At 35.8% G+C, this 62318-nt stretch overlaps 3 protein-coding genes, 1 long non-coding RNA gene and 1 pseudogene across 9 annotated transcripts; 3 read left to right on the plus strand and 2 right to left on the minus strand.

Moving 5' to 3' along the window:
• Window positions 1–7505: 7505 nt before the first annotated feature.
• LOC109157997 (AP2-like ethylene-responsive transcription factor At1g79700) lies at window positions 7506–11027 on the minus strand. Its single transcript, XM_019305810.1, has 7 exons — window positions 10437–11027; window positions 9631–9713; window positions 9382–9390; window positions 9193–9281; window positions 8954–9078; window positions 8466–8542; window positions 7506–8214 (listed from the first exon to the last, which is right to left on the minus strand). The coding sequence occupies exons 1-7, from the start codon at window positions 10670–10672 to the stop codon at window positions 7592–7594; spliced, it is 1242 nt and encodes a 413-aa protein (XP_019161355.1). The 5' UTR covers window positions 10673–11027; the 3' UTR covers window positions 7506–7591.
• A 10717-nt stretch (window positions 11028–21744) lies between these two features.
• On the minus strand, window positions 21745–28075 carry LOC109158301. Of its 5 annotated transcripts, none has more exons than XM_019306225.1 (10): window positions 27498–28074; window positions 26465–26653; window positions 26274–26363; window positions 26187–26190; window positions 25966–26078; window positions 23925–24053; window positions 23675–23812; window positions 22580–22795; window positions 22283–22367; window positions 21745–22252 (listed from the first exon to the last, which is right to left on the minus strand). In XM_019306225.1, the coding sequence occupies exons 1-10, from the start codon at window positions 27978–27980 to the stop codon at window positions 21963–21965; spliced, it is 1737 nt and encodes a 578-aa protein (XP_019161770.1). In that variant the 5' UTR covers window positions 27981–28074; the 3' UTR covers window positions 21745–21962. The 5 variants fall into 5 exon arrangements, with proteins under 5 accessions (XP_019161770.1, XP_019161769.1, XP_019161766.1 ...); XM_019306224.1 differs by having other exon boundaries at window positions 22283–22373; XM_019306221.1 differs by having other exon boundaries at window positions 21745–22373; window positions 27498–28075.
• Window positions 28076–38063: 9988 nt separating this feature from the next.
• LOC109158302 lies at window positions 38064–38596 on the plus strand. The gene is made up of 3 exons (XR_002050358.1): window positions 38064–38185; window positions 38280–38379; window positions 38576–38596. It is a non-coding gene; the product is annotated as an uncharacterized LOC109158302 (long non-coding RNA).
• A 6173-nt stretch (window positions 38597–44769) lies between these two features.
• On the plus strand, window positions 44770–45526 carry LOC109158040 (annotated as a pseudogene).
• Window positions 45527–47808: 2282 nt separating this feature from the next.
• On the plus strand, window positions 47809–53606 carry LOC109158325. 2 transcript variants are annotated; one of them, XM_019306252.1, is made up of 8 exons: window positions 47809–48075; window positions 48149–48679; window positions 49228–49331; window positions 49428–49504; window positions 49657–49717; window positions 51839–51938; window positions 52021–52080; window positions 52663–53606. In XM_019306252.1, exons 1-8 carry the CDS (start codon window positions 47980–47982, stop codon window positions 53422–53424), a joined length of 1791 nt encoding a protein of 596 aa, XP_019161797.1. In that variant the 5' UTR covers window positions 47809–47979; the 3' UTR covers window positions 53425–53606. The 2 variants fall into 2 exon arrangements, with proteins under 2 accessions (XP_019161797.1, XP_019161798.1); XM_019306253.1 differs by having other exon boundaries at window positions 51848–51938.
• The last annotated feature ends 8712 nt before the right edge of the window (window positions 53607–62318 follow it).

Consider the following 62318-nt stretch of genomic DNA (forward strand, 5'->3'; position numbering starts at 1 on the left):
TGACTATTATGCACTAATGTTCAATAATATAGAAATACAAATTTGGTTACTGCCTTACTGGTGATTGAAAATTAGGCCAGAGGACCAAATGTGACAATGTTTTTAAAATCGTGGGATTAGATGTGGAAATTGTCGATAGTTATTATTAGTCAAAAAAAAAAAAAAAAAAAAAAAAACTCGTGTTAGCAAGTACTTCCATGTATGAAGTAGCAATCTATCATGACTTTTAGCTGGGGTTCAATATCAAATACCATTATTATCTTTGTTGTTGAATCCCATTGCCATTGTTCAATATAAAATACCATTGTTATCTTTTTGTTGAATTCTATTGCATCTCTGAAATTGATTCGGTCATTTTGGGGATAAAGGTTAAGACTTTGAGACATTTTTTATTTATTTTGAGAACTAAAAGGACAATCTGTGGTGGATCGGGAAATTGAACCCGACGTGAATCGAACACCTGATCTGGAGTCAGACGCGCTACCATTGCGCCACGGATCCACTTTAATACGTAATTTGTGTAATACATAATACATACAATGGGTGTTAGGATAAGTGGATTCTTGTGGAGTAGTCGATCTGAATATCTGATCGCTTAGCTTGGTCACTATGTAGTATGTACCCTTTCAAAATAAAATAAAACATAGTTGACACTTGAAAAAGCAGCAACTTAACTTTGATCAAGTAATTAACAATGCATCTCTTTTTCATATTCATTGATTGCTTCAAGAAACCAGTTGCTTAAAAGTATGATGGGTTGAATATTGTAATAAAATTAGAGATTTTATTCTACGGAGCATCTAGGGCCGAATCCAAAGAGAATAGGAGATGGATGATTCTCCATTGTTATTTATTTCAAAATGACAAGTGGGATATATATGTGCACATAAGTCCATGAGAACCGATCCATGCATTAAAAAAAATAGTTCTATAGATGAGATTAATTGGGAAAATAAAAAACGCGTGTGTGCATATGGAGTATTAATTTTGATGTGTGCATATTAAGCATATCTCTATATTGCGCTTTGATGTATAGTAGTTAAGATGTTAAACTTATCATGTGGAGAGACTTTACCAAAATCTTATATATGATTCGAGACATATATATAAACTTACTCAAATTATGCCGTGGAAACGTGTTCACCATGCTTGATAAACACGGTCCCAAACGGCATCGTTTTTACCGAAAAATAAATAAATTTAATTAATATGCTGTTAACGGCGTTTTGCATTCTATGTTCATATTATGAATTTACATTTATTAAATTATGAATTTTCTGTTATGAGATTGTGAATTTACAGTTATGTAATTATGAATTTTCTGTACATTCATAATCTCATAACAGAAAAATCATAATTTCATAACAGGAAATTCATAATTTCATAACAAAAAATTCATAATTTCACAACTGCACATTCATAAATCCACGCCTGCACATTCATAATTTATGAGTGTTGAAGAAACTTGCGCGAAAAGGAAGTGAAACTGCAAAATGTGAATATGAAGAAGAAAAGTCGCGCTGTTAATTAAAAAAAAAAAAGATTGGTGGAAGATAACGGTGTCCGTAGGCACCGTTACCGTTTGGGACCGTGTTCACCATGGCATAATGATTGATAAACTTTAGGCAAATTATGCTGTGCATCCGTATGCACCATGCATGGTGCATACGGATGCAAAAACGACGTCGTTTTAATAAAACGCGCGTCTCCCCTTAAAAAAAAAAATCAGGTTCGATTCCCAGCAACAACATATGAACTAAAATTCCATAATCGATGAACAATAATTCCATAATCGATGAACTATAATTCCATAATCTAATCTATGAACTAAAAATTCCAGAATGAATGAACTAAAATTCCATAATCTATAAACTAAAATTTCAGAATCGATGAACTACAATTCCATAATCGATGAACTATAATTTCATAATCTATGAACTACAATTCCAGAATGAATGAACAATATAATGTTGTTGCTGGGAATCGAACCTGAATTTTTTTTAAAGGGGAGACGCGCGTTTTTTAATAAAACGACGTCGTTTTGGCATCCGTATGCACCATGCATGGTGCATACGAATGCACAGCATAACGATTGTAAACTTAAGACTCTAACAACCTATTTGGTTTATGGAATAAGTTTAAAATGTCTTTCTCTTTTCCGTTGTATAGTATTAATACCATGCGTAAAATTAAACCTAGTGTGAGTGCAACATTCTTTAGTGTGATGTGTATGTAGTTCGTTCTTATATGCTATTTTAGGGTTATATATATTTCTTCATCGACTAGCTTAGACACTGCACCATCCTTGTTAAGATATCAATTATATCTAACTCCACTCTTACAAGCCGCCAAATCCAACTTCTTTTACAAAAACTAAAATAATTCATTATACATAACTAGATAATTTAATTTATATAAAAACTAAACTATCTTTTAAAATATTTTACATAACTAAATCACAAAATATATTACATATACATAACTCATTATAAAATTGACAAAATAACACATTTTAAATATAAGTAGTAAATTACTTGAATAAAAATAGATTCAAAATTTGATATGAATCACATATCAATCTATATTATAAATCTCACTATAATTATAGAAAGCTAAAAAATCACAAAATTACAAATACAAATAAAAAATATAAATAAATTTCATAAGTTACAATTTTAATACTATATAATACTTACTATCCCTGAATAGGGATGAAAAATTAATGTAAAGGTACATATGAAGTTGAGCACAAATCCTTCCAACTCAGAGAATTTTCAATCCGATGACATAAATTTATACTAAAATATTATACGAAACATCTATAGTGTATATAAAAGGTAATGAGATAGGCTGGTGGGCCCTTCCAAGCATGGACCCTGGGCAAGGCACAGCCTGCCCTTGCTCAAGGTGGGGCTTGAAGCCGCCAAATCAACTTCAATTCTTTAACATCTTTTTCCTATGTCTTCATTTAATGCTTTAATAGCTTTGATTTATAATTAGCAATTGTGAGAGTGATGTTGATCTCAAGTCCGGGTAAGCAACCTTCCCTTCAGTCTTTCTTGGGTTCCCTTCTCTTTGTTCTACCTTGATAGTGCTTAGTTTCATTATACTATTTGTATGGTGATATTTGGCCCCCAATTTGCATGATATTATACTATTTTCAAGCAAAGCATGCATTTATTTCATTTCTAGCTTCTTTGTTGATCGATTAGGCGATTCAAAGACAATGTGATGAATATTGCACAAATTTGAACAAATTGGCCCAAGAATTTAGCCAGAGTCATATTGGCATGAAGTGAGTGCGAGAGCTTAGAGGGAGTTCATCAAAGAATGAAGAAGAAAATGATTCACGTGGAGCAGCAGATTATTGCGTAGCATGGTCCTAGCCACGCACGTGGCTAGGGTGCTCACTCTCACTAGGAATAGAGAATTAGTTTTGCTAACTACACTTTTACTCACCGCCTCACGGGCACGGTGGCTATAGATTGGGTGTGTTTGAAAACTCGAAAAATGATTGCTGGAAATTATTTTTCTAGTTTTTAATGTTTGGAAAGAAGGAAATTTTAAAGTCAACTGAAAATGAGGCATTGATCAATGAAAAATAGACTTGTTTTTCCGGAAAATAACTTCCTCTTTTCTAAAGGAGAAGTCATTTTTCGGATGTTGACTTCTTCATTTTCTTCACTTTTGCATTGATTTCTTCTTCATCTTCTAGCTTCGGAAATCCGTGCTCACTGATTTCCTTGAACCATAACAATTTAAAAGTCAAAAGACTACATTGAAGACACTATCTTCCTCTTGCACCGTTCACGTGGCTAATGAAAGTCCGATCCATTGTTATCAGCTAAATCCACAGACACACGAAAAACAATTCACAGTTAGATCTACGAAGAAACTCTGAGGAAAAAATCGAACATATTAACCCAAGAAAACGGAAGAAAATCCTAAAGAAATGTTATGAGGAAAAACCCTAGAAAACATACACGTACTAGGGAAAATTGTTGACCCCTATTTAATTTCTCACTTATTCATTATGTAAATTTAATGCTTAAATTTTAGATAAAGTGATAGATTTGGCCCCTAAAATTAATATTAATATTTATCTTAAAGAACAAATTTGTTACTTTGCTAAAAATTAAATAAAGAATATAACTAAGATTGAGTTGGTTTGAAAATTCAAAAAATGCTTCAAAATGACTCTTAAAAGTCATTTTTTAAATTTTCTATTATTTGGTTATCAAAGGAAAATGAAATTAACGAAAAAGATCACTACTTATACTTGTAGTATCTGTTCATATACTTATACTTTCTCACACCTCCACTAAGGCTCAAACTCATAACCTTCCAAATGGAAGTTCAACCCGGATACCATTAAACCACATAATCCTGGTAAAACTCACTTTAGTTAAAAATGCACTAGACATTTTTTTTTTGACATTAGACATTTTTCGGATCACTCTTTCACGCTTCAATTCTCTCTGATCTCTCTATAAGCGGTATCAAATAAGTGGGCCAATATTCCATTTGCCTTGTTACTATTTTGATCATATTTGGCTACCCCCATTTAATATTTAGAATGAGCAATCGTTATGCCAATAGTTATGCTGTGCAACTGAATGTACCATGCGCATGGTGCATACGGTTCAAAACGACGTCGTTTTGATTAAAAACGCGCGTCCCACTTAAAAAAAAAAAAATCAGGTTCGACTCTCAGCAATAGCATTATTATGGATATATAGTTATGAAATTGTGGATATATAGTTATGAAATTGTGGTTATATAGTTATGAATTTATGGATATTTAGTTCATTCATTGTGGATATTTAGTTCAATCATATATTGTGGATATTTAGTTCATTCATTGTGGATTTTTACTTCATTCATTCATTCATTGTGGATTTTTACTTCATTCATTCATTCATTGTGGATTTTTACTTCATTCATTCACTGTGGATATATAGTTATGAAATTGTGGATATATAGTTATGAAATTGTGGTTATATAGTTATGAATTTATGGATATTTAGTTCATTCATTGTGGATATTTAGTTCAATCATATATTGTGGATATTTAGTTCATTCATTGTGGATTTTTACTTCATTCATTCATTCATTGTGGATTTTTACTTCATTCATTCATTCATTGTGGATTTTTAATTCATTCATTCACTGTGGATATATAGTTATGAAATTCTGGATATATAGTTATGAAATTCTGGATATATAGTTATGAATTTCTGGATATATAAAAATGCTATTGCCGGGAATCGAACCTGATTTCTCCTTTAAGTGGGACGCGCGTTTTTTTTAACCAAAACGGCGCCGTTTTGCAACCGTATGCACCTTGCAAGGTGCATTCGGTTGCACAGCATAATTTGCGTCGTTATGCTATATGGACCCATGTCCAGCATGCATAATGGACACGATAACGGTGCCGTTAGTGGCACCGTTCTCTTCCATATTTTTTTAAAAATTTCAGACCACTTTGTTATATGAGTATATGTTCATAATTTTATCACTATATGTTCATAATTGTAAGTTCATAATGTCAGAGTTCTGTGTTCATAATTGCATAACTGTATATTCATAATTCAATAACTGTAAATTCATAATTTTCGAAACTCTATGTTCACAATTTTAGAGCTCTATGTTCATAATTTTATCACTATATGTCAGAGCTCTGTGTTCATAATTCCATAACTGTACATTCATAATTTCATAACTGTACATTCATAATTCCATAACTATACATTCATAATGCCACAAACGAATAACGCGGTTAACGACGAGACAAAATTTTTTTTTTTTTTTTTTTTTTTTACTGAAAGACCGCATTTTCCCTTAAAACGACGTCGTTGGACTCGTGTCTACAACATAATTTGCGTAGAACGAGTTAGCGTAATTAGTAAAGAAATTTTGCCCAACTCGGCCCACAACTCAAAAAGTTAAAAGTTTTAAAATTTAACTTTTTACTTTTTATTTTTATTTTTAAAAGAGTAAATACCCAAAATGGTCCCTCGACTATAGCTAAATTCACAAATTGGTCATCGACTTTCAATTTCAACCAATTAAGTCCTTAACTTTGTAATTTTGACACGATTTGGTCCTCCATCTGTTTGACTGTTTGTTGAGCGTGATCGACGATCTCCAGAAGAACCTTCAGCTCTCGTCGGAGCATGTGGAGGCCTCCAGGATGACGTTGCACTGGTTTGGAAACACGTCGTCTTCTTCGCTCTGGTACGAACTCAACTACATTGAATCCAAAGGGAGGATGAAGAAAGGCGACCGGATTTGGTAGATTGCTTTTTGGCAGTGGATTTAAATGTAACAGTGCGGTCTGGAAATGCAACCAGAACTTTAAAAAATCAACGATGGACCATGAAATTGCATATATATCCTCAAAAATCACAGTCAACAAACGGTCAAATAGACCGAGGACCAAATTTTGTTAAAATTACAAAGTTAAGGACTTAATTTGTTAAAATTGAAAGTCGAGGACCAATTTGTGAATTCAGCTATAGTCGAGGGACCATTTTGGGTATTTACTCTTTTTAAAATTCAAAATTATTACATTTATCAATTTAAAATAATTAATTTTCTATAAAATATAACTTTCGTAATAAATTTTTCTTATTTTTTTAGAAAATAAACTAAGGAAAAAAAAACCAGGACTATGTGGTCTAATGGTATCCGGGTTGGACTTCCATTTGGAAGATTATGAGTTCAAGCCTCAGTGGAGGCGTTATTGGTTCTTTGTGTTTCAGTAGGTTGAGAAAGTATATGCACAGATACTACAATGTAATAGAGCCAGTAACTTTCAAAAAAAAAAAAAAAAGATAATTTACTAACTTTTAATCAAACACTATAAAATAAAATATTTTTAAAAATAAAGAAAACAAAAGTATTTTTTTAAATGAGACATCTTTTGAAAAATATTTTTTATTTTATTTTTGAAATAAGTATTTAAGAAAAAAAAAAAAAAAGAGTAAAAATTGTTAGCCACAAATGACACATATTTTGGAGTTGGAGGATCTAGTGGAACAACCAAGTGGATACCTTTGTAGTGCATGTGTGGGATGGACCAATACAGCCAGGCTGAAGCTTTTGTTGTCCTTTTCAATGCCGCCTTCTTTTTGTTTCAGTTAAATTTTATATTTTTATTTATTTATGTCAACTCCATTTTTATAAAAAATTATCATTTGATTCCTAATCATCAATTGCCAAAATGGGAAACCACTAATCAAATCTTGATTCTCTCATATACCACAATTTTTACATAAAAAGCAAATTACAGACCTCTGAGAGTTACTTCTCCCTCTATGGCCAGAACTCACAAAATCTCAACAGCATTTTTACTGCAAAATCACCTCTTAAAGTTACTTTTTTTTTTTTTTTTTTTTTACTGTATTTAACATTTCTGGGCAGTATGGGTCCTCATATTCTGAGAAGAAAATTTTTATCAAAAAAATAAATAAATAAAAACAGAACTCTAAGAATACTGAATGTGGAGAAGTTAATAAAAACACTAAACCTGTGTATGCAAGTCAATCATACCTTGTCTCCTGTCTAAACTACAACCTAAAAAAAACTGCTAACAGTTTAACAACTTTGAAGCAGCAGAAATTTCTCCATATACCGACAATGTTGTCGAATTAGATGAAGGCGAAGGGGCAGTAAAGGCGGCATTGTGTCCTTCGTTAACCATAGCTTCAAATTCATCGGAGATGAGTGTGCTGCCACTAGATGGTTCCTCGAAAAGGAAATCGAGGCTGTTTCCTATGCTGGAGTCGTTGAAGAAATCGAGCAGGTAAGAAGGCTTCTCGTCCAGATGAAGATCATGAACTGGAAACGAGTCGTTCCAAAAGCTTTCGGGCTCTTCCTCCAGAGGGTCAATCGGTGTCATCATAGGCAAGGAACAAGAAGGAGCAAATTCGAGTTTTGGGAGTTTAGTGTGTTCCATTCCCTCTAACTTTGGAACGATCTCTTCCACAAAGTATTCTTCCTCTTGATTCCATTTCGGGCTTTCTTCTTTGTGTTCTTTGGACTCAACTTCACACGAGGACTCATCGTTTCCCTGCTGTTCCCTCTCGTTCCTTTCCCGGATTTCTTTCAGCTTATCTGCATAAACGCTGATGTCAAAATTCGTCACTGCATTCGAACCCCTGTATTCGATCGCTGCCATATCATACGCTGTAGCCGCTTCCTCTTGAGTGCCTTCAATAATAAGCGTAAACGAATCACTATAAGATCCATAATTATCCAGGGAAACTAAAACAGTTGAAGAGGAAAATAACCTCATTTTCAAATCATCAGACAATATACTAAGAATTAAGAAATAGATCATAGATAATGAAGGCAAAAATGTCACATAGATATAGAAGAAAGTAAGTAGCAAGCTAAGACAGTTGAAGAATTTGCAATGTATAATTTATAGTAGAGGGTAGATGGATAAAAAGCAAACATACTGAAAGTCCCCAAGTAAAGATACTTGTTCCCAGAGACTCGTCCAATTCGTGCCTCCCAACGACCGTTGTGATGGTGCCTGTGAAAATTCGATAGTTCGACTCAAGCGGGGTTGTAACAAACTAAAAGAATAGATCACATCACATAGTTTGAAAATGCACAAGGATGTTGATTTCTAGTTTTCAATACATAGTTTCTGTTGGGTGGAGGCCAGTGGAGGGCAAAGTCTAGCACCCGGTAGCTAGGGTATTGTTGGGCAGAGGCCTAAAGGGCCAAATCCAGCACCCGGTAGCTAGGGGGATTGTTGGGCAGAGGTCTGAAGGGCCAAGTCCAGCACCCTGCCTCTAGAAAATGTGGCAGCAATATAAAGAAATAAAGTTGCGCATTCGCTATAAATGGTAAACGCTTCATCCTAACAGTTTCCAAAAGAGAAAATGCTCGAGTGCATGACTTGATTCACTTTCTATACTTTTTGACGTATATTTTGTACCTTGCAACACCACGGTACTTAGAAACGCCCCTAGAAAATCCACTACTTCGGCGCCGAAGTGAAGCTAGGAACTCCTCCCTAGACAACTTCTCCATTTCCTCAAGCTCTTTGCTATATGTCTCAATCTACAAAACCACAACCAATGCCATAATTCTCCAAATAATGCCAAGAACCCAAAATCGGTTCAAAGAAAACAGAATCATATACAGAAGAAATCAAAACAAAAAATGAACAAATACCGGAAAATTAAGCGTGGTGCCTGGCCCCCAGTACTTAAGTGCAGCAAGATCATAGGTTCTGGCAGCAGCCTCCTCACTATCATATGCACCTGCACTCAATATCATTTTAATGAGATATATGGTACAAAAATTTGGTCCAAGAACATATACATATATACAATATAAATGCAGAGAGGCATTAATGCTTACCCAAATAAGCTATGTAGCGACAAGAGCGTTGGTTGCAGATGACAAGGATCATCACAAGTGTCAGAAAAGAGAGATACATAAAATCAATTAATTAATTCATTGAAATTAGCAAAGCTGATAAAAAAAAAATTAATGCAGATCTCCTTTCTTTCTAGTTCAATTTATATAAGGAAAAAGGGTCCATAAAAAAGAGAAGGAAGTAAAATGTGGGATTATAGTATAGTAGCTTAGTAGAAGTAGAGCAATCACTTTGTCTCCCTCTCTTGTTCTGAGTGCTATTCCAGATACTCTTGTCCCACAAGTGTGCTTCATATCTCCCAGTCCATCTATGCCTAAAATTACAGAATTAAAAACCAAAAAAATTCATAAACCCAAATGTCATGCATGCAATCAAAACTGGCCAAACATCATAAAATTTTCTAAATGGCACCTCGGCTACCGTTCCAAATGCCTGGTCACAATCCAGTAATAGGGCATCAAGAAAATACAGAACAGATACTACCTTCTAAAGATTTTTTTTTTTTTTTTAAACATTATAAAATTTTCCATTTTCACTAGCTCATTTACTGTTGGGCGAAGGCCCGTGAAGGCCAAGTCAACCAGGTGGGGCAAATTATGTTGTGGAACCGTGTCCATTTTGCAAGATGGACACGGTTCCAAAACTGTTCATAATTATGAATACATAGTTCAAAAATTATGAACATAATTATAAACATATAGTTCTGTAATTATGAATATAGAGATTCAATAAGTGAATATAAAGTTCAAAAATTATGAATATATAGTTTTATAATTATGAACATATAATTCAGTAATTATGAACATAGAGTTCTGTAATTATGAATATAAAATTCAATAATTATGAATATATAGCTTTCTAATTATGAACATATAATTAAGTAATTATGAACATAGAACCGTGTCCAGCCTCTTGAAAATGTTGAAATAAAAATATGACTGAATAAGGAAATAAAGTTCATCTTTTTTAACAAACTATCACTTTTGGTGTACCGATAAACATTAGATACTAACAGATAGGGTAGTAGTTAGTGTACCTGGTAACTCCTCTGTAAAGGGAGCTTCTCCTGGTAGACCCAGATGTGGGGGAATGGGCATTGAGGATTTGATTTCTCTTGGTTCTGGGGCGTTTGGGCCTGGGTTCGGGCTGAGGAATGGGCTTCACAGGCTCCGGGAGAACCTCAATCTCAGTGCCGCCGGACCCAATAATGCACGAGGAAGACGAAGAGCAAGAAGAGGAAGAAGAAGGAAGGCGAAACCTCTTCATCATCATCTATCTCCGAGGAAATTAAAACAATCCAAGATTCAATCTTTATCCCTCAATTCAACTAATAATAGTAGGATAGGAGTAGTAGCGCAAAAAAGTGAGTTGAATTGGAAGTTTGGAAGGTGAGAGAGGTGGTGGGTTGGTGTAGAAAAATGGCGAATGTTGAAGGAAAAGGAAAAGGGTGTGTGTGTATAAATTTTGTCTTGCCTTTTTGGTAAACTAAAGTGGTTTACCAAATTGAGAGATGAGAGAGGAGAGAATAGAATCTGAAGAGAATTGAAGGCGCATTGCCATGACAGCGGAGGGGTGACTGTTCTGAAAGTTATGAAACAGCTGAGTATCTGTTGGGGGAGTTGGGAAGGGTGCGCTAAACATGTGTGATGGGTTAATATTTTAATAATAATTATAATAATAATAATAATGTATAGTTGGGAATTTCAACACTTGGTCAAATTCACAGATTCATGCAACCAATTGTCATCACATTTTGGCCACCACTGCAGAATTGAAATGCCCAAGTGGAGGCAAATTAAATAAGAAAGGGAAAAGGGTCAAATAGGCCTTCAAAGTTTAGCTTAAAAGTCAACTAGACCTTTAAATTTTTTGAAGGTGCAATTACATCATCAACAATTCATTTAGGTGCAAAGAAGTCGAAAAACAAGTTAATGACATGCTATCACAGGTCATTAGGGTTCAGGCTACCTTCAGGCAAAAAAAAAAAGTGACTGGCCACCGACCAGCGAAATTTCCAGCAAAAAAAGAAAGTGACCGGCGATCGATGATCGGTCGCCGCCGGTCACTTTTTTGCAGGAAATTTCGCGGGTCACTTTTTTTTTTTTTGCCGAAAATTTCGCCGGAAGGTGGCCTGAACTCTAATGACTTGTGATAGCAGGTCATTAACTTGTTTTTGGGTTTCATTGCACCTAAATGAATTGTTGATGGGTGTAATTGCATCTTTAAAAAGTTTAGGGGCCTAATTGACTTTTAGGTTAAAGTTCGAGGGTCTATTTGACCATTTTCCCAATAAGAAACAAAACAAATTTAGGAGGGTGTCACAATATCCTAGTTTTATTAAAAATAGAGTTAATTTCATTTTTTGTCATAAATTTATATATTACATTTTACTTTTAGTTTTTTTTTTTTTTTTTAAACATTCTCGGTTGGTCTTAATATTATTGTGGTATAATCATTTTTGGTCATCTATCAACGAATTTATTTAAATAGTGCTAATTATGATGGCATTTCAACCACTAAAAGAACTCAAGCAAAAAATTGAGAAGAAAAAAAAAAAAAAAAAAAAAAAAAACTTCAATCATGGGGAATAAAAAAATTGTATATAAAAGCTAAGCTAAGTTTTTCCTTCTTCTTTCATAACAAGTTTTTCTCTCTTGTTAAGGTGTGACTTTCTAGGTTCATAGTCAAATTAGCAACAAGTAATATTTAATAACTCATTATTAAATAACTCGTAAGTCATGAGTGATACCTAACTGTATGTCAGTATGTCATGACTGTCTAGTTGACAATGAAATATATATATATATATTATGATGAACTACCATTACAAATATCATGCAACATTCCTTCCACATACACAACACTTGTTTTGAACGAGACAAATGTCATGGTCAAACTCATAAACCTAGTTTAATATGTCTATTCAATATACTTAAATTGAAGTCCAACTTCATTATACTTTGACCAGAGATTCTCGTTGTAAGATTATTGAATAGACTAGAACATTCTTGTTACCTCAAGGCGGTGAATCCTCTATTGAACGCACATGCACATGTCTCCGTACAATACTGAATTAGGTCACCAAGTACACTTATAGCCTCATAAGGAACAAAAGACGCATCCTGGCAAACACAAGCCCACCACGCATGTGTACGAGACAACCATGACGTCTCAAGTCAAAGGATTATTGCATACTCGCAACATACAACATACGATGACACGTAGGTAAACACCATGTGATACGTTGTAGTTAGTCATTATTCAACGACTTGTTCTCTAACAATCATCCACATGTCCACTCTTCGTATCTCATACAAAATGGCATAAACTCGTCATAAAAAGGACAATGTGCTAGTCTTATTAGAATTCTAATACCCAATTAAAATTCCTATGACTAAGAACATTTTTACAATACTTCATTTATTAATTCTTTACCTATCATATTCTTAACTTCTTAAGAATGAAGGATTAAGAAGATTATATATGGAATAATATCATATATTAATTGAGCCAAAATAAAATAAATAAAACACTTATTTACTATATTTAATTAAAATACAATGCCTAAAGGTCAAAAAGTAAATGTTGACTCCTAAGACATACATGTCTACCCTAGAGTGGCTTGTAACTCGTAATTGTTGTAGTTTAATTAATCTGGGGACTGAGAATGTATTTGGTTGATTTTGTGAGTTTAATGAATTGGACTTCTCACACTCTGTCAAAGCCTAATGAGGAAATTAGATGCTTAATTCTTATAGTATGTTTGTGCATTTAGGAGGCTAAAAATACAAAGTTCTAACAAAATCTTGCATTCTCTTCATTCCATTATAGGAGTGAAAAATCTTCTGATCAATTAGAGAAGGATTGAAACTTGATCATCCTCGATCAACTAAACTTAATCGCATACTGAAACAAAGTAGAAGAAATCCCAGGTAGACTAGGTTAAGCTCAATGTTGACGCCACCATTAATACAACAAGAAAAAATGATAAGTATATGTTATGTGATCATAAATAAAGAAGTGTTGTGGTGGCTAAATATATACCATAGAGATGAATGTACCTACTAAAGGATGTTGAAGCTATGGGAGTTAGAGAAGTTCTCAGTTGGGTTCAAGAGTTGAGCACTTTTTTGGTTTGCTTCTTATCAGATATCATCGTAGATTGTGAAGAATATCCCTCAAGTTAATTTCTCTTTCGTTAAACATTCAACGAATAGCGTTGCCCATGAGTTAGTTAGGGTTGTGCTAGCTTGTTCTATGTCTAAATATAAAATTTGGTTGTTTAACTGACTCCTGTCATTTTTGACAGTTTGAGGCATGATTTGATTTGATTTGATTTATGAAATCTTCTTTAAATTTTGTAATTACTAAATAATTTGATTCTAATAGTAAAATAATAAAAATAAGTAAACAAATATAATAATTAAGTTTTTTTTTTATCTTGATGCTATTCGCGAGCTCTCTAACCCTACTTTTCTAGGGTTCCGGCGTCTACGACGGAAACCTGGCTTCTGATAATGGAAACGACATCTCACACATGTGTGTTAATTTGACTCTGGCTGATGTAGACGATGATGATGTAACACCCCCTAATTTCCATGCTAATTTAAGCATTAAACATGCAGATAACTAATCAAAACATCAAACACAGCGGAAGACTGAAAAATGATTATATAAACTGGAAATGAAAGGGTGTTATGCCACGCTCACCCAGAGGTGAACGCACAGGCTAACATCTGCATGATCATAATCTAAAATCCATACATAACCAAAGTACTAAAGTCTATCCTTGACACACAGGCCATAACAACTCAAACATGGGAACTACACTAGCAGGTTCTAGACCGCGCTCATGTCTACACATCACCTGAAAGAAACACATAAAAGATGGGACGACGCCTGGTCAGCGAATAATGTTGGTAACCCACCCATACATGTGAAATATCATTCAAAACCAAGAGCAGAAGTCAACACAAGACTCTAAGCACCCACAACAAGATAAGGGAACACATCCCAAGACCACACGAGATACAACGACTCACAAGAATGGCTCAAGGTATAATCTACCATCACACAGTAGATTAACACCCGACATGCATAACACAAGAGAATAAGGACACAACCAAAGGCAACACATGCCTTTGTGACTACACACGTCACAAGAAGAGAAACTCACAACAACGGCTACACAAGCCTTCGTGACATCACCCATCACGAATTGATATGCCTTCATTATGCCCGGTTCCAACCTTATGGCTACCCCCAACCTTATATCTAGTTCCAACCTTTACCTCCAGGACCCCTGTACAACCAAGTCCAACCTTTTCCCTCCTGGGACCGTCGTCCCCCACCGACAACCACCAACAAGACCACCAATTCATAGTACACGAGGGTACCGATCACACACACGGCGACACACGCCTCCCAAGAAATACGTGAACCCGACACACAAGTCACAAACTCCATAATCACGTCATGGCCACCACGAGGACCACTGCCGTACCTTGGTGATTAAGGCCCCATAAACCAAAATCGTGCAATCCAGGTACAGCCACACACCACACCACAATAGGAATCAATCAACGGATCACAACGAAGATATGAAACCATACTCAATCAAGGGATGGATCACAATCCAACAACAACGATGAATAACACAAGTTATCATCAACAATAGGAAGGTACAAACAACACACACGCTAACATTTAAACACCGAACTAGCATGCTTATCAAATGGGTAAACCAAACGTAGTTCCGAAGGACACACAAGACTCATCACGGTTCAACGAATCACAATGTTGAACACTTAGCACGATTCAAGACACCAAAACCTACATGGATGCCTACCATATAGTTCTAGACATACGAAACATCAAGAAGACACTTAATAGTTCCACAAAAGAACATCGGGAAGTCAAAAGACCAAATACCGAGTCAAAAGAATCACGGGGAACAAATCCCCAAACAACACCAACACCATATACGTACCCGCGGGTGGAGCCACGAGTGGACCTCCACCCGTTGTTCCGCCCGCAGGAACCACTCCCACGAGGCCTTGTACCCCGCAGGCCGCGGGTGGGGCGACGGGTGGTGCCCCGCCCGCCGTTCCGCCCGCGGGTACATCACTTGTACCACAAATAATCCCTTCGGGGATTTTCAACTCCAAGCTCAAATTCAAATCCAAAACATGCCAAATCTCACCAAATACAACAAAATGACTTGAATCAAAGGAATAGCCAAGCAATGGCATACAAGAACCTTAATAACAAGCTCTAGATATGCATTTTCACAAGACAATGCATCAACACTCACATTTCATAGCAAAATCACATGTAGAATCCAAGAAATCATCATATAGGTAGACAAAATAGATTTTGTAGAGCATGGGTTACCTCTTGTAGACAAAAACCTTCACTTAACACTTCACCAAGCTCCTACTAAGGCTCACCTTCCAAACTCACTTCAAGAACACACCAAAAGATCATAAAGATTCTATCTTTAAAGAAAGACACCTTAGAAAACACTAAAAACACAAGATGAACATAGATCTTACCCTCCTAGATGCTCAAATGTATGAAAGGTAGAATCTTGGAGACAACCTTTGAAGATTTGACAAAGCTCCAACTTGGCTTGGAAGAAAAGCTATCTAACTTTCAGAGAGAAGGTAGAGCTCAAGTTTGGAAAGTGTAAGGAGAAAGAATGAGGAGTGTCTACTAGGTTAGCTTGCATTACTAACACAAGGTGAAATGTCATGAATACCCTTACTAGAATGAAGAGATGTAAGGGAACAAGGGAACTACACACAAAGCTTAAGGTACAACCTTGACTTGGGTTGACTAGTCAATTACTAGTCCCCGACTATTGAATTTTCAGGAATTTAAGGAATTAAATTACCAATTGAATTAGGATTAATTACTTAATTAATCCCTTAATTGAATTTGGATTACGGGGTTTCACAGATGATATGGTTATGCAAGTCCCGAATGTCCAGGTCGAAATGGAGAACCAGGACACAAGTTTTTACGCGCTGGGCAGGTTTATCACCAACGAGCAGGTCAAGTTTCTCTTTTTCCAGGATACTATGGCATCAGTTTGGCAACCTACGATGGGGGTGACCATGAGATAGCTGCAGCCTCAACATTTTCTCATCCGGTTCTACCATGAAACGGATCTGGCTAGGGTTCTAAGGGATGGACCATGGACTTATGAGTAGAATCTACTTGTTATGACGAAGGTGGAGCCGGGAGAAAACCCAGAGACTATTCCTCTAAACTATGCTGAGTTCTGGGTGCAAATACATGTTTTGCTGGCCGGACTCCGATCTAATGCAGTGGTCTCTGCGATTGGATCGTTCCTCGGCACTCTAATTTATACTGATGAGAAGAATTTTGGTGGATCAATGAGGACTTACTATCGTGTTCGAGTGGCAATAGACATCACCAAGCCGCTGAAGAAACAGATGGAACTCAAGAAGGATAGTGGTGTGTGGGCTTATGTTGATTTTAAATATGAGAGATTGCCAACCTTTTGCTTCCTTTGTGGAGTCATAGGACATGGCGATAGGGTCTGTCCAAGAATTGCTCAGGGGGCTGACATTAATGATGTGAAACCCTTCGGCACATGGTTGCGAGCAGGGACTCGAAGGACTGCTCCCACTGCTAGACAAAGGTGGGTCGCACCGGAACTGGATGAGGACCGGAAGGACTGGAAAGCGCCATGCTTGATAGCAAATGAGGCTACGGAGGATACAGAAGCTGGCCCTATATATGTTGCATCTTATTTCAAGAGGAAACGCGTTGATTCAGTTGGTACTACGGAAGAAGGCCATGAGAATGCTATGGAAACTGACAATGGTCTGTCAAAAAACGGCCTGGAGGCGGGATTTGCATTGCAAGCCCGCCAAGAATTATAAGTCTTATGGCATGGAATTGTCGAGGGCTTGGCAACCCTACGACAGTTCGGGTACTTGCGGACCTAGTTCGGGCTAAGCGGCCAAGAGTGATTTTCTTAATGGAAACCTTTGTTGACAGGCATAGAATGGAAGTTGTGCGTGTACAGTTGGGGTACGAGAATGTGTTCACGGTAGATGCAGTTGGACATAGAGAAAACCTAGCAATGTTGTGGTCGAATTCAGTGAATCTCCAGGTTACTGCTTATTGTAGTAATTACATAGACACAGTTTTGTGCCTAGATGAAGGAAGTCCGATGTGGCGGTATACGGGATATTATGGCTATCCCGAAAGATCACGTCGAAGAGAGGCATGGCAGATGCTACGACAGCTAGCCGGTTTGAGTACGATGCCCTAGGTGATAATGGGAGATTACAATGATCTCATGAATCAGTCAGAGAAGCGAGGTCGAGCACTACACCCCCGGCCCATGGCTGATAAACGGCTTCTGTGAAGCGATTGCTGATAGTGGTTTCCAGAATTTCCCGTTCAACGGTAATCAGTTTACTATATGCATGATTGAGAAAAAGTTAGACAGAATCCTTGTCTTTGAAAATTGGCTGACTAACTTTGAAGGTGCAACGGCTATGTCGTTGATTTGCCCGTACAACGACCATCTGCCGTTGCTACTAACACAGGTGGCTTCGGTAAGTGTTCCACGCCGGAGGAGGTTTATGTTAATTTTTACTCCCAACTTTCAAGTATCGACATTTACCAATGTTCATTCTCAACTTTTAATTTAACCATAAATGATCTCTTGACTATTGGTTTTGTTTGAATAAATTGTATCTATCCAGTTAAATATACATTTAGTAATACTAAATTTAAGAGTAATAATGTAAAATTTTGGTTCTTCACATTTCCACTAATGAGCTACTATATTAAGTTTAGAAAAATACTATGTGTACTCTCATTTTCTACTCCCAATTAACTTTTACTTCCACATATAAAATCTTGATGTAGACATTTGTATTGAGACCCACATGAAGAAAGTAGCTTATCAGTACCCGCCACATCAAAGAGTAAAATTTAGGGAGTAAGATTTGGGAGTCCATGTAGTATAACTCTTAAGTTTATAAACTCAATTTGTCCATCTCAACAACAAGCAAATTTTTACATTACTACTTTTAAATTTAATGTTTAGTGAATCAATCGTTATATCCTGCATCACGGCGCGCACAGCATTGTGCACCTCACATCCCCTAAAACGACGTCGTTTTGGGAAGCGCGGAAAGGAGTTGACGTGATTATATATATTTGTTTATATCATTATGTGTATTTTTTGTACAATTATGTATGTTTATTTATACAATTATGTATATTTTTTTATATAATTATGTAAAACGACGTCATTTTGCATCAGGACACACAATACAATACGCGTCCTGATGCACGAAATAAATTGCCATACTTTTAAGATCAGGGTCCACCTTACAAGATGACCCTGGCCCATGGTATAACAACTGGCCAAACCACGTGTACTGGTAGCGTAATTTTGCTGATAGCTGCCTGCCGATATCATTGTCTGCCAAATTTAGGACACGTTTATCTTTGTTTCCAACTTTTTTTTTTCTTTTACTTTTTATTTTTTATTTCCAGCTTGAAAAATATGTTTACTAATATTTGTTTACTAACATTATAACATTAATCACGAATTAAAAATTTCTAGTGATTTTTAGATTCAGTATTCAAAATATTTTCAGTTTGATAAAATATATATAATTTTTACTTTTAAGTCTATGCTTATTTTAGTTTCACTTGTTAAGGTGAGGATACAATTTTAATGATTTATTGATTGTTGTACTTCTATGAATTAATTGTACGTTCACATTATTAATTAATTTATTTTTTTTGATTGCCTATTTCAATCGGTGCACAACATATAGGGAGGTGTTAGAGTTTTGTATGGTGGAATAGAAGTGAAAGTATGATCTGATCTATTAACTAGAAATGAGTTAATACCCAAAATCGTCATCGACTATAGTGGTTTTTCTCAATTTCGTCCTAAACGACTTTGGTGACCTAATATCGTCCCAGACTTTTGTGTTTCGCTCAATTTAGTCCCAGACTTTTGTGTTTTTGGTCAATTTAGTCCCTCATTTGTTATTCTATTCATTTGGTGTTAAATAAATAGACAATAGACAATTTAGTAATTTTAATATTGGCATTTCTTTACTCATAAACATGTGAACTGCGAAATCCCTTTTTTTTTACGAATTACTCCCAGAGTTACTCCTAAAACTGCGAATATAAAATTTGATTTGCAGGTCCGGGAGTAATTCTGGGTGTAAATTCGTACAAGAAAGAGGAATTTCGCACTTCACAAGTTGAAAGTAAAGAAAGATCAATATTGACATTACTGAATTGTCCCTTAATTTAACACCAATTTGACGGAATAACAAATGGGGGACTAAATTGAGCGAAACACAAAAGTCTGGGACGATATTAGGTCACCAAAGTCGTTTAGGACGAAATTGAGAAAAACCACTATAATCGAGGACGACTTTGGGTATTGATATACCTAATTGCATGTGATGCCATTTGTGGGTTACGTTATTTGTTGTTGAATCCAACTAATGCAACTCAACCCTAAGAAGAAGATAGGGTTAAATTACGCACAATTTTATTTGTTCAAGAGATCGAGAATTATATATAGCAACATCAAAAGTTAATCAACATTTATAGATAAGTTAAGTAGTTAACCAACATTTATAACTAATCAGTCCTTGAATCTTAAAATTTACAACACTAACGCCATTAGTCTTGTAAAGTTTATTTAGATGAATTTGTAGTAAAAATTCAAATTTTGTTTAAAAAAGTACATATATATATATATATATATATATATATATATATAGTTACTCACCATGAGCGAAAGTTTAACTTTTTGTTCATTAAATTACACAAAATTGAGTACTATCAACTCTGATCTATTACAAAACTGTATTTGTTTAATATAATAATTTTCTCTCAAAGAGAGCCATAGATGTGACAACAAAGCACAAGGTGCTTGGTTATTATTATTATTATTATTATTTACCGATAACACTCTTGAACTTGAGAAATATTATGTACCTAAAGTATATAACATAAATGAATTCATGTCAATTATGATTTTTTTTTTTTGTTAGACCACAAAGTGTCATAAAATGTGCCTTTAAACCTAACAAATTATTCTCTGGACCCATGTCTAAAATACACAATTTCCATATTGAATGTTAACAATTTTGTAAGAGATAAATTGTGAACATTAAGTATGTAAATTGTGTACGTAAATTATGAACATACAATATGTAAATTGTGTATTTTAGACCTGGGTCCACCTTGCAAAGTGGACTCAGATCCATGGTATAACTATTATTTAAACCCATACCATACTCAGATTGATCTATGTTCGCACTGAATCGACCCAATTAAAGGGCAAAATGCTGTCTATATTAATTTTTCAAGGCAATTTATATCGTGCACCACGACGCACATAGCAATGTGCACCCAAGCACAGAACGCGCGCGTTTCATGCTGATGTCACTCCGTCCATCCGAACAGACCAAACTTCATTATGTGTATTCAGTTTAAATTTTATGTGTATTGTGTTATTAGTTTATGTGTATTCAGTTAAGATTATGTGTATTATGTTAACCAAACCCATTATGTGTATTCAGTTAAAAGTTATGTGTATTGTGTTATGAGTTTATGTGTATTATGTTAGATTATGGGTATTCTGTTATGAGTTTATGTGCATTCGAAACAGGAGATTTTTTTTTTTAACGACTTAACAAAAGGACATCGTTTTGGGAGGCGCGAGGCGCACATTACTATGTGCACCCCAGTGCACGATATAACGATTGTAATTTTTCCATACGAGAGGGAGTTTGAACTCCCAAGGAACATTATGTTGTGCAACCTTGTGCACCATACAAGGTGCACACGGTTCCAATTCATAATAATTTTTATATTATAGATTCATAATTTATATACTGTAGATTCATAAAATCTATACTGTAGATTCATAATTTCTAAACTGTAGATTCATAATTTAAATACAGTAGATTCATAATTTCTATACAGTAGATTCATAAATTCTATACTGCAAATTCATAATATCTATACTGTAGATTCATAATTTCTAAACTGTATAGTTATCAAATTATTCTGTGATTTGTGAATACAGAGTTCAACAACTGGGAATATGAACATCGAAAATTATGAACATAGAGTTCTGTAATTGTGAATATAGTGTTCAATAATTATGAATATGAAGTTCAAAAATTATGAATATATAGCTTTATAATTATAAACATATAGTTCAGTAATTATGAATATAAAATAGTGTGCACCATAGTTAACTATGATTTTTAGAATTAAATTAAAAATTGGTTATATAATTATGAAAAAAAAAAAAAGATTAATATCATCACAAGCAAATTTTAAACCTTTTTTAATCAATAGGCCATTGCTTTTATTTATTTATAAGCAACAATATAATATAATATATAAATATAATAATGATTAAGCCAAAGCCTCACTTTCCCGGCCTGGTCCTTCTCTCTCTATTCTTTATTCCTTGAAACGTAAAAGAAACAACCAATGCTCATTAACAAACTTTAAATTTTCAAAAGGAAGAACCAAAAGGAAAACTAACCACTGCAATGCCTCCACCACAAAGATGCAAACCTCCGGACTCTATTCTGCTGTTGTATAGCATCCGGTCGAACCATAAACTCTCTATTTGGCTCTGCAATTTGTATTCACTTGCATCATAGTGGGATACAATGATTTCAGAGTCAATTGCATCTTTATAGGCGTCCCTTTCAAAACGCTTTATACAACTCCTAATGTCGTCGTCTCTAGCAGGTTTTGGTGATTTTTGCGTGAAAGAGAACTGAACTTGCTCTCCCTGCACTGAACCATTACCTTTTTCGTTGGGATGCAGTAAAGCAGGCTCTTTGCTATTGCTGGCTGCAGCTGTTAAACCGGAACCCTCGTTGTCACCCATTAGATCAATGCCACCAAGTATCTGCAACTAGAAACATTATTATATGAATTAATAATGTTCAACATATACTTACTATCATCATTGTAGCTATGTAGATTAGTCAGCCTCATCTAAGGAAAAAGACTATCCAAATGCAGAAAAATTTTCTATTTATTAAGCATATAGATTCATCTGAAAATTTTAAACATCTATAGAAATGTACTTTTGCACCAACAGTTTAGAAAAAAAAATACCTTTTTGTTGCCAGAAAAACTATCTATGCTTCCTTGGGGTTCAAATAGACTCCGGCTGACTGAGGTAGCTCCAATTGAGCTGTGAGGTGGATCTTCCGGTGCTGACAAGTCAGAACTATCAAAAGTTGATATGGAAACGCATTCGTCAAAGTGATCAAAGTAGGCCATTGCATCTTCAGTAAGACGTTGTGTCATCTTTTTTCTTTCATTGCTCTTCTGTAGCAGACAAAGTTAAGATAATAAGTGCTAAACAAAGTTATACCTGTGTGCAACTAGAGGATGTTGGTTTATATATATATATATATATATATATATATATAATTATATATAGCTACAATAACTTCTCTATTCCCAATAACATCCCTGTTAGTGTAGTGGCATGCCACTTCAATTCTATAGGTAAGAATCATTTCCATTTTGATGATAGGAAAAGACAAAAAGATGCAAGCCTAAAATTTCTAGAATGTTTGGAGGTTACTTAGTCCATCACTGAAATGCATGTTCTTATAATAGGTGGAGCTCCTTGCTATGCCAATATAGTAGGCCCTTGTTCTCATAGACACAAAAAGTTTCATAACAATACCAAAATAGTACCATTTTAAAAATGAGCCAATGACATTCTTGAACCAGAACCTTCAGTTTCAGAAAGGAGCAAAAATCTTGGCACTAATTAGATACTCTTAGACCATAAGAGATCGGCGCGAGAGATATTGAAGAAGTAACAGTCTTCTATAGTTCTATTAGGGCTCATTCCTTCCTGATCTTTCAGGTGGGTGGTGGTGGTGGTGGTGGGGTAGGGAGTGGGTTTAGTTAAACACAAGAGAAAAATGCAACTAGTCCTCATACTAATGCCCAAGGCATTTATTTCCATCTAGACTGACAACATAACTTTCAGCTTAGCAAGTGCTTAGTGCCTTAGTGACTTGTACCCTCCATAGGTTATTTCACATACAAATGATACAATATCCAATTAATTTTTTTCTCTTCTTTCCCACCACCCCCAGCTTACAGGGATATTTTTTCCCCAAGTACGGGGTGGGTTGTGAGGTGGTGATGTCAGAGGAGGACAGAATTGAAATAACCTAGAAAACATACTCTTCTTCCAATCCGAGATCTCTGAGGACAATTTTTCTTTGGATCAGGTACTATCTCCTTGAGAATTCTATTCAACTCCTGTCCACGATGCTCTTCTATAGCCAAATCTGCTTGTAACTGTCTAGTCCGTTCTTCAGACTTCAAAATAGATCATGAAAAGTCAATTTAATATGAAAATAAATAAACAAACACGTTCCAAATGAATTGATGAATTCATCTGAATGTTAGCAGTTCAAATAAAACTGATTACCTCCTCAAGCTTTCTGGAATATTCCCTTCTGATGTTTAGCACTAATTCAACAGATGCAGGGTTCGAGTTTGGAGGAATATTGGCAGCACCGTTGCTTGAAATGGTATTGACATTGTTCCTTTGAATAACCTAAATTAACTCGCAAAGTTAAGACCAATAAGATACCATATAGCTGCACAAGGAACAAAAAAAAAAAAAAAAAAAAAAAAAAAAAAAAAGAGAGAGAGAGAGACAAGAAAAGAGCCAATATGATTTGACCAAAAGTAATGTTGAAAGTTATTACTGCATGGTAGGTAGAGACGAGTTTTGCAAAACCAATGTGGTAAGGTACAAATAGGAAACTGAGTTGCAAATTGAGATTCCACAATAATATAAAGCATTAAAATTGGCACTTTAAATAGAACATGACATCCATATTCTGAATTTAGAGTGCTAACAACAAAAGTGATGATGGTGGATCCACCTTTCTCATATGCCCTAAATTCCCAATTCAATAGTTAGCACCATAATGTTGTCAGCTCAATCTACCAGATTAAATTTTGTTGACAACAATTAACCAAGTTAAACTCTTCCTCAGAAACATGAGTCATGCTAATCATTTGTAAGGCAGATTGGTACTACAGTGAAGAACACATTCCATGAAAAATTAAGCTCATTGAAAGTACTTATGAAAACAAAGGAATTACTAATAGGATTGAGAACAAAACTTAAGGGTCTGTTTGGAAACCCGGAAGTCATTTTCTGGATTTTCCGGTGTTTGGCTATCAATGAAAAATGAAGTTAACAGAAAATACTCATTCTAGTAAAGAAGAATGACCCATTTTGGTGAAAAATGTCTTCCAAGATTTTTATTCGGAATACATTTTCCGAATTCCTATCTCATGCTCAATTCTCTCTCTCTCTCTCCCACTTTGGGTCGTGTTAAATGGGCGGATTGGGCCACCATTTGTTTGGTTATCATTTGAACTGGACTTAGCTAGTCTAGTTAAAATATGGGTTGGGTTAGATTGGACCAAACAATAAAAATCTTGGTCCGGTCTAGCCCATAACCCAAAAGATTAAAAAACATTTAACTTTGTTTTCTTTAATTTCTTTAGTTTAAACGTATTACATTTATCAATGGTTGATTAAAATATGAATTGGGTTGGGTAGAGAAAAAAAAAAAAAAACAAAAAAACTTGGTCTGGCCCACAACCCAAAAATTTAAAAGATGTTTTTTCCTTCAATTTCTTCAATTACGGAGTAATAATTAGTTCAGAATTATTATATTTATCAATTTATGTATTTAACTATAATAATAAGTTACAAGTTAAAATCATTATAAATCTTTATAACTATTACTCCGTATAAATTTTAATTTATAATTTTATTTTAATATAAATAATCATTGTTATTATTATCATTAAAATAATTAATAGTTTATAAGAAATAACTTTGTAATAGATTTATGTTCATGTTTTTAAAAATGAACCAAACAGGAAAAAATACATTTTTTTTACTTTTAGCCAAATAGAAAAAGATTATTTTATAACTTTCAGCTAAACACCAGAGAATGAACCCTAAATATCTATTAAGTGCCCTATCAGTTACTCCATGCTTATCGAAATTTGCATCAAGTGGTGGTGAGGGAGGAGCAATTAATAAGAAAATAGAAGCCAATTCATTATCATGTCACGGTCACTTTAAGGCATGCTCTCCAAACATTAACCGTTACTCTGTTAGTAACATCCAACCAAATTGCTTTAAGAAACCACAACAAAAATACAGTTCAGTTGATAAAATTACCTTAATTACAAGATGGTTTGAGATAATAACCTTCACATGTCCCAAAAAGAATTGGACCACAAGAAAAACAGAGCACGAAGAACTAGAAGAGATCTCTGCTCAGTCATACTTAACACAAACTTGTAAAGCAGACTGAAGAATGCTTCAAGTTAAAGAGCTTAGCTTCTCATATACTGACAATAATAAGTACCATGCTTGGCATACCATTTAACAGGTAAAATAAAAGCACACTTGTATTTACCAGAATAGAACTTACACTTTGAAGATCACTTTGAATATCACTGATAGCACGTCTCACTTCAGCACGAACAGTTTCATATATTCCACTAGCAGCAGTATCATTAACCCAATGGCCATCTCTAAAAGACTGAATTTTGATTAAAAAGATAATGGAATAAAGTCAGTAATTTGTCACGAAAGTTAAAGATTTGGTTTCAATTTTAGATCAGAATAAGAAAACTGACAAACTGTATTTCCTCAACTTGTACAAAAAAAGGTAAGCATTGTTCTCCTTTTAGATAATGTGAAATACATCTTGCACTCTAAAGGAAACCAAAGACTTGCCTGCTCAGAAGCTTTGATAATTTTATCTTCTGCTTCAGACAAAGAACCTATTGAAATTCCATCTTCCCAAGTTGAAATTTGCTGGCTATACTGAAAACATACACTTTTATGGATATAACAGTAGCAAAGCGCAATCATCTGGCATGTACAGTTATATAATTTCTTATAATAAGCACGCAAATTATACTCACAGTAGAATCATCTTCTGAACACTCAATCCCTTGACCTCGGACTGTTGCTATTTTTGAGCGATTTACCCGACCACAGGTGTCAGTATTCTTTTCTATTAGTGTAGACCCTTTGAAACTATTAGCAACCTGTTTCAACTCTCTACTTTGCTTAGAATTTTTTAATAAAATCAACTCTTGCTCCTTTTCACTCTGTTAAAGTAAAACATACCAAGGTATAAATTAGTAGACCAACACCACAATAGACTCAATCTTTTTGCATTAACTGTCATAAAGTATCATAGTCATCAAATACACTATATACTTCATTACTTTGTGAACTGTAACATACCAGCAATTCATTTTAACTATACTAAATGTTCACAGCAGCAGTGGATAATAATTATCAAAATTGTCAAGTAAATATTTGTTTTCATTGAACTAAATATTCATCATGTACTGGTCTGCCTTTCAAGTAAAAATCACCACACTTCTAAGCAAGACTGCCGAGCCTAGCCCACACGGGGGCTTAGCTAACTGGTTCAGTAGGTTGTATTTGGAGTAAGAGACCAAGGTTCAAAACTTGGCGACATAGTGTGGTGATTATGCTCAAAGTGGGCAGATCCACTTTGCACACCCGGCAGTTGACCCTGTCTGCTAAGCCACTGAATTACTATGATTTACATCCTCCCAAATGCTCTGTCGATTGTCGGGCGTGGATTCAACCTTTTGGGGTAAGACTGCCGAGCCTAGTGGTGAGCCAAGTTTATGGTATACCATTATTGTCCATTCCTTTTATGTTTTATTGATGAAGTAAATAGTAATTAAGCCAGTAAATAAATTCACAAAGAGATCCATTAATAACCAGTAAGAAATGATTATCTCCATTCCCATATAGTTAACTCAATAGTAAATGCACATTTCAGTTCAATACTTCAATGTATGTGTGTATACATATGTAAGTATGTGTATGAGTGGATGTACTTGTATATATGCACACTAAATCTAAAACCCAGGATATTAATCAACAGAATATATCAGAAATAAGACGCCAAACCTCATAAGCAGATCCATAGTGCCCTCTCGACACAGACCGGCCCCGTACCCGCGAAACACTCCTCCCAATCCCATCCCTGACACCCCCAGAACTTCTAGTAGTCGATCGCCCTCTGTTTTCAGCAGCAGAATTGGGAGTCCTGGACTTAGTAGAACCCGAAGCAACTTTACCGATACTAAATCCATCGAGAGCGGATTTTCCTGTTTCATTTTCATTTCCGATTTCCTTCTCATTTCCAACATGATCGCCGGGCGGGGAATTCGAGGTCCAGAACAAAGGATTATCCCTCTTGTTGGAGAACTCCGAGGAAGTATCTTGAGTGGTGGTCCGAGAAATGGCGCTAACGCTTAAAGATCGGCGTCGGAGAGGTTTGGAGGAAGAGGAGGAGGAGGAAGCGGGAGTAGGATTTTCCCTGGAATTGGGATTTGTAGCGTTGGTGACAGTTCCTCGTTTGGAAGTGGATTTGAAAGCAGCCGTAGCCATTTTCAGCGAGGTCACACGAGATTCTTGACAGGAAGGAAAGGGAAAGGAAAACCGCACTTCTTCTTTTCTTCTTCTTCTGTTTTTTCTTAATGATGAAATTAATCACTTTACTTTTTTGTTTAACTGTATGTCTGTATCTAATATTATTGTCACAAATCTAATTCCACTTAGTTTAAAAAAAAAAAAAATTATAAAAAAAACGTCCTTCTATATCGCAGATTTTTAATAAAACCTTCTAGTAAAAGTATTCTTACAATATTTTTGGTAATATTAGTGGATGCTATTCGAATTACTCTTTTCGATTCATATTAGCATTTCTGATTATCTTAGCAATAGCGTCCCTACCCATGATAAACTATAATTATTGCGGCAAAAAAATTAGATACTATCAACGTGTTTTTTTTACTTATTTGTCTATGAATTCTATTTTTCAAGAAAGGCGTTTGGTTAGAGGAGGGAATTAAGTGAGAAAAGAATTGTAATTACATGGGAGATGAATAATGTGGGAATAAATTGGTAATTTAAATTCTAGTATTTGTTTTGCAGGAATAGAATTATTAGAAATTTCAATTTCATGGTATACATGGGAACTGAAAGGGAATAAATATTTTAGTATAAAGTCCAAAATGTTCATACTTATTATTATTATTATTATTATTATTATTATTATTATTATTATTATTATTATTATTATTATTATTATTATGAACGTAGAAGTCTTTTGATATTATTCAAGAGTAACGAAGGCATAATAGATTACAAGATACATACCATTGTGTCCTATACAGTATACACATATACTTACAATATAACACAAGATATAACTAGTCCTAATACGCCCTCGCAAACTCATGTTGGCAAAGCAACAACATTGAGTTTGTCACGCAAGAAGGAGAATCAAGATGAACCAAGAGCCTTCGTGAAAATATCTGCTAGCTAGTCCTTAGTAGAAATAAACTAAACTGCCAGGTCCCCTGAAGCCACCTTGTCCCGCACAAAATGATAGTCTATCTCCACGTGCTTGGTCCTAGCATGAAAAACTAGGTTGGCACAGAGATACGTGGCCTCCAAATTATCACACCACATACGAGGAGGAGAAGGCAGTTGTATACCGAGCTCAGTCAACAAATAAATCAGCCAAGTCACCTCAACCAAAGCATCTGCAAGCCCCTTGTATTCTACCTCTGTAGATGACCCTGCCACGGTCTTTTGCTTCCGACAAGACCATGAGACCAAATTGTTACCCAAATAAACTGCAAACCACTCATAGATTTTATGTCAACAGGACAGTCAACCCAATCCGAGTCCGAAAAGGCATGAACCACTAAAGAATCAGACTTGGAGATATGAAGCCCAAAGTGCAAGATACCCTTCACATAACGAAGCACACGCTTTAGATCAATCCAATGAGCGGATGTCGGGGCGTGCATGAATTGACACAACTTGTTGACTACATAAGACAAATCTGGTCAAGTGATGGTAAGATATTGAAGGGCACATACCAACCTGCGATAAGTAGTAGGGTCAGACAGCAACTCAGACCCATCAGAAGATAGAGACCTCTAAGTAGAAACAGGAGTGATGATGGGCTTACAGTCATCCATCCCTGCACGACGCAGAATATTAGTCATATAACGCCATTATGATAGCACCAGCGCACCATCAACATCCACAGTCTCAATCCCCAAGAAAAACCGAGGAGTACCCAAGTCACGAATTTTAAAGGTCCCAACCAGGCGATCAAACAACACAGACACAAGCTTCGAGTCAATCCATCGGCAGAAGGGAGAAACTGCGTCGGACATGGGAGGGAGTTGTTGACGTAACCGATGAGATTTTGCCCGCGTAGGAAAGGCACCAACTGTGTACACTAGAAGAGTAATTCTTGGAGGTGAGTTTTACGGAAACAAAGTGGTGAGCAGATTGAAGAGAAATAGGGGCTGCCGGCGTGGGGGAAGAAAACCCAGAGACAGTCTGGCTATAAGAGACTGCCAAAGAAGAAAAAGAAGAAACGTTCGCATTCGACATAGAGCCCTGGGAATCTAATACCAGATAAACTTAGAAGTCTTCTGATATTATTCAACAGTAACAAAGGCATAACAGATTACAATATATATACCATAGAGTCCTATACAGTATAGACATATAGTGACAATATAACACAAGATATAACTAGTCCTAATAATTATAATTATTATTATTGTTGTCGTTGCTGCTGTAAATCTTAAATGACCAAATTCAAATTTTGCTTTTGAAGTTTTATATAACATGTTGTAAATAAATCCTAGAATTACACAACAAAAGCAATAAAATAGATAAGAGAGTTTTGAGAAAATATATTTGATTGAGGTTGGACTACTAATTGACGTTATGTGTTGAGAGTAGAAGAAGAAGACACACTATAATCGAAAGAGAGAGGTCAAACATCAATTTAGGTTAAAAAATAGAGGGATAATTTTGTCTCAAGTTATTTTTTTTTTCTTCTTAAAATCCATGGAACTGAAATACCAAAGGGGCATGGGATTCTAATTCCTTGAAAATGAGGGAATTTTAATTCCGCGGAATTACAATTATGTGGGAATGGAATTGTAATTTGCTTGCCTTCAAAATTATGTGCGAATTAGGTGGGAATGGAATTGTAATTCCCTCCAACCAAACGTCCTGTAAGTTATTCCAGCTTTGTCGGACTAATCCTTGTTGTTTTCAAAAGGTAGAATCCCTAATCCCAAGGGCCCCCCACGCCCCGCCTGACAAAGCATCTAGGAGAATGTAAATCATGGTAACTCAATTGAACACAGAAACTATACATTTTCTTATTGGAGTCCCCCTCACTTTGAGAGGTTGCTCACACACTGTCGCTGGTGAGACTCGGTCGGGTCATTGTTCCCAAACTTCACCCATGTTACCAACTGAGCTGCCCATGCGGGCTCGTCGGACTAATCTTAATTCCACAGGATCCCGCCTCTAGAGATACTGCAGAGTCCAGACCCTAGAGACACTGTAGAGTCCAGACCTTCCAATCATGTTATTTCCAGCCATGACCTTTAAATCAGGCGATAAACCAACTACTCTAAGTTTCGGAGCAAAAGCTAAAATTTAATCCACTTAGTTAACCTGACTAATAGTTGACAATAGATTTAGGTGGTGTTTGGTTATTAACTTGCGCACCCTATTATAGGTTTTGAGACTCATTATAATGTGTGTTTGTTACTTTTGTTATCATACTATTTGAATTTAATCGTTCAATAATTACAAAACTCATTACCATTTTTGAACAATATATCTATACCATTTTTTTGCACTATAAATACTCTCCTGTGAACAATTCTACCATCGATTATTTTATGTTCTTCTATGGTATTTCTGCTATTTCTCCTTATTGTTTAGTAATGAAGTCTGTCTTCGTTTCTGCCTCCGACCTATCTCCCAAGATGAGGAAAATCTCTATAAGGCCCCGTTTGATGCGTTGTTATTTGTCCAGGGAATATCAACGCTCCGCGGTCAACCAACATACACTCGAATGCTTATTCAATGACTCCCAGGTGAATTTCTCGCTAATAATTTAAGAGTTCTACTACATGTACTCCCTCACTTTTACTCCCTGACATGGCAAACCATGATAGGATATTTTCATCATGTGGGTTCCAAATAATTTAAGAGTTCTACTACATGTACTCCCTCACTTTTACTCCCTGACATGGCAAACCATGATAGAATATTTTCATCATGTGGGTTCTAGGAAAAGTGTCTACATCAAGGATTTAAGAGGGAGTAAAAGTTGGGAGTCCATACAGTATTTTCCATAATTTAATGATATTTAGAATCTAGGTATCTATACCTCTTTCTAGATTCTCAACAATATATTATTTGCGAAATAATTTTCTGCCCACAAAATGCATTATTAGTACCCCCAAAAAAAAAGTACTAGGCAACAATATATTATTATACTTACTAAATAACAAAATATAAGTGTAGTTCAAGGTTTTGCAATAACTAAACATCAAATAATTAAATTAATGATTGTTGTAAAATCAAACAGGAGGGAGAAGGAAAATACAAAGAATGGAGAGGGATCTTCTCATTCATCATATGTTTCTACATATTACAACAATATATATATATATATATATATATATATATATATATATATATATATATATATATATATATATATATATATACACACACACACTTGTAACGGAAAGCAATAATGTAACCGTTACACAATCACTCCTCATAATGTCCACAATAATTAATCTTTATAACACTCCCCCTTGGACATTATCTTCTCACATTCATGCCTCGTTAAAAATTTGCTAGGAAAATCCTGTGGGAAAAACCTAGACAAAATGAGTATATATATATATATATATATATATATATATATATATATATATATATATATATATATATATATATATATATATATATTCATGCCTCGTTGAAAACTTCACTAGGAAAATCACGTGAGAAAAACCTAGTTGAAGAAAAGAGTATATGATATATGTAAAAACATATATTGTATTGGTCGCCTCATTAAAAACCTTAACTTAAAGAAAACCCTGTGGGAAAAACTTAGTTAAGGGAAAAAGGGCACAACCATAAACCTTCAGGGTACAATCTGCATAATCTTCAGGATTTTGGGGTTTGTCTATTTAAGCAATTATTTTGCAACTTTTCCCCATTTACATTACTATATCATACCTATGCCTCGTTAAAAACCTCATTAGGAAAACCACGTGGGAAAAACCTAATTGAGGAAAAGAGTGCATGATGTATGTGTATTCTTGTTTTAGATTAATTAGCTGCCTCATTAAAAACCTTAAGCTAAGAAAACCCAGTGGGAAAAAAACTTAGCTAAGGAAAATAGTACAATCATTAGTCGTCAAGACCCAATCTTCAGGATTGATTCATGTAAAATGATACTCCCCCTTAAGATAACAATCTTTAAGTCCATACATTAAATTTCCAAAATGTATAGAGGAATTTAGTAAATAAATATGTACAACTGTCAATAGAATGAATATACTCTATAATAATCCTGTGACTCTTCTGAAGCTCACGTGGGTATAATATTGACATCATAATGTCCAGTCAAAAGGATTTCATTATATATCCTTTTTATCATTTGTGCAATACAATCTTTATTGTCCCTCTATAGGACAATGGGGATAAATATAGTACGACCAGTTTTGGAACGTGTATATATATATAATATACACTTGTAACAGAAAGCAATAATGTAACCGTTACAGAATCAATCCTCATAATGTCCACAATAATTAATCTTTATAACAATGATATATAACTGGATCAACAATATTAAACAAATAGTGTTAATAAAAGTAGATTATCAACATATGGCATTTATAGACTTATTTTAGAAACATATATCGCAAGTTTCATGATTTGTTTTAGAATTGAATTTTTGTGCATGTTCTCAATTTATATATTTCATTGGTATTCAATGGAATCCATACCTCCTCCAAGTCTTTGATATAAGTTATTACATTATTTGTATGTTGCTATGAATTTGATAGATTATCACTGACTTATAAAAAGATTGTCAACATGAAATTACTATATTTTATTTCTAATGAATTGAAGTAAATGACTCACCAAGCAAATGCCACATTTATTCTAATTTTACATCTTTGAAAGTGTCAAAGTAATATCTCTAAGTGAAACCAAAATATATACAATATAATAATTAAGTTTGAAGTCTATCATTCGGCAAATTATCTACATATGGAATTTATAGATTTATTTTAGAACCATATATTGCAAGCTCCAGGATTTGTTTTAGAACTAAATTTTTGTGCATGTTCCCAATTTGTATATTTCATTGGTATTCAATGGAACCCATACCTCCTCAAAGTCTTTGGTATAAGTTATTACATTCTTTGTATGTTGCTATCAGTTTGATAGATTATCACTAACTTATAAAAAGATTGTCAACATGAAGTTACTATCTTTTATTTCCAGTGAATTGAAGTAAATGATTCACCAGACTAATGGCACATTTATTATAATTTTACATTTTTAAAAGTGTCAAAGTAAATATCTCTAAATGAAACCGAAATATATACAATATAATAATTAAGTTTCTAATCTATCATTTGGCAAATTATCTACATATGACATTTATAGATTTATTTTATAACCATATATCGTAAGCTCCATGATTTGTTTTAGAACTGAATTTTTGTTCATGTTCCCAATTTATATATTTTATTGGTATTCAATGGAACTCATACCTCCACAAAGTCTTTAGTATAAGTTATTACATTCTTTGTATGTTGCTATTAGTTTGTTAGATCATCACTGACTTATAAAAAAATTGTCAACATGAAGTTACTATCTTTTATTTCTAGTGAATTGAAGCAAATGACTCACCAGGCTAGTGCCACATTTATTATAATTTTATATTTTTAAAAGTGTCAAAGTGAATATCTCTAAGTGAAACCAAAATATATATACAATATAATAATTAAGATTGAAGTCTATCATTTGAGATATATGTTTAACTTAATTTATGGAGTTAATGTAATGCATTTATAAGAACAATTCATGGTGTTCAATAGAGTAACCATTGAACAGTTCATGGTGTTCAATAGTATTAATAAAATACTATTAATTATAAAATTTTAATTAATTAATTATTAATATTTACTAGTATTTTTTTAGGGAATTTGCATCCATTTACAAATCCCCAAAGAGTTTGTCGAAAAATTCAACAAACTCTTGAAGGAAGGAAAAGTCTATGATATTCATAATTTTGTTGTGCAAATGTCTCACATGAGATTTAAATCATGCGAGCACAAGTACATTATGAAAGCGAACAACGACACTTTGGCCAGCGTTACAGACATTTGGTGGAAAGACAGTAGTTTTTTGCGGTGATTTTAGACAGATTATTTCTGTTATTCTGAATGCACCAAGACTAGTAGTTGTCGGAACCATTATTAATTCTTCGTACCTCTGGACGAATTGTAAGGTATTGAGGCTATTCAGCTTAGCTTCAGAGGAAGATAGATGAACGATTGATTAGTTTTCAATGCAAAATGGATTGCAGACATCGAAGATGATATTGCATGTGTTGTAAACGACAATTCGTCTGAGATCGATATTCCGGCACGGTTTGTGTTGAAGTGTGGAACCGATCAATAGCAACTATAGTAGAAAACACATTCTTAATCACGAGATATGACATGCTTGATGAGTCGCACCTAGAAGGACGAGCGATCCTCTTGCCGACTATAGATGTCGTTGATCAAATTAATCAGTACATGTGCAACATGAACACTGCAGAAGGTCGAACATATTTAAGTTGGACTCTTTGCGTAAGGCAAACAACAACAACAACAATAATAATAACTGCAAAAGGTCGAATATATTTAAGTTGTGACTTTTTGTGTAAGGCAGACAACAACAACAATAATAGTAATAATAAATATTGTTGCTGTTATTAATCTAAAAACATAATAAGTTTCAATGATGGTTATATCCCTGATTTTTATCCGTTTTTATACTCTTACTTTGTTGTACATTGTGTTCTTACTGCTGTACAATACATTTTTATTGACAAAAATATCCAATATATTCTGTTACTGTTAAGTTGACTAAACGAACCATTAAGTATAATGCAAAAAAAGCCAAAATCCATTTTTGTCCACTCATTTTCCTTCCATATTTTCTTTGATTCATCCGCTTATGTCCACTAATTTTCCTTCCATATTTCCTCTGATTCATCCACTTATCTTATTTATATTACCCATATCTGCATTCAATGGTCACAATAATCTTCCACTCATTTTCTCCGCCGATTCATCCCATCATTCATCGGCTCATCTTTCATTACCTATGATACATATGAAGATATGCAATCAGCAGAATCCTCTTCATTACCTTCTCAACATCTAGAAGAAGAGCTGCAATCAACAACACTCTATGGGTATAAACATGAAGTGCGCCTCAATATTTAAGTGGAATCACTACTGCCTTCTTCTTCCAAATTTAATACAAGGTAAATTAATTAGTATTTTTATTAATTTCGTATAATTTGAGGGCAGTCCTTGATGGTGAGGCACTGCAGTTTAGTTCTATTCATTCCGATTGCTTGCAAGCCCTCATTACCAATATTAGGACAGGATTCGATGGTTAACGAAGTTATATTGGTGCATCTTTCTTGAATTATTAATTTCATATAAATAAATAATAATTTTATATAGCATTCAAAAAATAATAATTTTATATTAATTAAAAGTGAAAAGTGTTCCACGAGAATTAAATATAATTTTATTTAATTGAAATATTTTCGAATGTTCATGTACGCATCACAAGAATTTTTCAGTTTGTATGAAGGATTAGATAGATGATTTTCATTACCTTTTTCTCTTAATTGTCATGATTATGTCTATAATTAAGAATTTCTTGATTTATTTCCATTTACTTTATTTAGTTTTGGAATGTTTGCTTGATGTTAGGATGTATGTAGCTATTTAAACACTTCATTATACACGGAAGGCACCATAAAATAATTGCAGCCTTTTATTTGTTTCTTTCTCTAAAACTTTAGTATGTTATTCCACCCTCTATTAGCTCTTCTCCGCCACCTTCAAGTTCTTACTTCCGTCTATTTATTTCCATTGTTGGTTTTGGATGAACTGCAGTTTAATTTTTTATACAATTAATTTGCTGATTTTTGTTAATTTCCAGTGCATATAACTTCCATAATCTGTCTTGAGCTACATTGTTAGAATTAATTTACAACCCCTAAAGTGAAGGTTTATGGCAACAAATTAACTAAATTCCTTGCTGATAACTTTTTTAAAAGTAACAAAAGACGAAATTTTCAGGAAAATATATCAACTCATGAATTTCAGTGTGTAAATGAAGTGTGTATGAAATCATACTTATTTGTGTTCTGATTTGGAGGGATATGCTTGCGCTTTCACTTATTATTTAATGGATTTACTTGACCTACTTACTGATTTGGGAAAAAAATCAAAGTTAAAAGAATGTGTCATTTTTTTGGGTGTAAACTACGAGGTGTTTTGGGTATTTCTCTCCCTGTTGGAAATAGCCCAAGGGGAATCATCAATTGTGGAAATAAAACCCAGGTTCTCCTAGAATTTTCCTCCATAAAGAGAGCTAATTTGCCACTTGAGCTACCACGTTGGGTTGCCATATAATGAAGATAATAACACAACAGGTCCTGGTAGTATTACCATACTTGTAACAAATCTTTTGTTATTTCTGAACTCACAGAGAAAATGGCATTACATTATTGCACAGTCGTGTGCTCGTTTCGAATTACCTTTCTTTGGCAGAACATTTTCAGTAACAAAAAAAAAAATCAATTTCTAAACCTTCAAATCACAATGGATATTATTTTTCATATTATTTGTATGTTGCATTTCCATACAATATTCTCAGAATAACTTTAGCTACACTTACTATTCTTTTTTGAGAAAAAAATATAATTAATCAATTCAAAGGTATTATTTTTACATCCAAATCCTCATATATCTTTTTCCTTTCAACAAGTATTAGTGGTATGATCATAGTTTTAAAGCCACCCAATTAATATTCTTGAAAATGTGTATATTGTATTTTCATAATTTTTTTATTTTTATTTTTTTAAAATTTTCAGTGATGAAAAAATTCTTGTAATCCCTCAAATCACAACAGAGATAAACCAATGGAGTTGCAAAGTTAGTGTTATTGAAAAGTTGAATACAAGAGAGTCAAAGACCAAACTTGGAAGACTATAGAAATCTATAACATTTCAAGATGAAGCGATTACTCATTTTATCATTCCTGAATTTTAAACATAATTCTATTATGCATTTGTTAGGATTATGGATATTTGTTATATTTTGTAATAATTATTGACATCTATTTTGAAATATAATTATAGGGCAACAAAGTTCAAGGAATGACTTATCAAAATGATATTGAACTGCTTGATGAAAGGCTCAAATTATATTCCATATATATTATTTCTAATGCATTAGTCTCTCGCGCTAATGAATTTTTCAATGTCCCAGATGAGAGATATATGTTTGTTTGGTTAATTAATAGGAAAACTCTTATACAAGATGTCGATGATGATCAACAATTAGATTTACAACCGTCTTCTGACATGGATACAAAACCATTTGGACAATTGTATGCGTACAAATCTAAAAGACAAGCAATCAGTGAGTTTAGATTCTTTCCATGTATTTTTTATTTGTGAAAAATTATTTATATTTAGAACATATTGTGTAAATCTAATTCTAATATTATTTGTAGATATCATTGAAGTTGTGATTTCTAAACTACCAAGAGAATTTATTGTCACCAACAGGACATGACAACAAAAAGCTAATGATTTTGTGATGGTTGATGAAGAGTATGTTTTTAAAATTTGTTTAACTTTGAACGTTTTTAATTGTCTTTTATAGTTGGGAAGGAAGCATGATTAATTTTACACTTTATTTTATGTTTCATTTTTTGATTATTTTCTTGCATTACGTATCAACAAATAAAATATTATTATCAACTAAGTTATACATGATCTATTTATAAATTCCTTATTAATCTCCCAGGCTTAAATCTATCATTTTTACAATGTGGGGAAATTTTACGGTTTATCAAAGAGTTAAAATTGACAAAGAATTCCAACTAGGAGATTATCCAGTTGTTCTTGAAAGGAGGATTACTGTCACCTCATATCAAGGTTTGTATGCGATATTAATATTCATTTCGATAAGTTAATTGTGAAAGAGTGAGAGTATCAATAACATGATCAAGTATTAACTGTGGTTATTAGAAATGCTAAATTTTTGCAACATGAATAATTTTCTTATCAATTAATTGTAATTCATATTTTCAAGCTACAAAAATATATGTCCAATATTGGTTTAAATTGCAAACCAATATTGTAATTTCAATATTAATTTTAGCTTGTTTAGTTCTAATAAGAGTCCAACTTGTGTTCCATATTTCCATGTTTGTGCCTCACCCTTGCCTGGACTTTTATACTGTAATATGTTGGAGAGAACTATGAAGATTGAAATAAGATGTACTGACTAGTGAGTACTATGTAGTTAAGTATTGTATCCATATGAGGACTTTAGAGTCAATTATGGAGACTGCATTCTAGATGTTCTATTGTGTTATACGGAGTAAAAAAAAAATTATGTAGTAGTCAAGCCTTTTATGCTCATTTCTTTAACTGAAAATAAATCACCTCATTAAAACCATGCAAGCCATAAATTTCATACTTCTAACTCAAATGCTGATGGTAGGATGAAATGAGGTACTTGTCATTTTCCTTATCAAGTGTGTTTAACATGTTAAATAGGAATTTTCTTATCTACAAGATCCGACTCCGGTGTAGAAGTGAATCCGTTTGGCAAACATGCTGAGGCTCTTAAAGAATGGTAACCTAAATTCATCTTTCGTCATTTAAACGTTATATTTGTTCCACGTGCTAAATGGTTATATGTTGTTGATAGGGTGAAGGCTAATTCTTTGGTTATTGAAATATTGATTGTTGAAAAAGCACATAACAATGATGTTAGTGAATTGGCAAGCCCTCTAGATCAACAAATATCACCAATTTCAAATTTAAAAAAAAGTCGTTTGAGCATGTTTCTCACTAATGTTCTCGTTTGGTTCGCTGGAAAATATTTGAAGGGAAATGGAATTGAAATTCCATGGAAAATAAATTTCAATAAAATAGGTTTCATTGTTTGGTTGGTGGAAAATAAATTACTGGGAATATGAATTTCATTGTTTGGTTGAGTTTGGAATGGTAAGGAATAATGAGTATAATGACAAATATAACCCTACACAACAATAATAATAATATAATAATAATAAGAGTAATTAATAAAGAATGGTGAGGGTAAAATTATCATATTAGTTTTCCATGGAAAATAAAATACCTAGGATGAGCCAGGAATTTTTTTTTCCTCATTCTTAAGGATAACTTTTTTCAATGGAAAATGTTTTCCATCCAACCAAACATTATATTGTTTACATTTTCTTTTTAACTTCTTTTTGGGACTAAAAACTTAATGCATTATATCAGAAACGGGAATGTTCACAAGAAACTGAGGAGGAGAGTGATACCACTCCCCGCAACCTGTCAAAAAATTAGCTTTCTTAGCTAGAGCATGGGCAGCACGGTTCGCAAATCGCCTAGAAAAATAAAAGTTTGCATCATGAACCTGAGATGCAATCTCTTTTATTCTCATCAATTATTAAACCAAACCCAGAATTATAAGAATTATTCATTATAGCATGATACACAATTTGTGAATCCGTTTCGACGTCAATGTGTTGATAACCCAGCTGTTTCACCCAACTAAGCGCCTCTCGTATGCTTACTGCCTCCGCGTCCTTCACATCGTAGTACCCAGCGTGCATAGAGCTTCTTGCTGCAATGAGAACACCTTCATGATCCCTTACAATCCAGCCCATTCCCATTGTACCATTACTTGACACCATCGCCACATCAGTGTTGAGCTTCAGACGCCCAAATGCTGGAGGCGTCCAAGGGTTTGAGACGGCAGGAGGTTGATCAGCTTGCACCACCTCATTAATAGCTTTCCAGTTATTCCACAAGGACAGAGCGCTAGCAGCATTGCCTCCATGGAGTATGGAATAATTTTCCAGACAGAGTCATTCCGGCTACACCACAAGCCCCAACAAACTATTGCAAATTTAGACAAAGAATCCCCAATGAACGCATCTACATTCTAAAAAAACCAACTTGATACATTATTACCATGAGTAGGGGCTGATATGGGCAGATTTATGGCATGCCATGCTTTCTTATCTTCACGGCATGTAGCAAACAAATGGACAGTCGACTATTCCTGCTACTGACACAAGTGACAAACTACCGAACACGCAACTCGTTTGCCTAGCAGAATATCACGGGTGGGTACATAATTGGATGCAAGTTGCCAACAAAAACTCCGTACCTTTGGTGGGATCTCCATGCTCCAGATTTTTGCCCAGGCACGAGCATCATTAGTTTCGGCCATCTGTTTCCGGTAACTAGATTTAACCGTATACTTCCCTTCGGATCCGGCGCCCATGTCTATGAATCTGGCGGTGCTCTTGTGCTCACGGGAATTCTTTTGATCAACTGGACGTCCCTTTGGTCAAGAATATCATTCACACAGTCGTAGTTCCAATCCGACCCCTGCATATTAAGCAGGGATGATACTGGAGCTGCTGCCACCGATTCATGCAAATATGTCGTCACATAGGGGTAAACTTCTTCAGGCAGCCACGGGTCGTGGCCTATTCTTGTTATTCGCTCATCTCCAATACACCGGCTACATCCACTTTTCAAGAGCTCTTGTACCTCCATCATTCCCCTCCAGATGAATGAGGGGTTACTTCCTATGGTAGCCTCAAAAAATGAACTTGTAGGAAAATAACGTGCCTTGTATATTCGGGCCATCATTGAATCCGGGCGCGTGAGTAGGCGTCATGCCTGCTTTCCTAGTAGAGCCTTGTTCATTTCATGGAGCCTGTGAAAGCCCATGCCCTCGCATTTTTTGGGGACGCACAAACCTTCCCAACACCTCCACCGGATGCCTTTGCCGTGACCTATTGACCCTGTCCACCAGTACCTGAGGGTAAAACTTGAATAACACTCTTTAACAATACTTCTCGCCCCGCTCTCGAGAGGAATTTGGCATTCCAGCTTCTAACTTTAGCCAAATTATCCTTCAGAAACCCGAGAGTTTCTTTCTTCTTGCGCCCAACTAGCACAGGGAGCCCCAGGTACTTCTCGGATGTGCTCCCCACCCTTACACCGAGTGTGTTGGACACCTCATCACGCACACCCTACTGCGTATTAGAGCTATAGCAAATCATTGATTTGTCGAAGTTTATCTGTTGTCCTGATGCTTTCTCATATATCTCAAGTACCCACTTCATCCTGACACTCTTAGTTGTGTTTGCCCGGAAGAACAAAAAGCAATCATCTAAAACAGCATATGAGATATTGGGGGGTGGGGGGGGGCTCCCCGCGCCACATGCACGCCATGCAGCAGATTCCAGGCGACTTGGCGTTCCATTAGAGCACTTAACCCCTCTGCGACAAAAAGGAAGAGATAAGGAGATAAGGGATCCCCTTGCCTTAGCCCGCGGTTTGGTATGATTGGACCTAGTTGGCGATCCTCGTGCAGGACATGATATTTGACCGAACTGAGGGTCTCGGTTATAATGTCAACCCATCTATGGTCAAAACCCATCTTCAGCATTACACCCTGTAGAAAGCACCATTTTACCTGATCATACGGCTTGCTCATGTCAACTTTCAGAGCAGCCACACCTTGTTTCCCTTGGGTCTTTCGTTTTAAAAAGTGATGGGCTTCATATGCCACCATGATATTGTTTGTTATTAGCTGTCCGGGAATGAAAGCACTCTGTGCCCCATTTACTAAGCCCTCCAAAACTAGCTTCATGCGATTGACACATACTTTCGCAGCCACTTTGTATAACACATTACACAAAGCAATTGGACGCATGTCCTTCATTGAGTCTGTGTTTGCTTTCTTCATGATTAATGCTATGAGTTTGTCATTAGCCTTCGCCGGTAACATGGCTGTTTGCACAAAATTTCTGCAGAAGATTGTCACGTCCCCGCCAATAATATCACAGTAGTGTTGATAAAAGCTCGGTCCCAGTCCAGGCCCCGGGGATTTGTCTGGGTGCATTTGAAAGACGGCGCGTCGCACTTCCTCCGCACTAACTGGTCTTAGAAGCTTGATATTGTCACATTGTTGTAGCCGAGATGTTATACAATCTAACACTTCTTCCATTTCACAATTAGGTATGCGGTAAATAAGTTGGTGAAGTAGTCCACCATAACATCTCCCATGCCATCATTCAAACTCACCAGGCTACCATCCTCCCTTCTCAACTGATTTATCCGATTACGCCGCTTCCTAGTTTTCATGGAGTTATGGAAGAACTTCGTGTTTAGGTCGCCACCCCGGTACCAATGTTCTTTTGCACGCTGCTTCCAATATGCATGATGTTGGTCAAGTATGGTCATCCACACCTTCTTAATGCGGGAATATTCATCGAACCCCGCTTCATCCCTCCTCATTCTCAACCTCTCAAGTTTAGCTTTACACTGATCAATATCACGCTGAAACTCTCTATTATATGACCTCCCCCATCTCCAGATGTCTTCCCCGCATGCAGCAATACGGTCTAACACACTCAGGCCCATTGTTCGACTCCAGCTGTTATCTACTATCTCCCTACAACGATCTTCCCGTAGCCAAATGTTATCAAAACAAAATCTACGGCGTCGGGTGCCATTTAGTCTCACCATCGGCGTAAGCAATAACGGTAAATGGTCACTATACAGGCAGGGTAGAGAGGTCGCACTAGCGCCCTCAAACAAGGCTAGCCACGAGTCCGTCGTGAGTATCCGGTTTAACTTTTCCTCGATCATGTTTGGGGTTCCTCGCGACCGTTCCCGTGTAAATTGATTTCCTGCAAATGGAAAGTCTAGTAGGCCGAAGTCTACTACTGCTTCTCGAAAACTTGTGATGAGCCAATCGGGTGGGGATTACGCCCTCTCTTCTCACTCTGAAGCAACAAATCATTATAATCCCCCATTACCACCCATGGCAAAGTACTTCTTCCCGAGAGCTGTCTGAGTAGTTGTCATGAGTCTCTTCTGTGTGCGCGGCCCGCGTAGCCATAAAATCCTGTAAATCTCCATTTTGGGCTGCCCATATCCAAAATGAGTGTCGTATCAATGTGATTCAGTGGGTAGCCTGTGACATCCAACTCAATTGCCTCGTGCCATAGTAGGGCGAGACCCTCTCTATGGCCTTGTGCATCCACCACAAACATATGATTATAGCCCAACTGCACCTTGATAGATTCCATCTGTTGTTTATCCACAAATGTTTCCATTAAAAAAACCACTTTTAGCCTCTTTGCGCGGATAAGATCCGCAAGGACACGAACTGACGTAGGGTTGCCAAGCCCCCGATAATTCCAGCATAATAGACTCATGATTCTAATGATTTTTAACTTCTTTTACTCACTTTTATTTTGTTATTTTTTGCAGAGTAAATACCAGCCAAGGTTCATCGAGTTTGATAGTTTCACCACCTATTGTCCCTAACTTCTATAATTACCATCTATGGTCATCTCAGTTGCAAAAACTGACATGCTGTCGTCCTCCCGTTAGTTCCTATCATCTAAGCCGTCAAAAACGGGGGTAGAAATGTCATTTGGTATATATAATTCTTTTCTACTGCCGTTGTAAAACCTAAAATCTGTTGTGGTTTTTTCAATTCCTTGTTGCAGGTACTACGACAATTTGTATCCGAAAGCGGAGTCGTACGACGTCTGCAACTTGAGCCTGACGGTGGACAGGGAAGAAGAGGCATAGAATTCGTCGAATCCGTCATCCTCGTGCTAGAATTCCGACGAAGAAAACGACAGGAAGACGAGAAAGAAATTCGGAGGAAATATAAGGGCCGGGGGGGGGGGGGGGGGTCGGGTTTACGGGTGAAAAATGCGCCTCCCAAACTGCAAGTGAAGAACCGTCTGGTCCTCAACAAACAACAATCGGTGTCGATCGCTCGCTGCTGTTAAGAGTGTCAATCTGCTTCGTTACCGTCGTGCCCTGCTCGCCACTCATGACTTTTCTGCTATTATATCCCATTAAATGTCATCGGCACTACTCAAAGTAATCCATACGTCAAAAATATAGTTTAAAGAGAGATAGTACGTTCAACTCATGGTAGATATCACTAACACAGATGATATAGCCTTCGAAGTTTCTCCGTTGATCAGAGTCTACAAAGACGGCCGAGTGGAACACCTTTTCGACTACCCTCACGTCCCGCCGTCGCCGGAAGACTCTGCTACCGGCGTCTCTTCCAAAGACATCACCATTTCCCCCAACAACTCTGTCTGAGTCTATCTCCCGAAACTCGCTACCGCCACCCAAAAACTCCCCATCCTAGTGTACTACCACGACGGAGGCTTCTACGTAGAGTCCGCCTTCTCCTTTCTCTACCACTCTCATCTAAACATCTTATTTTCCCAAGCCAACGTCATTGCCATCTCGGTTGAGTTCTGTCTTGCTCCAGAGCATCATCTCCTAGCAGGTTACGAGGATTGCTGGGATGTGCTTCAATGGGCCGCACCACACACCAGCAACGATGGCCAACACGTTGCCATCAAAGAACTGTGGTCAATTAACCACGACGATTTCGAGAAGATCTTTGTTGGCGGCGATAGCTCTGGGGGGAAACATCGTTCACAACGTCACCATTAGAGCCGGAAAAGATCTCTTAAACCATAATTCAAAACTCTTGGAAGGGATGCTCTCTTTCCCATACTTTTGGAGTTCAAATGAGCAGGGCGGTGAGCAAAGCATACCACACAAGGTTAGGGATTTGGTTTATCCGACGGCGAGGGGAGGGATTGATAACCCAATGACTAATCTCATGGCTGAAAATGTCCACCAAAGAATTATATATGCCAAATGACCTTTCTATCCCAGCTTTTGACGGCTTAAACGTAGCAGGTCACTTTTCGCAACTAAGAGGACCACTGATGGTAATTACGGAAGTTAGGGACTATAGGTGGTGAACCACCAAACTCGAGAGACCTTGGCTGGTATTTACTTTTTTTCTCCATATGTTCAAAATCAAGTCAAAAGTAGTATGGGTTAAATCAAAGATCACACTCATACGACCACACCGCCACACCTAATGACATGACCACATATGAGCTTATATATATATATATATATATATATATATATATATATATATATATATATATATATATATATATATATATATAAAAGAAAGTTCAAATGCGACGGGGTCTTCTTGTGCGGCGGTGCGGCGGAATTTCATAATACACCAACAGTGTTAACAACATGCACCAACAATGTAAGGGAAACACACCACAATGAAATGCAAAAAAAAAAAAAAAAAACATCAAAAAATACACAGCAGACCCAAAAAAAAAAAAAAACACCATATAACTCACCACACCCCAATGGTGTATTTTCGAACACTGTATGGTATTTTTACTCAAACCTAATGGTGTGTTTTTGGTGATGCGTACCTAATTTTTGTTTGTTTTGTGGTGCATTTTCCTAACGTCGATGGTGTATATTTGTTGAACTATTGGTGACGCCGCACCGCCGCACCTGAACTCGCATATATATATATATATATATATATATATATATATATATATATATATATATATATATATATATATATATATATATATATATATATATATATATATATATATAAAAGTCAGGTGGGCCTGAAGGTCGAGCCTGGTATATATAGGCCTAGCCTGTTTAGTTTAATAAGCTTTGAAATTAGCTCAAGCCTGACATTTTTACTAAACGAGCTAGGCCTTAATTAGGCCATGACATAGGCCCCTACAAGGGGTTTGCCCTATTCCAACCCCTAGTAAAAAGCAAAAAAAAATAAAGTTTTTAAGATTTAATTTCAAAATTTTAAAATTTTGTTTAAAAGCGTAAGTAGATAACTTGTAGAGTTGTAGATTATAGGAGCGTTATGCTGTGCAACCGTGCGCACCATGCAAGGTGCACACGGAATTAGATTCATAATTTTTATACTGTAGATTCATAATTTCTATACTGTAGATTCATAATTTTTAAAACCCCTATTCCCAATTGTTGAACTTTGTATTCACAAATCACTGTACTATATGTTCATAATTTGATAACTATACAATTTAGAAATTATGAACCTATAGTATAGAAATTATGAATCCAATTCCGTGTGCACCATGCATGGTGCACATGGTTGCACAACATAATTGGCAAATTATATCGTGCACCGCGGTGCATAATCAATTATGCACCGCGCATCAAAATGACGTCGTTTTGTTTAATGAAAAGGAACGGCATCCGTTTTTCGCCGTTCCGCAAAAAGTAACTCTGTTATTCGGTTTCATTTTGTATACATTACAGTTTCAGTTCAACACAACTACAATTTCATTTCGATATAACTACAATTTCATTCGATATTTATAGACTCAAATATGTGAAAATGTTATTTAATTTTATTTTATATACACTATAGTTTTATTAAAACACAACTACATGATCATTTTGATATACTTACTGCTTCATTGTACAATATACACTCAAATATGTGAAAATGTTATTCAGTTTCATTTTATATACACTGCAATTTCATTTCACCACAACTACAATATCATTTTGATATAACTGTAGTTTCATTTGATAATATAAAAATAATACGTGAAACAGTGTCGGTTTAGATATACTGTAGTGTCAGTTTAGATACACCGTAGTGTCAATTGGTAATTAATATACAAAAAACGCGCGCTCCGTTAACAATAACTGCGCATCGTTTCTTTACTTAAAGAAACAATGTTGTTTCGATCGCGGTGCATATGCACCGCAGTCCACGATATAACGACCCACATAATTTGCCTAAATTATATGAATTGGACCATTACAGGTCGACTTGAAATTAGTTTAGCCCAATCCATATTAAATCAGTTGTTATACCATAGATAAAGTGGACCTTGATTCTAAATGATGTATTTTTAGTATTGAAATTGTGAACATCTAGAATATACATTGTATTTCTAAGTTTTAAAAATTTGTAAATACAATACAAAGTCATCACAAATTGTGTATCTTTGGTAAACTCGGTACCACAAAATAATTTGCCTCGTTAAATAAGATTATATTAAACAAGATAACACGGATAAATTAAATTTATCGGCAAATTAAGCTCGTTTTAACAACTCTATGCACCAACATCTAAAACCCTAAAAAAAAGTGCTTCTAAGTTCTGCAACTGTACCCTAGTAAACAAAGCTTTTGCTAAACCCTTGGCCATGGTGGCATCGTACAGGATGCACAAAACCGGCTAGTCTTCCTCAGTTCCTCATTTGAAGCTTTCCTAATACGATGTTTCCGCCTCACAATTCTCAGTCTCGCCCTTATTCTCAACTCCACTCTAATGGACTCCCTGCTTCTTCTGCTGCTCCTCCTCCTCCTCCACAGGTTATTCCTCACCCAAAACTCTTGTATATTTGTTAGTTAAAATTCGTATTTAATTGTTGTTGAAATTCATCAGGTTATGAGCAACCCGGGAATGCAAATTCAGCCTCCGGCTTTCAACCCGCAGGGTTTGATCACTCCAAATACGCATCCACGTTTCCCGTTTCCAGGTCCTCAAAACCCAAACAGCCAAATCAATAATGTTTTCCCTCAAATGCCTGGACAGTTTTTTGGTCAAAATGTAGTAAACCCGGCTCAGTTCTTCAACCCGAATGGTAGCTTTGGGTTGCCAAACAGCCAGTGTAATTTGCCTAATAACAACCTGATGCAAACTGTGAATCAGATAATGCAACTCCAGATGCAACTCCAAATGCAAATGCAGATGCCATATTTTGCTCAGGGAATTGGTATGCCTGGCCTTCCAGGGGTTGGTGTGCAAAATCCAGCTTTTACTGGGAATTCGCAGTTTACACAGCAACCAATGAATGGCAATTTTTTGAATCAATCTCAACAAGGGAATGCACCTCCCATGAATGCTTTTGGCATGGTGCCCCAGCCTCATCTAAACCAGAGCAGCTTAAATCATCCTGATGCTGCTAAGTCACAGGTACAATATTACTCTTACTGTTTTGCTGCCCAATTTCAAATGGAAAGAAAACTTGCCCTTAATAAGCAGGGAAGAAGAATGCTTGGTGTGAATTTTATGAAATACATGTATGGATTCTGTTTGTCCTGGATTTAGTTTGCACTTAAAAAATAGAAAACTATGTGCTATGTTAATGGTGTCTTGGTGCAAAACAAGAGGCTACTGTGTATGAAATCAGGATAACTTAACACACTTACTGAACTGTTTGATAGGCAGTGAGAGTATCATTGCTATGTAAGGTTATTTCTATGGCATACGGGGGATTTTGGATTATCGTGGCTGAAGTTATAGGCAATTTAGTTGAACTACATCAGAGTTAAATGCTGAAAAATGCAATATAGTGTTTTTTAAATTAGTTATCTCAAGAGTTGAAGCTTCAAAATAGATGCAATGTTTATTACATCTTCATTCTGCAATCTGCATAATGCCATAACATGGATGATGGTTGAGGCTCTGTGCAATGGGTTGGCTCTTTTATGTATTATTTGAATCTTCACAAATATTTGTAGGGAGATCTTGGACAAGCAGCCAGAAGCGATACAAAAGGAAACTGGAAAAGTTCTCCCAACAACAACTTCAAGAGAAACCAGAGACATGATGCACCACATACTGGGTATGTTTATCCAAGAGATTTTTAAAAGACTAAGTATATATTTTTATATTGTTAAAAATGGATATTGTTCATTTACTTTGATCAAATTGCTTGCAGATTTAGGAAGGCCGTGCCCCAGTCTGTTCAAAATGCTAAAAGAAATTTCAACAATCATAATGATAGCCTAAGAAAAGGTTATTAATTTATCCCCTATGCTGTATTGCTAAAAGCCTGTCCTTTTGTTTGCTTATTTATTTATTTATTAATCACATCTGTCTACATGCAATTTCTGCTATTTGTTATGGTCTCTATTATATTCTGATCACCAACCTTTTGTTCTCAACAGCACACAGTAAAGGTGGGCCTGAAAATTCCTCCAAGAACCAAAATCAAAATGAGAAAAAGAGGTAATTTTTGGTCTTGTAGATGCCATGTTTTTTTAAGTACATCTAAGAGGAATGGGAATGGGAATTGAACCTGTATGACCTTCTCACCTTCTACCTATGTACTGTTGTCTGAAGTTCTCTTTTAGTTCTATGCCACTTTCCTTTCTTTTAATAATGGGAAGCACACTAATCTTATTTTTTGGATTTATTTGCAAATGGATTGTATTCTAACACTATTTATTTAGGATATATTGAAGTTTTTGATGTTCATGAAATATTTCAAAACATGCTGGAGTACTAGGGGGGGGAATAAACTTCATTCCACATAAATACTTAAGTTTTTTTCTTGACAAATTAGTGTATTCTATTTAAAGTCTATAGCCATCGTTGAAGAAGTAAAAAAATCCAAGGCAAAAGGCATACATGTTTTAATGTTTTTTTTTTTTTTTTTTTTGAATAAAACAAAATTATGAACTACAAATATTTTATTCCCTTGTTCTTAGGCTTGAATTAAATTCTAGATATTTAGTTTTTATGGCCATCACAGTTAAATAACTTTTCTTTCATGCGAACCTCGGAAGGTGAAAGGTGCATTGTCACAACTCACAATTGTGCTTTAATTAACATAGTTCTATGTTTATGGTTGGCAATGAGAGTGTGTCTCATACTTGTCAGTAACAATTGATTCCAACTTGAGAAACTAAAATGGTTATCATTATGAGGAAATTTGACTACAATTGGAAGATTTTATGTGGTGTGGATGAAAATAGGAGGATTTTGAAACCTGGATAAAAATGAGCAAAACTAGTTTGGGGAAAATGTGTTCGAGTTCTGTTAGAAACACATTTGCGAAATGCGTTTTACATAATTTCAAAATCAACTTTCAGAATAATTTTGGAAAATGATTTATGTCAAATGTATTTGGGAAATACGTTTAACATAAAATATTTCTGTATTGAAGGTTTTTTTTTTTTTTTTTTTTAAATCCCAAATGCATTTCATCCTAAAATTATTGAATTTGTTCAGGATATTTAACATTGGGTTGGTTATTTTAGGGACAAATGCAGTTGGGAAATTGATTTGGGGTTTAAAAAAAAAAAAGTACACCTTAAATATAGGAATACGACATATTCATAAGAATTAAGTTTTATGTTACGGGGTAATGGTAATGGTAAATTAAGTTTTATGTTGAATGCATTTCAAAATGCGCTTGACATTTTTGTCCGAGCTTCAAAATATTCCTATTTTCTTCCAGTGGGTCACATCAAATTTCCTATTTTAGTCAATTTCCCTATTATTATGTGTTGATTCGGTAACTATTCTAGGAAGCTTGGATTGAATGGATATAATGACTGCAATTTATTGAATATTATTATTTAGAGAAAATTTTAACTTGGGTCTCTTGACTATAATGGCTTTCTCGAAAGTAGTCCTTGACGTTGAAATTGTCTAATTGCTACTCCCAACTTTTGTACTGAATATGTTAGGCAGTACTGCAAGCACAGTTAGCACTTAATTTACAGGAAAAACTGTGAATACATTTTTTAACAGAGTATATTTCTGTTCTTTCTTCATGTAAAAGCGTGTTAATTTAATTGATATGTTTAGGGCATCATGCCTTATGCATTGATGTTGACGATGATTAGAATTGTCCTGAATTTGAAGGTTTAAAGTTATGACTTTGGAATAACATATCAGCATCTGTAGGACTTAATTTTTTATCACCAGTATTTAGCTCCATTATGTATCACCCACCCTGTTCTTCATTAGCCACTAGTCCTTGTCAGTTTATAGTAGCAACACAATTGTTTAAACAAAAAAAAAGAAAGAAATACATTTTATCAATTTAAAGGTAGTTTAAAAATTTTCCAAAGTTGAATAAAATTAAATTATGAATTTACAAAATTGTCCTCTGAATTAATGGACTTAACCCAAAAAACCAACAGCACTGTATTTGATATTGTCACAAGAGTTGGTAGATTGCAATCTGACAGTAACTAATTTTAAAAATGCCAATATAGTTGGGGTTGGGGGACCACATTTGAACTTTTTTCTACTATAGTATTATATTATTTAGCTATAGTTTACCCATATGATAATCAGTTCATCTAGGGCTCACCTGTTTTTTGTTGTTGTTATTAGTATGCAAAGGCCACTCCCTTTGTTATACACTGAGAAAGAAATACAACAATGGAGGGAAGACCGAAGGAAAAATTATCCTTCAAAAGCCAACATTGAGAAGGTTTGCCACTTGAATTCATTCTTTGTTTAATACCTCTATGACGAGGTGATTTAAGTTAGCCTGAACTTTCAATTTGCTGCAGAATTCGCAAAAGTTGGCTGGGACTGAAGACAATGCAAATGCTGCAAGATTACGCCGCCAGGTATGCTGATGGTCTGATATGCCACAATTTTCCTACAGCCAAGCCATGGAAACTGGGGATGTTGTGAATACTAGGGATACACTTAAAACTTGATAATATTTTATTCAAGTAGTTTTCTATTGAAGTATTGTTTCTCAAATTCTATCAAAAATTATAGTCATCATTCATGAGAGCAAGAAGCACAGTTCTCAAGGTCATAGGAGAGAACAGACTAGTAAAGAAAACACTTTCTAGTTGGACTGTGTTTAGGGTCTACTTATCTCTATTGCCAGAACTCCTGTTTTGATTTTGTTTTCTGAGTTCTTAACAGTAAAATAAAGCAGTAAGGTGTAAACTACTTGCTGACTACAAAACATACTTCACAGTGTACCACAAGTTTTTTGTCCTGATTTTGGTGTATAGAAATTCACACACTATCTTTTTCCTCTGCCTTTGTCTAGTCTAGAAATAATGTTTAGAGAGACTAATTGATATTTCTCCTTGTCATTTCACTTTATTGATATTACTAGTTCTATATCTCATAGTTAACCAATGGGTATTTGTTTGTCATCTTACTGAACGATTTCATACATATTTCTTCAGCAACTGAAGGAAATTTTGGCGAAGCAAGCAGAGCTAGGTTGTGAAATTGCAGAAATACCATCTTCCTATCTGTCAGACTTGGAGAGACCAGGCCATGAAAGGGAGAACAGAAGGCCATTCCGTAAGAATGAAAAGTTCCAATACAAATCAAACAAAAGGGGACGATTTGGTCAAAGGAACCAGTTCTCCAAAAAGCAAAAATTTGAGGACCCCAATTCATCCAACATTCAAGAGCAGAATGACAACCAGTCGAGGGAACGGAAGTTGGAAAAAAGTGGCTCAGCTTCACAGAGCAAAAGGAAACCAACTCTTTTGCAAAAGCTGCTGGGTGCAGACATTAGAAGAGATAAGCAGCATCTATTGCAAGCTTTTAGGTTCATGGTTATGAATTCTTTCTTCACAGAATGCCCTGAGAAGCCTCTGAAATTTCCATCGGTGATTGTTAAAGAATCAGAGAATCAGAATGTGGCCATTGAACAAGCATCCCCACCTCTGAAATCCCCATCTGTGACTGTTAAAGAATCAGAGAATCAGAATGTGGCCATTGAACAAGCATCCCCACCTCTGAAATCTCCATCTGTGATTGGTCAAGAATCAGGGAATCAGAATGTGGCCATTGAACAAGCATTCCCTATTGAAGAACCGTTCAATGACGACAATGATGAGGACAATAAATTCAAAGAACTGGCTGATTTACTTTATCAGAACGTTGGTCACACCGAAGTGGAAGAAAATCAAGAGGAAGGAGAAATCATTGATTAGTAGTGGAACTCATGTGTGTATGAGTTGTATAGTTTGTCTTCGAACTGTTTATGGAGTTGAATTGTATTTACTGTAGAAATCTATACTATCTACCTTTTTATGAATCCTTTTCTTAGTTGTATGCAGAAGAATATATGGACTAAATAGAGAATGCCTAGCCTTGCAGGTTTTTCAAGCCAAAATTCTGAGGAAAACCAATCAGAGAAGACTTGGTAAACTGTTTTAGCTAACATGTTTTAGCGGGTATAGTTATTGCTGAAGTTTGTGTAGGTGATATGGCTGCTATTTGTTGGAGTGTATTTTGAGAGAATAGGAGTGATATTGCATAAGGAATGAAATAGATAATGAATAAAATAGTAATTCTATTATATTGTTTTGTTCCGTAAGTGAATGGAACATATTTCAGTATTTGGTTAGTTTAAGAAAAAAAATGTTTTTTTTTTGGTTCTATGATATTTTTCATTTTGATGTGGCTTTCATTCATTAGGTGTTTATAAATAATAAATTGGTCACATATATGAATATGCTGTTTATAAGAAAATTAGGAGCCAATTAGAGTTGTCCATCCATGATCTAACGGCTTTAAAGAAATGAGGGAAGACCTAACGGCTTTAAACTAATGAGAAAGGAAAAAGCGTACTGAAATAGTTCACATTTTAGAGTTTTTCTTTTGCGACTTAGAAATTTACTTTAAAGTTATGTATTACTGTTAAAATGCACAAATTAATATTAAAAAATAGAGTAAATACTAGTCAAGGTCCCTCGAGTTTGGTGGTTTCACCAGCTATAGTCCCTAACTTCAGTAATTACCATTCGTAGTCCTCCGAGTTGCGAAATGTGACCTGCTACCATCCTTCCGTGATTTCTTTCCGTCTCAGCCGTTAAATGCAGGGGTAGATATGTCTTTTGACATAAATAATTCATTTTTAGTTTCTTTCGTATGGACCTTCTTCTCCTTCATTCTTCTTTAATTTCTCTCTCTCTCTCAACGTTATCTTTAGATGAATAACAAACAGAACACACCGGACCTTTGCTCACCACCATTGCAATCACCCTAACACAGACGGAACCACCCCAACATGGGCGGAAAAATCGAGGACCATCGGAAACTGGGAACATCCACAAGCATCTCCAATGCAGTCCATACTCCAGGCGCCATTTCAGAGAAACACCATCCACATACAAGGGTCAAATAACAGAGGCGAACAAGCCGGAAACATTCCATTCGCCGGACAAAGCACCCAACGCCAGAAAAATCGATAGAAACTCGAACACCAGAAAGAGACATAAAATCCGAGCAATAAATCTGAAAAAATACCTTCATCTATAGGTGGTGATACGTCAGTGAACTCACCCCATGAACCACCGATAAAGTCAACGTTATCTTTAGTCTCTAGCAGATAGATGAGCATTAAAACTTGAGTGCCACTAAAGTTCAATCCCTGCCATAAGGTGTGAGAGTTTGGGTTTGAGATGGGTTCCTAGATATAAACTCTTCGAGTTAGTTCGGCACTCAAACGCCCGAGTAATGGAGATGGAGATGTCAAAAGAAAAAATGGTGAAAATGCCCAAGCTTCAATAGATCGATGAGAGTAATAGCAGAGATTGAAAGTTAAAAATCTGAAAATGAAACATTGGATTGACAACTCAAGAGTGGTTGTCTTCAAATATGTGAGTTTGATAGAGCCTTACATGCATCTGCAAGCTGAAGCTATCACTAGATTTCATTATCTTCTTTTTGGCTCATATTCTTTATGCACTGGAAAAAACCTCGTATTGAGTTATTAATAACGCCGACGAAGGGATGCGTCTTGTTAAATGTCTGTGGCGAGGAAATTAAAACCACTGCAGGGCAGAACTAGTTTTCGAGAGAATCAAGACTTGCGCCTGGTCGGAGACCGAAACAGTGAGAGATTGGTCGAGGATGGGGTCGGGGTAAGGGAGAGCGAAAAGGGAATCAGAGAAAGTGAATGGGTGTCAAGAGAACGACGGAAACAGAGAGTGAATGGGTGTAGAGTGAGTTCGTCGGAACAAGGTGCGGCGAGCTTGGCGGTGAAAATGGTGGACAAGGGGAAGTCAAAGTAGAGAGTGACGGAGACGTGGGTGGATAAAGGTTTATCAGAATCAGTGGAGTGTGGGTCAACTGGCGTGGTGTCAGAGAAAGAAGGAAGACGAAGTGGTTTTCTTGCAGCTGGAGATTGGAGAATATAATGGATTGATTAATGGAGGATTATCAGCTGGAGCAACACCACTTGTGGCAATACAAAGGATCAGTATAGCAAATGACATATTTACCCCCATTTTTGACGGCTTAGACAGAAGGAATTAACGGAAGGATGGTAGCAAGTCATATTTGGCAACTCGGAGGACCACAGATGGTAATTACGGAAGTTAGGGACTATAGGTGGTGAAACCATCAAACTCGAGGGACCTTGGCTGGTATTTACTCTAAAAAATACAAACAACAATACTATAAAGTGCTCCAAATGTGGAAGAGAACCATATGCAAATACATAACAATATATATTTTTTGATTTTGTTGTATTGCAGGTTTGAAAGCCTTTAGCTCGTGAAGAACGAAGAACAATAGCAACAGTAAGAAGACAATGAAGAACAGAGAAAAGGATTCTTATTATTTCATTGAAGTTCTCTGTACAGCATTACATCATATATATAACAGCTATTCTAGAATCATACCATAAATATCAAGCTGTTACAAATCAAATCATTAATGCTAGAATAATGTCCATAATTAGATTTTACAACACTTCCCCTTGGACATTATTTGCCATAATCATGCCTCGTTAAAAACTCGCTAGAAAAACCCTGTGGGAAAAACCTAGTCGAGAAAAGAGTACATGATGTGTGGATAATCATGTGTTGCATTAGTTGCCTCATTAAAAACCTTACACTAAGAAAAACCCAGTGGGAAAAAATAACTTAGTTAAGGGAAAAAGAGTACAACTATAACCTTCTGGGTTTAATCTTCAGGATTCGCAAGAGTTGTTGGTCTTCTAGACCGATAATTAATGTGCACCGAGATGTTGTTGCTCCCCCTGAAGACAACAACCTTTCTAACCTACGCATACCGATTTTGTAAACATATTTCTCAAAGGTAGAAGTAGGTAAGGACTTAGTAAATAAATCTGCTAGATTTTCGCTTGATTGAACCTTTTGAACTTGTATGTCACCACTCTTCTGGAGCTCATGTGGATAAAAGAACTTTGGTGCAATATGTTTAGTGAGATTACCTTTAACATATCCGTTACTCATTTGTGCAACACATGCTGCATTGTCCTCATAAAGGACAGTGGGGGTCTTTCTAATACTCATTATTCCACACGAGTCTTGAATATTATGTATTAGTGACCTCAACCATACAGATTCTTTTGAGGCCTCGTATAAAGCAATGATTTCAGAGTGGTTAGATGAGGTAGCTACTAGTGTCTGTTTAACTGATTTCCATGAGATAGCAGTACCTCCAGATAGGAATACAAATCCAGTCTGAGATCTAGCATTATGCGGATCAGACATAAAACCAGCATCCGCATATCCCACTAATGTGGTGTCTTGGTTTCTTTTAAATAGAAGTCCAAGATCCTTTGTACCTTGTAAATATCTGAGGATATGTTTTATGCCATTCCAATGCCTTCTGGTTGGAGCAGCACTAAAACGAGCTAGCATGTTTACTGAAAAGGCAATATCAGGTCTAGTGTTATTGGCAAGATATAAAAGTGCTCCAATGGCACTTAAGTAGGGAACTTCTGGTCCTAGAATATCCTCATTATCCTCTTTAGGTCTGTACGGGTCCTTATCAACTTCAAGTGATCGGACTACCATTGGAGTACTAAGTGGATGTGACTTATCCATGTAGAATCTCTCCAATAATTTGTTTGTGTATTTGGATTGGTGTATGAATATTCCTTCAGGGAGGTGCTCGATCTGCAGGCCGAGACAAAACTTGGTTTTTCCCAAGTCTTTCATTTCGAATTCCTCCTTTAAACATAAGCATGCCCTCTTGACATCTTTGCATGTCCCTATGATGTTTATATCATCTACATAAATGGATATAATACAAAATCCATCAGATGATTTCTTAGTGAAGATGCAAGGACTGATATCGTTATTCTTATATCCTTGTTTTAAGAGGAATTCACTCAATCTATAAAACCACATTCTTCCTGATTGTTTTAAGCCATATAATGACTTTTGTAATTTTACGCTGAACATATTTTGATTTGTTTTTCCTTTACATAAAGGATTTTGGATGCCCTCGGGTATTTTCATATATATGTCAGCATCTAATGACCCATATAAATATGCGGTCACGACATCCATTAATTGCATTTCTAAATTCATTTTTACTGCCAGCGATATTAGATAACGGAACGATGTGCCATCTAAGACAGGAGAGTAAGTTTGTTCAAAATCTATTCCAGGTCTCTGTGAGAACCCTTGAGTTACCAGTCTCGCTTTGTATCTGACCACCTCATTTTGTTCATTCCTCTTTCGTACAAATACCCATTTGGATCCTACTGGGATTACGCCTTTAGGGGTAAGTACAGGAGGACTAAACACTTTTCTTTTATTTAGCGAGTTGAGCTCAGCCTCAATTGCTTCTTTCCATTTCAACCAATCGGAGCGCTTCCGGCACTCTACTATAGTTTTTGGTTCTGGATCCAGATTATTGAAAGAAATGTGAAGAGCAATTGTAGAGGCGAATTGGTCGTCGACGACTGTTACATATCTATTAAGATTTTCTCCTGTTTCGAAAAAGTTTATGGCAGATTCTATATTTACTTCAACCAAGTCTTTCTCATTTGCTATCATATCTTGGTGAAGGTGTTCCGTATTCCCAGTGTTAGATTTATTTGTAGCACGTGCATTTACACTGGGTATTTCGTCTTCAGGACAATTTTGGAGTAACTGTGATTGTTTATTGTTTTTATTTTTCCGCGGATTTACATCTTTTGCACCAACTGGTCTTCCACGCTTTTGACGTTGGATAGTGTCGGTGTTAGTATTTGGTCCTTTGGGGACAATTATTCTTGATGGAGCATTTTCTGCAGGAATATAGGACCTAGTTACTCCTTTATAATCAGTAAACGCATCTGGCAGATTATTTGCTAGTTTTTGCAAATTTATTATTTTCTGAACTTCAAGTTCAGTTTGATTAGTACGTGGGTCAAGGTATTGAAGATCTTTTTCATCCCATGAAAATTTCTGGCATTTTTCCAAAGCTGGGCTTTTCTCTCCCCCTAATGCCGGGAAATGATCTTCATCAAACATGCAGTCAGCAAATCTTGCAGTAAACTGATCTGCTGTCATGGGCTCAAGGTATTTAATTATAGATGGGGATTCATACCCAATGTAAATACCTAACCTACGATGTGGGCCCATCGAAGTACGATGTGGAGGTGGTATAGGTACGTAAACCGCACAACCAAAGACACGCAAATGAGAAATGTCTGGCTCATTACCACGTACAAGTTGTATAGGGGAGTAATCATGATATGCAGTTGGCCGGATTTGTAACAATTTAGCAGCATGCAATACTGCGTGTCCCCAACAAGTGACTGGTAGACTGGACCGTTGCAGTAATGGTCTAGCTATTAGCTTAATTCTTTTGATAAGGGATTCAGCTAAACCATTCTGGGTGTGGACATATGGTACAGGATGTTCCACCTTAATCCCCATGGCCATACAATAATCATCAAAAGCTGACGAGGTAAATTCACCAGCATTATCCATTCGTATGTTTTTAACAGGATAATCGGGGAATTGGGCATTCAACCTAATGATTTGGCTCATAAATTTTGCGAATGCCATATTTCGAGTGGACAACAAGCACACATGTGTCCATCGGGTGGAAGCATCAATAAGAACCATGAAATATCGAAATGGTCCGGATGAAGGATGAATTGGTCCACAAATATCACCATGTAACCTCTGCAGGAAGACATGTGACTCAAAACCAATCTTAGGACGTGAGGGCCGAACAACAAGTTTTCCCTTTGCACAGGGAACACAAGTGTACTCTTTTGTAGAAAGAATGTTTGTCCTAAGAAGGTTATGTCCAGTCGAATTAGAAAGTATCCGGCTTATCATTGTTTGCCCAGGGTGACCTAAGCGGTCATGCCATAGACCGAAAGAATGTGTATCTTTAAATTTCACCGCATGTGAAATGCAGGAAATTTGGGGCCTGATATAACAATAATACAGGCCTGAAGAAAAGGAAGGGAGTTCTTCAATTTCCTTTTCTGGTTATTGACCGTTTTGGTCAAGACAAGGAATTCTGTATTGTTTTTTGTTTTAGTTTCTATGTGAAGCCCGTTTGACCGAATATCCTTGAAACTAAGTAAAGTTCTTTTTGATTGAGGATATAGGAGGGCGGTTTCAATTATTAACTTCGTTCCGTTAGGAAGAATAAGTGAAGCTCTTCCAGAGCCCACAATAGGAATGTTATCATTTGCTATTGTTGAGAGTTTGCCTTCGTGTTCTTTGAGTGTTTGGAAAAATCTTCTGTCTGTCAAAACAGTGTGCGTGGTTGCACTATCGACCAAGCATAAAGCCGAAACATCCCTCATATCTCTATAGAGAAACGAGTAATTAGGAAAAAGGAGGGATAGATATTTTATTCATCAGAAGATTTATTTAAAGAACATAGAGTACTCGTTCAAAAAGCACACAATCACTGAAAAAGTACGAAAGAAACTGTCGTGGGAAAACCACGATTATTACATAAAACAAGAATTATGGAAAAGAAAAGGAATCATTCTTGATCTCTAAAATCTTCAAGCTCATACTTCATGAGGTCATCATCATCAGCATTAACAAGTGCGTTTGCTTCTGGTAACGCAACATGGTGGGACTTATTTTTAGGTTGTGTTTTGTCCCTCTTCATCATTTGCTGATATGCCTCTACCAAATGCTTCGGGGTGCGACATGTACGAGACCAGTGTCCTATGCACCCACACCTATAGCAGGCTTGCTGCTGCCCGGAATGATTGTTTGATGAGATTGGTTGTCCTTGATGTTTGGGCTGCCTATTTTTGTTGCGGGAGTTATGATTCTTGTTGCCTCCATTTCTTCTTCCACGACTCGGACCCCTTCCACGACCTCTTCCTCGTCCTCTACCTCGACCCCCCCTAGTGTTGTTTGACTGGGCAACATTGTGTGCTTCAGGCACTGGTGCAGAGCCAACAGGGCGTGCATTATGGTTCCGCATTAACAACTGGTTATGCTTTTCAGCTACTAGGAGGGCAGAGATCAGCTCAGCATGCTGGGTATAGTTTTTGGCCCTGTACTGCTGCTGGGAGTACAAGGTTACTAGCATGAAAGGTGGACAAAGTCTTTTCGATCAAGTCTTTGTCAGAAACTTCTTGCTTACAGAGCTTGAGCTGTGACACAATTTTATGTAATACTGAATTATATTCGGTGACAGAACTTATAGTCTTGGAACCTCAAATTCAGCCAGTCATATTGTGCCTGGGGGAGGACAAGTGATATTTGTTGATCAAAGCGGTCCTTGAGGGATTTCCATAAAATGTAGGGGTCCTTTTCGGGTAAGATATTCATTCTTAAGATCATGATTAAGATGGTGACGGAGGAAGATTAGTGATTTGGCCTTCTGGGCCGCATCACTTGTGGAATTAGCAATAATAGTATCTTGTAGCTCAGTAGATGTGAGATAAATCTCAACATCCAGAGCCAAGTCAAATAGTTGCTCCCGTCTAGGGCCAATTCGGTATTCTCGCTTGGTTAGGGCAGCCATAATCTACAAAGATTATTAGGAATATTTTATTATTCCAAAATAGCCAACAATATAATTGAGAGATATTGATCAAGAAATATGGGTCCAAAACATAACATAACATAGCGTCATGTAGAGAATATTAAATCATTGGCCCAAAAAAAAAAATTGATAAGGAATCAAAGAATGTTGGCCCAAAGAAAAGAAAGGACATAGTATAATGGCCCAAAGAGATCAGATTATAGAAGCAATTAAAACATAGCATAAAGGCCTGTTATGATCGTAGGGAAAAAGGAACGCAGTAGCGGCGTTCATCGCAGACCTGCCTAGCGCCGCCGACCAACGTGCCGCCATCGCTGATTTGCCGGTCAGCATCGATCGTTGCCGATTCCATCTCCGGTCTCACGAGATCGAGACAGAACGCAAATCGGAAGAAGTCCACGGCGATTTAGGTATGAAGTTCGAAAAACATATATTTTATTTCGATTTTGATTTTGGTTGGCGGAATATGAATTTATATATATATAGATCGGGGATGCTAAACGCATATACATAAGCATACAGGCATATACAAATTTCTGGAAAATATACACCCCCTTTTTAAAAAAATCAAGAAATTTGTTTATCATATATCCACTTTCTGTTAATTTGAATATGGAAAAAGAGTGTTTAAAAAAAAAAATCCCCGTCTCTATTTGCCGGCTGAGATTTTTCGAATAAATAAATTTTCGAAAATATGGATAAAAGTTTCATAAATTTGTATATAATCTGGAAAAAAAATTTCGAAACAAAAAAAATTGTTTGAGTCTATCTACCATTTCCAGTTTTGTAAAAGATCCATGAACATAATGTGTATAATGTGTAAAAGATCCATGAACAGAAAAAATCATATGTATACGAAAAAAAATGTATCATCAATATTATTCACAAGAATCATATATTTATTAATATAGATAATATACATATATATATATATATATATATACATAAAATCTGATAGGTTCACAGTGTCTAAACATACTATAGATGCATATATGTATACTACCAGTAAGATAATCATATGTCAAAAACCACATATTTTCAGATGCATAAACCATATGTGCGATTTTAGGCATAAAAAAAACACAAATACATAAAACCA

The sequence above is a fragment of the Ipomoea nil genome, unplaced genomic scaffold, assembly GCF_001879475.1.
Source record: "Ipomoea nil cultivar Tokyo-kokei standard unplaced genomic scaffold, Asagao_1.1 scaffold2805, whole genome shotgun sequence".
NCBI classification, from domain to species: domain Eukaryota; kingdom Viridiplantae; phylum Streptophyta; class Magnoliopsida; order Solanales; family Convolvulaceae; genus Ipomoea; species Ipomoea nil.

Excerpts from the sequence above, each read along its gene's own strand:
- LOC109157997 (XM_019305810.1), bottom strand. The coding sequence starts at position 10,672 with ATGATGATGAAGAGGTTTCGCCTTCCTTCTTCTTCCTCTTCTTGCTCT. Across the intron at positions 9,079-9,192 it reads GCACCACGCTTAATTTTCCG|ATTGAGACATATAGCAAAGA; the intron begins GTATTTGTTCAT and ends GTGGTTTTGTAG. Across the intron at positions 8,215-8,465 it reads TCTTTACTTGGGGACTTTCA|GCACTCAAGAGGAAGCGGCT; the intron begins GTATGTTTGCTT and ends TTATTATTGAAG.
- LOC109158301 (XM_019306221.1), bottom strand. The coding sequence starts at position 27,980 with ATGGCTACGGCTGCTTTCAAATCCACTTCCAAACGAGGAACTGTCACC. Across the intron at positions 24,054-25,965 it reads TTCAAAGTGATCTTCAAAGT|GTTATTCAAAGGAACAATGT; the intron begins GTAAGTTCTATT and ends GAGTTAATTTAG. Across the intron at positions 23,813-23,924 it reads ATTCCAGAAAGCTTGAGGAG|TCTGAAGAACGGACTAGACA; the intron begins GTAATCAGTTTT and ends TCTATTTTGAAG.
- LOC109158325 (XM_019306252.1), top strand. The coding sequence starts at position 47,980 with ATGTTTCCGCCTCACAATTCTCAGTCTCGCCCTTATTCTCAACTCCAC. Across the intron at positions 49,332-49,427 it reads CATGATGCACCACATACTGG|ATTTAGGAAGGCCGTGCCCC; the intron begins GTATGTTTATCC and ends AATTGCTTGCAG. Across the intron at positions 51,939-52,020 it reads CAAAAGCCAACATTGAGAAG|AATTCGCAAAAGTTGGCTGG; the intron begins GTTTGCCACTTG and ends AATTTGCTGCAG.